The 72,089-nt window shown below is 37.0% G+C and overlaps 3 protein-coding genes and 1 long non-coding RNA gene across 4 annotated transcripts in view; 2 read left to right on the forward strand and 2 right to left on the reverse strand.

Moving 5' to 3' along the window:
* LOC307164502 (uncharacterized protein) overlaps positions 1 to 22,709 on the reverse strand; it is a 36,339-nt gene extending 13,630 nt beyond the window's left edge. The window contains exons 1-3 of the mRNA XM_079881422.1: positions 22,539 to 22,709; positions 5,304 to 5,631; positions 3,020 to 4,178 (exon numbers count right to left, since the gene is read on the reverse strand). Coding sequence (XP_079737548.1) covers positions 3,020 to 4,178; positions 5,304 to 5,421 — 1,277 coding nt within the window. The 5' untranslated portion in view covers positions 5,422 to 5,631; positions 22,539 to 22,709. The remainder of the gene's footprint in view (positions 1 to 3,019; positions 4,179 to 5,303; positions 5,632 to 22,538) is intronic.
* A 7,306-nt stretch (positions 22,710 to 30,015) lies between these two features.
* On the forward strand, positions 30,016 to 33,080 carry LOC307164974. Its single transcript, XR_013822370.1, has 4 exons — positions 30,016 to 30,368; positions 31,200 to 31,362; positions 31,439 to 31,657; positions 32,024 to 33,080. It is a non-coding gene; the product is annotated as an uncharacterized lncRNA (long non-coding RNA).
* A 2,145-nt stretch (positions 33,081 to 35,225) lies between these two features.
* On the forward strand, positions 35,226 to 60,512 carry LOC307164870 (uncharacterized protein). The gene is made up of 4 exons (XM_079882062.1): positions 35,226 to 35,265; positions 35,298 to 35,515; positions 36,238 to 36,407; positions 60,420 to 60,512. The coding sequence occupies exons 2-4, from the start codon at positions 35,311 to 35,313 to the stop codon at positions 60,429 to 60,431; spliced, it is 387 nt and encodes a 128-aa protein (XP_079738188.1). The 5' UTR covers positions 35,226 to 35,265; positions 35,298 to 35,310; the 3' UTR covers positions 60,432 to 60,512.
* A 6,821-nt stretch (positions 60,513 to 67,333) lies between these two features.
* LOC307164696 (uncharacterized protein) overlaps positions 67,334 to 72,089 on the reverse strand; it is a 9,815-nt gene continuing 5,059 nt past the window's right edge. Inside the window, exons 2-3 of the mRNA XM_079881748.1 lie at positions 71,071 to 71,400; positions 67,334 to 69,893 (exon numbers count right to left, since the gene is read on the reverse strand). Coding sequence (XP_079737874.1) covers positions 69,028 to 69,893; positions 71,071 to 71,128 — 924 coding nt within the window. The 5' untranslated portion in view covers positions 71,129 to 71,400 and the 3' untranslated portion in view covers positions 67,334 to 69,027. The remainder of the gene's footprint in view (positions 69,894 to 71,070; positions 71,401 to 72,089) is intronic.

Here is a 72,089-nt window from a genome sequence, read left to right on the forward strand (position 1 = left end):
GCGGCGGGACATGAGAGCGGACACACAATCTCTGCTTGGACTCACGGGGTGCATGGTGGCTGTAATAATAGAGGCTCAAGCGCAAAAATTATTGCAAATAAATCAAGTCAAGTCAAGTCACCTTTATTTATATAGCACTTTTTTACAATACAGATTGTATCAAAGCAGCTTTACATTGATAAAATGAAAATAATACAACAAAGTTTGTTTCTAGAAGAAAATTGCATCATTGTCCACCCTAATTAGGCAGATCAATAATATCGTTGAATATTAAATGTCCCCAACTAAGCAAGCCAAAAGCCAAGGCAACAGTGGCAAGGAACCAAAACTCCATCAGATGACAGAATTGAGAAATAAACCTTGGGAGAACCCAGGCTCAGTCGGGGGCCAGTTCTCCTCCTGCCAACGAGCGAACAGTGTATGATTATGATCCAGGCAGCATTACAGGTCAGAAGTCAGATTGGTCGTGTCGATAAGGCCGGCACTGCACCACGTGCAGATCCACCATCTATTCTGGATCGACCGGAGTCCACCTCACTTCAGTGACTGGTTGACACTTCAGCACTGCGTAGTCGTCACGTTCAGACGCAGGTCCTTCATCGGATCTGGATACGGCCTGGATCTAGCGGACTGCGGTAATGCGGTTATGATTTAACGAGTACATCAGGATTTATGGGAAGTGTTCCCGGTTCCGGCTGGCCTAATCTACGCAGCCTAATATGGAATGATAGAAGTCTATAATGTGTTATGTGAATGCTAGGTCAAAAGGGGATGTGTTTTTAGTCTAGCTTTGAACTGACAGAGTGTGTCTGCTTCCCGGACAATGTAAGGAAGACTATTCCAGAGTTTTGGTGCTAAATAGGAAAAGGATCTACCGCCAGCAGTCGATTTGGATATTCTAGGTATTATCAACTGGCCGGAATTTTGAGATTTCAATAGACGTGAAGGACTATAAAGCGTTAAGAGCTCGCTCAAGTACTGCGGAGCTAAACCATTTAGTGCTTTGTAAGTAATCAGCAATATTTAAAAATGTATACCATGTTTGATAGGGAGCCAGTGCAGTGTTGACAGAACTGAGCTAATATGGTCGTACTTCCTGGTTCTGGTAAGAACTCGAGCTGCTGCGTTTTGAACTAGCTGTAGTTTGTTTATTAAGCGTGCAGGGCAACCACCCAGTAGAGCATTACAATAATCTAGCCTTGATGTCATGAAAGCATGAACTAATTGTTCCGCATTTGTCAATGCGAGCATATGGCGTAATTTAGATATATTTTTAAGATGGAAAAATGCAGTTTTACACATACTAGACACGTGACTTTCAAATGAAAGATTGGTATCAAAGAGCACACCCAGGTTCCTAACCGACAACGAAGACTTAACAGAGCAGCCATCAAGTGTTAGACAGTATTCTAGGTTATTACGTGAGGACGTTTTTTGTCCAATAATTAGAAACTCAGAATTTAGAAGTAGGAAATTCATACAATTTTTTATATCAGCTATGCATTCCGTTAAATCACCATAGTATTTTTGTTTGTTTCTTTTAATGTACAATTTTATTTAAATTAACTATTTACCATTTTATTTTCATTTACATTTATTTCACTTTACATTTAGCAAAGTTTGCTTATCCCCTTAACAGGCAAATATCGTATACGATATGGGGGGGGGGGTTGTTTTCTATAAAGACTTCTGATAATGCGCCGGATCACCTATCAGGAAATGTCCAACATCACAGCCAGAGATGGTCACTTTGTTTTGCCCTACTAATTCTCCGTCACTTAGGACCTCCCACAAATGTGACTGTCGTAGCACTCTGGCGTCATGCACACTCCCTGGATAGCCAACACAAACATCCCAGAAAAGACGTTTGCCATCCACAACTGCTTGCAGAACAATATAATGCCAGCCTTTCCGACTGAAATAGTCTTGTGGATAGTCCTCTGGTGCAATACTGGAATGTGACTGCCATCAATTGCACCGACACACTGGAACACTCCAACGATTATTAAAGAAAGTGGCCATTTCTAACAACTTGTCAGCGTCAGGAAATCTCCTGTGGACGGGAAGATGACTGTGTTGCAGAATTCCTGAACACAATTAAACACAGTGCTGAAGCCTACTCCAAAAAAGATGGCTGATTGTTCTGTATTCACCACCCGTGGCCAGTTTCCAGATGGCAATTGCAACACGTTTTCGGATTGGGACACACAAACGGTAGGGAATAAATAATCTTTAAAGACAATTGTTAGCCTACATGTTTGTCTCTTATTCAGTAATAGAAAATTGTTTGCCACCACAACGCCCATCACTGAATGAGATTGCTCTGTTTAGAGTCTGAGCGAGAGAGAGATCTCATTGGTACATTTTGTTTCTGAATGAAATGAATGAGAGAGTACCAGGTAGGTCGTCATTTAACGTGAGTTATAGGTATATGTACTGTGCACATACGTTTGTTTATATATTCATACTTAACATGGAACATCACTCAACGTTTAACATAATCCCAGATTTATGAATGTGTAAATGTCTGACCAAACAATTAAAATGTTAATTATGCAAGAAAACCTTTGTGCTTTGGTCATCTGAACCACTTATTTTGACTTATTTTATTAATTTAATGAGTAAATTAGAAACACATTTTAATAAAGCCAAATAATGTTTTTGTTAGAAGTAAATACGTTTGTTGACTTAAGACATTAGACACTATTTTTTCACCACCTGCCGGCGTATTTATGTAATATGAAGAAATTGTCACTGAACAAATCAGTTGAACAAATCAACTGAAAGTGAATGAATCTCTGGAAAGAATCATTAGAATTAGAAAGAATTTCCAGCACTAGTACACACATTCTTCCGTCACGGTTCGGCACGGTTAGCCAAGCGTGCTGAGAGTTCAGGGCCGAGAACAGTTTGTAATTGTGCCGTGCCGTACCAGGCTCAAGTGGAAACACAACTGGAGCCTTTTCCGAAGATGGAAAAGCAGCTTTTGTTTCTCAGCACATAAAGATGAACTTCTTACCGTGATCTCAGACTGTGGTGATGTGGTTTCTCCACTGCATGGATCTTCATGTGTATCTTCAGCTGACTTTTAAAAGAGAAACTCTTTCCACACTGATCACACGTGTGTGGCTTCTCTCCGCTGTGGATCCTCTCATGTGATTTCAGATTTGATGACTGAGTGAATCTCTTGTCACAGTGTGAACACTTGTAAGGTTTTTCTCCAGTGTGGATCCTCTCATGTGATTTCAGAGATGATAAATCACTGAATCTCTTGTCACAGTGTGAACACTTGTAAGGTTTTTCTCCAGTGTGAATCCTCTGGTGCAGTTTTAAACATTTCGCTGTCATAAAAGTCTTCTCACACTCAAAGCACATGTACTCTCTCACACCAGTATGAATTTTCTGATGTCTATGTAAAGATTGCAGCCATGAAAAACTCTTTCCACACACAGAACATGAATGTGGCTTCTCCTTCATATGAACTGTCAGGTGTGCCTTCAGGTTTGATGCCTGAAGAAATGTTTTCCCGCATTGATCACATGAGAATGGCTTCTCTCCAGTGTGGATCCTCATGTGACTTTTAAGGTGTGCTGATTGACCGAAACTATTCCCACATTGATTGCATACATATGGCTTCTCTCCTGTATGAATTCTCATGTGACTTTCAAGGTGTGTTGATCGGCCGAATAACTTTCCACACTGATCACATGTGAACGGCTTCTCTCCAGTGTGAACTCTCATGTGACGCTCAAGATGATGTTTGCGTGTGAAACTCTTTCCACACTGATCACATGTGAACGGCTTCTCTCCAGTGTGGATTCTCATGTGAATCTCAAGAGTTTGTTTGGTTGTGAAACTCTTTCCACACTGAGTGCAGGTGAAAGATTTCTTGGCTCTTCTTTTCTTTAAAAATGTCTTTTTAGTCTTTGAGCGACTCAAAGGTTTTTCTCCAGGTTTAACATGATGTTCCTCCTCCACTTCACTCAGTTCTTCACTCTCCTCCTTCACTTCACTCAGTTCTTCACTCTCCTCCTCCACTTCACTCAGTTCTTCACTCTCCTCCTCCTCTTCACTCAGTTCTTCACTCTCCTCCTTCACTTCACTCAGTTCTTCACTCTCCTCCTCCACTTCACTCAGTTCTTCTCTCTCCTCCTTCACTTCACTCTCTTCCATCAGGTCTGACATGAAACAAAAATAAAATTTTCTAAATAATCATAATAATTCAAAGAGAGAAATATGGAGTGAGTTGAGATAAAAATTATGCCAGATTTAACAGACAACTGCTAAAAAATATTATAATAATTTAAGACTTTTTATAAATTAATTAAACATCCCTGAAACTTTCCATGAATGAGGTACTCTGATCTTCCAGTTATTATTTTTTTAACATTATAGGCACAAATCCCATGTTTCTGTAGTGAGAACTATTAAATATGTTTGATCAATGACACAATTATCTAACATGATATGAACATTAAAAAACACAATACTACCGTATTTTGACACTAACTTTTAGATTGATACATAATTATGTTTAAAACTACTCAGGGCCGGCGCTCCGCACACGCAAATCACTGCTACACGTAAAGGCACCAAGAGTCGGGGGCGGAAAAAAGAAAAGACAGCGGATGATGCTCGCGCGTCGCTTGCATGTAAGACAATGTTTTAAATAAAAATGTTAGTTTTGTAGCCCTTGCGTGTATGCATGTCCAGGTACGCTAGTAGTGCAAAAGATCCGGGGCTTTAGCCCTGCATGTTGAGTCTTTTTTTTTAACAGGGGTCCGGGGGTTTCTTCCCCGGGAAATTTTGAAACTTGGGCTGTTAAAGATGCAGTTAGTTTGTTTGAGAAGGAAAGGAAGGCCAATCGTTGGGGTCCTCGTCGTCATATTTGAATGACAAATAAAGCTAATTTTCCCCCTAGGTAGGCTATTACGTTACAGATGTGTGCATAGGCTATTAGTGCAGAACGTTCCCTATTTTAATTTCTTTGCTTCAATACAATGTCTATCTGCCTCTTGGTAAGGTGAACTTTAGAAAAACCCTGCAACTGAACATGGTGTGATTTTGCCAAATTAGACCGCTTAAATAAGTTTTTTCGTTGTTGTTCTATGCGGTCATTTTCTAGAGGTTCATAGGCCAAGGGCGACATGTTGGTGAAACTGCAATTAGAAAAAATTAGAAAAAACAGAAACTTTAGGAACCATTTCACAGTTGAATGGTTTGTCTAAAACTGATGAAGTGCTTGAATGTTTCTAACATGAATGTTCTTCAGCATCATGAATAAATGAGGAATAAACACCAACCTCTTTGTTCTTCAGGATCTTCGGTGTGTTTCATTCTGCAGGGTTCTGGATCACTCATGTTCTCACTGTCCTCTTTAATAAACTCAGTCTTTACAGATTTCAGCTCTTCCTGATGCATTGCTGCTCGTCTTCACTTGTAGCTGACGGGAATATTCCAGCATTTATTGGAGAATTACAGTGGGAGGGGCTTCACTGATGATGGGACTGCTGTGGGAGGAGCTTCACTGATGATGAATTACAGTGGGAGGAGCTTCACTGATGATGAATTACAGTGGGAGGGGCTTAACTGATGATGTGACTGTTGTGGGAGGAGCTGATCTGCCAAAATCTAAAATATATAAATCACAGAGTTTGTTTGTTTTTTGCTCATAGATATCAGAATATTATAATTTAAATTCTTCCAAATATAATAGTAAGAAAAACAGTAGTAAGCATAAACAGGCTAGTAAGCAACAAATACCCTAAGTCTGTTGACACCAATGAAATTAGCTTTAAATGTCAATTTACAGGAGATCTTAAGACATCAGCATAATGATCATGAAATAAAAAATGTTTTCAGCAGATCTGTTAATATTGATGAGCCTCAGACTATCAACACTCATTCAACAAGCCATTAGGGATCATCAACTGACTTTATTATGAGTTTTTGCTGTTCGAAACAGAGTCAGGATATATGATAAAACGTTATCGTAGGGTATCAAAAAAATAAATGTATAAAATTAGCCAAGCAAATCCAGAGTCCAGTCTCGAACATACAGTATAGGCTACACCTCAAAGTTTGAGCATTTCAATCCCAGCCTGAAATAGGCAGCTGTAGGTGATGTATAACCAGCATTAGAGCAGTGATGTGTAAACTGAATTTGGTGTGTTACAAAGACATAGTATAGTCATAGTATAATCTACATAGTATAATCATAATATGCAAAGCATATTTTATCAAACTAAGTGTTGTGGTATGACCAGTAAGAGACCATTGATGTGTAAACTGAATTTGGTCACACTACAGTGTTTAACATTGAAGTTAATGAGTTTTTTTGTAGTAACACTTTTTGGGGTTTTGCACTTTGCAGACTTTCCCTCAGGATGTGTCTCTCCGCTGCCTGCGCTTAGAGATAATTTGGAAATAGCTGGCATTTCTGTTTGAACAAAGTTTAGCTCAAGAGTTATTGATCCAGGATGTTCAGATCTGTGATATATTGCCAACTTTACTGAACTCCATGAACCGCATTGTTAACGTACGGATCTCTGAAACACTGCCAGCGGGACATTAAACAGGACGTGTTTGTCCAAGCTTACAATAGGTTTAGTGAGGGAACGCAGATTTCTTTGCGAAGGAGCATATAAGTTTTGAGAGGGAACGCAGATGTTTTGCGAGGGAATGCAAAAGATTTAACTTCTGCTGCCTTTGACACAGTTAACCACCAGATCCTCCAATCAATCCTAAAGATGAAGGGCATCTCGGGAACCGCACTCCAATGGTTCAAGTCTTACCTCTAAGGTATGTACTTTAGGGTTTCATGGAGGGGTGTGGTGTCTAAGACCCAACATCTAGCTACTGGAGTGCTACTGGAGTGCCTCAGGGCTCAGTGCTGGGACCGCTTCTCTTCTCCATCTATATGACATCACTAGGATCTGTGATTCAGAAACATGGCTTTTCCTATCACTGCTACACTGATGACACACAACTCTACCTCTCATTCCAGCCTGACGATCCGACGGTAGCCGATCGTATCTCAGCCTGCCTGACAGGTGACCACCACCTTCAACTAAACCTTGCAAAGACAGAGCTACTCGTGGTCCCGGCCAACCCAACACTTCACCACAACTTCACCATTCAGCTAATCAGCTGGCCTTCCAGCTTGCACAGTCAAACCTCTGCAACTGATCCAGAATGCAGCAGCTAGAGTGGTCTTTAAATGAGCCAAAGAGAGCATGTGTCACTCCTCTCTTCACAAAATTGCACTGGTTGCCAGTTGCCGCTCGCATCAAATTCAAGTCACTGACGTTTGCCAACAGAATAACCACTGGCTCTGCTCCCTTTTACTTAAAATCATTACTTCGGGCTTATGTGCCATCCAGGAACTTGCGCGCTGCAAGTGAACGGCGTCTTGTGGTGCCATCTCAAAGAGGCACAAAATCTCTTTCTCTGACCTTTACCATGACTGTTCCCTGCTGGAGGAATGATCTGCCTAACTCAACCAGAGCAGATGAGTCCATAGCCACTTTAAAGAAACGACTGAAAACACTTCTTTTTCGACAACACTTGATCCAGTATTACTAACTTTCTGTTCTATTCTATTATGTTCTATTTAACCCTTGTGCATCAATTTAAAAAAGTTACTCATAGGTCCAAAGAGGACAAAAATGTCCATGTCAAAAAACGGTCATAAAAAGTTGAAGCTTGGGAGCACAGACTTAACTTTGGTATCATTTTAAAGAATACCCTTAGCAGATTATTGCTGAAGTTAAATTTTTTTTATAAGTAAATCCAAAAAAAAGTTATATAGGTTTAAGTTTATGAAAATTATTTATGAATATTATTTTATATAAAATATATATTTTATGAAACAAGTTGAACTCTAAAACGGCTAGAAAATCAAAGCCATAAATCTAAATAAGTTGTGTTCCAAATTTGAGGTTGATATCTCAAAAAATGAGCTTTCAGTAAGATTTTGTTTGGGCGCAGTACCAAACTTTCCCCATTGGATCCCAGCAAAACTCCTCTGGTCACACAGTGATTGGCTTTGTTATTTGCAGTTGAGTTTTTCTCTATCAATACTACAAACACACAAACACATTTTTTTTTATATAACACACATACCAACCACACTCTGACATCCATACCAACACACCCACACAATTATCATTGCATAATTTATCCAGTTGGCTCTATAATAGCTCAAAATTCATGCAGTTAACAGTAACAAAAAACAAAAACTTACTCATAGGTCCAAAAGGGACAAAAATGTCCACGTCAAAAAACTCTCATAAAAATGTTATGCTTGGGAGCAAAAACTTAAGTTTGGTCTCATTTTAAAGAAGACCCTTTGCAGATTGTTGTTGAAGTGAAAAAAGTGAAAAACGTGCAACCAAATTTTTTTTATGGAAGTTTAAGTTTATGAAAAATATTTATGAACATTAAAATTAATATTTTATATAAAATATATACAAGTATTTTGTATAACTAGTGCAACATTTTTTTTTCAAATGAAATGGGGGTGAAATAGTAAAATTACAATAAAAATAGACACCTGTGCCAAAATTTTATGCAGTAAACATTAAAAAAAAAAAAAAACTTACACATAGGTCCAAAAGGGACAAAAATGTCCAAGTCAAAAAACTCTCATAAAAATGTTATGCTTGGGAGCAAATACTTAAGTTTGGTCTCATTTTAAAGATGACCCTTGGCAGATTGTTGTTGAAGTGAAAAAATTTAAAAAAGTGCAACCAAAAAATTTTTATAGAAGTTTAAGTTTATGAAAAATATTTATGAACATTATAATCAATATTTTATATAAAAAATATATTTTATAAAACATTTGGAACTCTAAAACTGATATAAATTCAAAGACATAAATCTAAACAGGTTGTGTTCCGAATTTGAGGATGATATCTCAAAAAATGAGCTTTCAGTAAGATTTTGTTTGGGCGCAGTACCAGACTTTCCCCATTGGATGCCAGCAAAACTCCACTGGTGAACACAGTGATTGGATTTTCGATTTGCAGTTGAGTTTTTCTCTCTCAAATATTACAAGCACACAAACACACTTTTTATTTTATTACACACATACAAACCACACTTAGACATCCATACCAACAAACCCACACAATTATCGTTGCATAATTTATCCAGTTGGCTCTATAATATGCCGAAGCAGAAAACAGGAATAAAGCCAGTATTTGCTTTATAGGCCTAACCTGAAAAAATGGCACCATCTGATAAAAAATGGTAAAAATGTCAATTTTGAAGCCTTGCCAACAGAATGAAAGCCTATTAAAAAAGATTGCATCATTTTATAGTTAAACGGCACAGGGATTAAAAAATGCAGTTTTAATGGGTTTCAATGGGGACATTTTTGTCCAAAAGGCGCTAAGAGGAAGTATTTTGTGTAACTAGTGCAAAATAGATTTTTTAAAGGAAATGGTGATGAAATAGTAAAATTCCAATAAAAATACACACCTGTGCCAAATTTTATGCAGTTAGCATTAACACAGGCAAAGTGATCCAAAAAACAAAACTGAAAAGGACAAAAATGTCCTCAAGGATGCACAAGGGTTAAAAAAAATAAAATAAAAAAATAAAAAAAATAGCATGTACTGCGTTAGATTAAACTGAGACTAAACTTAGTTTAACTGCTTCTATTGTTCTCATTTGTAAGTCGCTTTGGATAAAAGCGTCTCCTAAATGAACAAATGTAAATGTAATTTTTTTCCCTCCCATCCCATCCCAAATATTTTCCACCATCTCCCTTTAGGGACTCTGTAGAAATGAGCTTTAAGTGGCCAATTACAGGAGATCTGAAGACATCAGCATAATAAATGAGGTGAAAACAGGAACTATTGTCATGAAATAAAGAGTTTTCAGCATATCTGTTAATATTGATGAGCCTCAGACTATCAACACTCATTCAGCAAGCCATTCAGGATCATCAGCAGATCATCTCACTTTATTCTGAGTGTTTGCTGTTAGAAACACATTATTTGAGTCAGGATACATGATAAATGCCTATAAAACTGCTCTACTGAAAAATGATGCTGATATTTCTCTCAATATGACATGGATAAAACACCAATACTACAACAAATAAACACTAATGTCACTCATCTTCAACCACTACAGCTGCATAACTATGAACTGAAACATGGTTAGATTTTATGATAACTACATTCATTGTATTAAGGTAATTAGATCTCTAACACATAACAGTTTTTATGTGCAGAGACTGACAATCTCCAATGACAATTAGATGATTATCTTTGCTTAATGTTGCGAACAGCAGTTTAGCTAGTTATATTCCTTTTGTTTCTCTGATTTATCTCGGGATGCCCATCATGAGGTAACTAGAGAGTACGTCAGCTTATGAAGACTTGAGATGCCCAACACCTGTGAAGAGACCAACTCTTGACAGGACTTCAGATGACACCAACTCTGAATCAACGTGATCTCATGAGAATACGTGTGCATTTTTACATAAAGTGTGATTATACCACATGTACATTACGTACACATATGTATGATTATGTAGTTGTAAAGTTAGTATAACTTTATTATTATTAAAAACATCATTGAATGGAATTTAAGTGTTTTGTCGTGTTGGGGCAGGGCTTTTTACATGTCTCAAAAGTAACAGATAAAATTGAAATATTTATGGACATTTATGAGTTACTGTTGCACTTTCTTTTGTACTTTTGTATAAAAAAAACTGACATTGTTGTTTTATCAAATGCTTTCCTGAGGTAAATGTTATGTGACATGTTATACAGCTGTTTTATTGACCCCTTTGTTTGTTTGATTTGTCGATGTATGAAGAATATACATTTCGGTAAGTTGTAGCCTATACTGTATCTTTCAAAAGTGTTAATTCGTGTTTATTTACTATTAGTTAGAGATGATCTGTTCACGTGCCGCTAGGGATCTGTCGCGTCACATTTACAAGCAGCAAAACTGTATTGTCTGCATTTCGTACACTGAAAAAAATGAGTCGTTGGATCAAAGTAAAAAAATTACTTCAACTTGTTACAAGTAATCGGTTTACTTTATCTCAACTTAAAAAAGTTCATTTACTCAAATCACATTTCCATTGTCAACTTAAAGTAAAAATACTCTTTCAACCAAAGAGATTTGTTTAATTAGCATTAAATTATAAAAATTTTTTTGGATTAACTTAATTTTTAAAACTTTTATATATTAAATATCAAAATAAATACAAAACAAAATTACAAACAATTTTTGTCTGAAAAAATAAGCCTTTTACACTCTGGAATCAAACATTTAACTGTTTATTTAGTGCAATCTTCCAACAAACTCACAGAAACCAGAATTTCCACTTGTTCTAAAAACATTTGATGAAGAATCAAATGATTTACAAAAGTCAATACTGAAACCGTTTTAGTGCATGACTTGATAAAAAAAAAAAAAATACATTCAATAATAAAACCGTCAACAATGTAATTTTGTACAACAACAAAAACAACATCCATCAATAAATGTATACATCAATTCCATTTGCTATAGTAAAATTGTCACTTGACATTTCAGATTATCTTGCATTAAATTTAGGAATGTAACAGAGAATTGATTAATCATCCAGTGTAACATCAATTCATTGAAAAAAAAACAAAAAAAAAACATTGAAACAAATCAACATTGAAAGCTCCTTAAAAGACATGACATGCAGGAACATTTAAAGGGTTAGTTCACCAAATTAAAATATTTTTAATGAGATCTGAGAGCTGTCTCACTCCTTCATAGGTTGCTATGTAATTTCATTCTGCCGGCCAAGACAAGTTAGTAAAGACATTATTAAAATAGTCCAAGTGACTACAGTGGCTCAACCTTAAGTTTATCAAGCGACGAGAATACATTTTGTGTACAAAAAAACAAACAAAACTTTCGACTTTATTCAACTATTAATTTTCTTGAGTTTGGGTCTGAGTGAGTTCACGAGAGCGCCACGACACATGCGCGAGAACTGAGAAGATGACGCTCACGATCATTTGATGGGAAAGGCTGAAAGGTAAGCCATTCATTTAGCATCATTGGCAAGGAACTTATACGTTTTCTCGTTGGTTTTTCACGATTTGGACATCCAGTAAATGTACACTTTAGAACCATTTTAAACACTACATCGAGACCCATCTGCGTCATCTTCTCAGTTCTTGCGCATGTGTTGTGTTGCTTTTGTGAACACGTCAAGAAGATGAACGAAAGTCTTACGGGGATGGAACAACTTGAGGGTGAGTATAATTTTTTCATTTTTGAATGAATTAACCCTTTTTAAATCCATTTGCATCTTCGCTATGTCCATGACAATTTTTTTTAAAGGCCACAAAGGTATATTTAAGTACTTCAGGATACCTCAAGTTCTCAGTACGTGATTACAAACATCATGGCACAAGCAGATGATACTGAGGACAACTCATGTAAAACCTCAGTACCATCAATGACAATGCTGATGTCCAGGGGAGTGCTTAGACCATCACTTTCACAGAGCACAAAAACTGTTCAAGTTCTCTCTGTGCTTCATCTTTCTGGCCAATCTGAAAGACACACAAGCAAAAAAAAAAAAGAAAAAAAAAGGAAACAATTCTTACTCAGAGAGCTAATTCATAAATTCAACTGCTCTTACCAAAAAGAGACCAATTACTTACCGTTATCTTCTGACTGGACTACAATGACTCCAAACTGTTGTCTTTCAACATCTGTATCTTAAAAAAAGACAAACACAGCAATCACCAACTTTCATAAAGAAAATTAAAATGCATAGATATGTTTTTGCACCTAAGAGCCAAAATTTTTGCAAGTTTAGATATTTATAAATAATATGTTGTTGTAAACTTTTTCTTTCTTCAAAGCAGAGACCAGGAGACGTTGGGGATCACGTTCATGAAGTTATTCTTTATTGAGGACTTCGCGTTGACGCGGCTGCAGTTCTTCCCAAATCTGTCTAAAGTATATAAATTTACGTGGGTGTCTTATAGGCATTTTAGGAGGAGGGACTTTTGAAGGTGGAGACAAATCAAGACAAAGCATAGGCATATGATCAATCAAGTCAAAACCAGTTTGGCAGGTTATCCGGCTTGCTCAAGAGAGACAGAACTAATCAGCATAACACTATTATTCAAATGATCCAATCAGCCCTTACGGTATCACCCATATCTTCACATGATCACAGAAGGACAAAGGGTGAGGGTGAGAGTTTCAGGAATTGACTCATTTAGAGAACAACACTGGAAGGAATCTCTTGATATACTCATCATAACCGCTGCTAAACTTTCTCAATTTTTATTGGAAACTAAATTAAACATTTAATAAAATATGTAATCCAACAACGTTAAATAAGTTGGTGTAATTTGAACGTTCAAAGTTTCAAAGATGTCATGTCATACAGATTTCATAAAATAATGTATTTTGTGTAACGTATTATGTAATAGCCTAGGTCATTGTGTGCATGTATGCATGTTTAAACTTTTATGACGTAATCGGAACCTACTGCAGTGTGTTAAAACGTCAACAACGTAATTGATCAATCAAGTATTTACCATATATTTATTCTTTTAAGGTTATACAATAGTATGTATATATGAGGCTACTGTCACTTTAAGAATTAACACACATACCAGCAAAGACAAACTCGATTTTTTGGCAAATGTTTAAAGACACAACCAAATGTGTTAAAGTGAATACTTGGCAAGGTAGACATTTTCAATTAAAATAAAATATCTATGACCATTCAAACGCCATATGACACTAAAAATAACTCAATTCAGTGCTGTGCAATATATTGATAAAGTGCAAATTCTCAGATGTCCACTTTGAATACAAACTTTGAATTATTTGATAAAACACGTTATTTGCATTAATCAGTTAACTGATCCTCATGTGATTATAAATGTATGATAGAAACAAACTTAACTTAATTTGTAAGATTACTCACCATATGTAATTTTGTGTCCACCATGAGGTTATCCTGCAGCAAAAGAAGATGATGGTCGATAAGAATTTTGTCCGTGCGTGGTCACTCACGTGGCTTAAACAGAATGCAAACTTGTCATTTGATTTGAAGCATAGTCACACCAACTTAACTGTTGCTTGACTCATTTTAAAGTATTAACCACTCTTGCTACTTTATTTTTCTCATTCACCAATGTTTCTACATCAATCAAATGTCAGAAACTTATGCAATCTACTCAATGAATTAAATGCAGATACGCAATGTATTATAACGTTACAATCTCTACCGATAGTAACAAAATAGTATTTTAGGGTTTTTCCTAGATCAAAATGAGTTGAAGGTGGTAAAATCCTGCTTGGAAAATAGGTATCTGAACTTGGGCTGTCACGATTATTAAATTTGGTAGACGAGGAGTTTTACCGCGACGCGCTGTTTGAATGCTGAATGGATCAAATGATTGACAGCTGCAGCGGAGGGAAGACGAGTTTGCGTAAACTTTAATTTAACGATGTAAAATTTCTTCTGTCCCTCACAACAAGATATGAAATGGCTTTACACCACTTAAATCATTATATTAGAATTTGTGAATGATTGAGTAACAATATTTCTGATTATTTGTCGCGACAGGCCTAATCTGAGCCTGTCTGAGTTTTGAGGACAGCTGGATCGGGAACGCCATTTGACGGAGGCGGTCGCCTTGTAATTCTCAATGCAGGAAAAACCCAAATAAATAATGTAATTAAAAGTCCACAAATTATCTAACGTTACTAATGTTACTTAAGCATATTATTGGCTATCCATCGTTACTAGGCCTAACAGTTATAGCTAACATTAACTGTACACTTGAAATATCAGATGACTCTGACCAAAATAAAACAGATATTCAACCAAACACATGCATGAATGCATTGAATTCTACTTTAATATTATACAAATGTTTATCAACGGCGATAAAACTTAATGAAAACTTATTTTTAGGATTACTCACCAATACTGTGGATCCGCAACGGTCTTCATACAGCAAAACAAGATGGCGGCCGAACAGAAAATTCTCAACTCAAGCTTGATGACGTCAGTAGTCACGTGGTTTGGACGTGGACGTAAAATTGTAATTTGATTTAAAGCAATTAGTTTAAATTACACCCAAAACAATTGTTTTACTTCAAGACAACTAAGTATAAAAAGTTCTTTAAACTAATGACAAGCCATATGCACTTTTTAGAGCGTAATAAAAGTGACAGAAACTGAGAGCTGAGATTTTTTTCATAAGTAACCTGCTCTGTCTAGTCTGTCGGCCTCCGTGTCCTCTTTGCTTCACGATTTTTCTGTGTGTGAGAAAATGGATGTGTAGCGTGAGAGCGTGTGGAGAGTGTCAATTGCATGAGTCTCACGGTGAATGCGTGAGAGTTGGCAGCTCTGTGGTTTGCATGAGAATTGTTTGCTTGAGGGTAATACTTGTGGATTCTGTTGAAAGAAATATTTTACTTTGTTGGTTAAATTATGTTGAAGCATTCATCCTTTCTTTAAAAATAAGGAAAGCAAAACATACAGGTAATTGCTGAAAATATATTAATTTCCATATGTGTGTGAGGGGAGGGGTTATTACATTACACAAAGAACATTCAGAACTACAATAATATAAACAAAAGAAAACGTACAGCCTTGTAGTTTGCCAGTTACATAAATACTTTAAAGCTTTCCTGTTATCTGAATGGTATTTTAATAGGTTATATAGCCTATTCTGATTTCACTTTGAAGAATAAAAAAAGGGGTCTGGTTTTACTCTACATTTGCATGTATATGATATTTAGTGAAAAATGTTTAGATTTCAGTTGTCTCGCCAAGTCAGAAAACGAAATGAATCCAGCCCTTTGGGAGATTCAGCTCGAAGGCCGGTTAGCGCTAGCCTGACTAGGCTACGTCAGACTTCCTACTTCCACTCAATTTCATTTCGCTCCTGTAGTCAGTCAGAGATAGCAGCTTATCTTTCAGTTTTCCAGCGGCCTTCGGACGGCCGGGCCAATCAACGAACAGAGGGCGGGCTGAGAGCTGTGATGTAGACACTGATTGTACCGTGGATGCGTAGATTTACTTCACATAATCTGCAAAAGTCGTTGACAGCCATGTTCACTCCGGTATTTTGCTCGATGGTTTTGTTTTCGCATTGTAAGGAATATGACTTAGCTCAAATGATTATAGGGAATCAAAATTATGAATCGGGTTGATTCATCTATATTCTTACAATATTAATAAATTATTGAAGCTGAAATTTAGACCCATCCGTATACATCAATGTTCAATTACAATGAATTATAATTCAATCGTTAATGTACCAAAAGGTCCCTCTTTCAGTTCAATTAATCAGAATAATTTTAAGGGAAATTAATGTATTAATTAAACAGTTGTTTGTCCCGCAAACTGGTCGTAAAATTAATTCCATCAACTTCTCAACAAAATTATCTCTTTCTTATAATTCGAAGAAAGCTATATTTTCCTGGCCATGAAAATTACTTTCTTGTTCTTATAAAATGTAGGTTACTTAACAGTAGCGCATTTGTAAAGCGTAGCTTGATCTTCGTTTCATTGACTTGTAAAATGAACACTTATACAGAGACAATCTAGGATATAATGGGTTTTTAATAATTGGACTAATACATTGAACTAATGAATACAAAAATACTACAGTTTACACGAGTAAATATGTATGTACAGGACACGTAAACAAAATACAAGACTAAACGAGTAACGAAAATGAGAGAGAGAGAGAGAGAGAGAGAGAGAGAGAGAGAGAGAGAGAGAGAGAGAGAGAGAGAGAGATCGGACAATGAGAGAGATGAGAGAAAGTGAAACTAACATGTGCGATCAAAGATCGATCACAGTTAGGCAAAGTCACAGGCAGGGTAACCTCGAGAGACAACAAGGAATCAAATCACCTTAAAAGTTCAATAAACTTATCTTGCAAAATGGTTCTCTTTGTTGCTGAAGAACGCCGAGTTCGTGCGTGTGTCCTAAGAGCAGCTGCGTGTGTTTCTTTAAAGGGTCATTTCACCCATTTGAACATTGGTTTTTATTTAAAGTGGGTCATATATGTAGTCGAAATGTAAAATAATTTTTGAATTTGGTGCCTTCGTGACCGAGAAAAGACAAAAAATAACTTCAGAACGCATTTGTATGAAAGACAACAACTCCCACAATGCACCACATTGCACAGCTCCGCAAGCCACTCCCACTAATCCAGAAAGCGCATATCTGCCTATAAGAGAAATCACTCTTCCGTCTACAAGGCTAGCTACTACCAGAGCTTGAAATTCATTTCACATTCACACAAAATGTCTAGTTAGTTGGCGAACTCATATAATGCATTACTCCTCGTTTGTATTTCTTTCGAAAAGGCGAATTATTGCATGGTACCTGGATGTTCAGTCAGAACATATGCGGTGCGAAACTAGGATAGTTCTCAACACAAATGTCCGTGTCCTCGTCTGATTCAGAGATTTCGTCCAGGAGAAATTGTCATCGTTGAAATTCTTTGCCGCAGACGGACTCTATCTCTGTGTTCGTAGCGGTTCGTAGCTGCATTGTGAGATCACCGGCGCCACCAGTCCGCCCTAACTCGAGCCAGTCCGGGCTCCTCGTCCGCGGCAGGCAGGTCTTCTGCCTCGGCTGCTCTTCGCTATAATGCGGCTTGTAAAGGTAGTCACAAACACCTGATTCAAGCATCAGACTTCCGAAATCCTCTTCTTCTATATCATATTGAGCACTCTCCTCCGCTATTGTCATAACTTTACATCTGTCTCCACAGCGCCTGTTAGCTTAGCTTCAAACAAGATGGAGGATATTGCTTTCAGTTTCAGAGAGTAAAGTCCCACCCACTGATCTGTAATAGGTCTGTAGCGTGAGCGGGTCCCGCCCCCTGGGAAAGATGAGAAACTAGTGTCTGTAGTCTTAACAGAAATCCCCCCCTCTAACACTTCCTCCTACAATGACGCAAAATGACGATTTTTGCGTCATTGTAGGAGGAAGTGTAAGAGGTAAATAACAGATTTCTCCCGTCTCAGGGGAAAATGAGAGAGTGTTGCACGACCATTCAATAGTATGACTGGGTTTCTAACAATGCAAAGCTTAATGCAAATGGGTGAAGTGTCCCTTTAAGAAAGCAGGGCTTGCTTCGGTGTGCGCGGCCGCGGGATTTTCAAAAGAGTCTTTTTCTTTGAGTTGAAGTTGCTTGCTGCGTTTGCTTCGATGAGTCCGAATACGAAAATAAAGAAAAGACTTAAAGAAAATAAAAGAAAAATTCATTCACGAAAACGGTGAATGAATGCTCCCATAAACGGGAGCCATATGGGTCTTCTCGCTGATGAAGCGGGTTCGTAAAAGTGCTCTCTGAAGAACTCTCTGAGTTGGTCTTTTATGGAAAAAGATGGGTTGACGCCTCTGTTCGCGCGAACAACCAATGAACGTCCAAAGATCTGAAGCGGGAAAAAGTTCTTTGTCTCGGGGGCAACGCCCACTCGAATGAGTCATGAGGAGATGGGCTTTGAGCTGTTCGGCTGAAGTTCGAAGACGAAACAAAACTAAAAGACTTAAAGAAAATAAAATATAAAGCCCCCTAAACGGGAGCCATTGATGGTCTCCCTGATGAGGAGGGTTCGAACAAGCAGGAACAAACAAGACGAAAGAAAATACCGAACTCAACTGAACGGAACGCGGAGTGTAACCGCTTTTCTAGGGTACCGAAATTTCCCTCCTCCCTGGCGCTTGGGCCAATTGGAACGCGAAATTCCAGGCGGGAGAAATTTCCTTTGTCTCACTTAGGAGTTCGATTTGCATGTTTTATGACAGTCTTAGGATCATGCCATTTCTACTTTAAACAATTATAACTGCAGTAAAATGCATTTTATCATAATTTGGTAACCATATCTTTCCTACGGGTATATGGAGGTTCAATTCAAGACCACATTTGGTATGTTTAAAAGCTACGGCATAGAAATGACTTCTTATTCTGTAAAATAAGCATTAAGAGTTCTACTAACAATCTTGTCTCAATGTCTCTCCTATATTCAAGAATACAAAAACCCATCACAGAGAAGAACAATCGTGGAAAAGAGAAATTACATTCAGGTTTACATATTTCTTCAATGGTTATACATATAGAAAATGTAGGATTTAAGTAGGAGTAAAGATTAACACTTTAACTCCCCAGCCAGCACAGCCATGTGGGGCCCAAATGGGTTTGACCTGGGCTATCTAACTGGGACCCAGCCAGTTTTGTCCTCGGTTTCCATGTTGGCCCCACATGGGTTTGCCCAGATGAAATGAACACTGCTTAGTATGCACAGTACAGGCTGTTTAATGTAACACTTAATCAGTGTTGGAGGTAATGAGATAATTAAGTGATTGAATAATGATTGTGCATTAATGATGAACACCTGCTGTTAACAAGCAGAATCACTGAAGGAAAGAGAAACACAAGAACTACTTCCAGCCACAGCCTTGGATGAAATCAACTGAAGATAAAATACATTACATCTCTCAAGATCTGATTAAACAACTCCACAAACAGCATTACCAGCTTCACTTATTACTAACCAGACTGACTTTATTTCTGTCAGACGTCTACAGAAAAGAATTAAGAAGAGGTTTAGATGTTGATTACTTATTTGAAAGTAATAGTTTGATTTGATGTTACCATTGTGGCGATCCGTGTGTGCTTTAGTCAGGCTCTTGACTTTTTAACATTAGTTGTTCTCTGGCAGCTGTGTCTGTTTGTTATGGCGAGAACAGCAAGAGAAAATATAATCAGATGCTGTAAGCTGATTGATGATATGAATATGATCGTCATATAGTGGCTTAACTCATTGATTATTTGTGAGGTTCATACGGTAGTATGTTATTCATTTTGTTTTATTGTTGTGATTCTACAACAAGAGAATAATAGAATTTAATCAGAACGTCAAATTATTTTTAAAACTCCATTTACATATTTTGGGCTCCTCCTAATCTTACTCACACACAGACATCAAGAATCAACATATGAATCTCAACAATGGTGACATGCTTCATGCTGCAATGCATTCTGGGAGCCATGGATAAGTTTTGTATGATGCACTCAGAATGCATTGCAGCATGAAGCATGTCACCATTGTTGAGATTCATAAGCTGATTCTTGATGTCTCTGTGCAAGTGGAACTTTCTGTAGTACAACATGTGTAAATGGTGTTTTAAAAATCATTTGATGTTCTGATTAAACTGTGCTGGATCTCTTGCTGTAGAATCACAACAATAAAACAAAATGAATAACATACTACCCGTATGAACCTCAAAAATAATCAATGAGTTAAGCCACTATATGATGAGTATATTCTTATCATCAATCAGCTTACAGCATCTGATTATATTTTCTCTTGCTGTTCTCGCCATAACAAACAGACACAGCTGCCAGAGAAAAACTAATGTTAAAAAGTCAAGAGCCTGACTAAAGCACTCACTGATCGCCACAATGGTAACATCAAATCAAACTATTACTTTCAAAAAAGTAATCAACATCTAAACCTCTTCTTAATTCTTTTCGTTAGATGTCTGACATAAATAAAGTCAGTCTGGTTAGTAATAAGTGAAGCTGGTAATGCTGTTTGTGGAGTTGTTTAATCAGATCTTGAGAGATGTAATGTATTTTATCTTCAGTTGATTTCATCCAAGGCTGTGGCTGGAAGTAGTTATTGTGTTTCTCTTTCCTTCAGTGATTATGCTTGTTAACAGCAGGTGTTCATCATTAATGCACAATCATTATTCAATCACTTAATTATCTCATTACCTCCAACACTGATTAAGTGTTACATTAAACAGCCTGTACTGTGCATACTAAGGAGTGTTCATTTCATCTGGGCAAACCCATGTGGGGCCAACATGGAAACCGAGGACAAAACTGGCTGGGTCCCAGTTAGATAGCCCAGGTCAAACCCATTTGGGCCCCACATGGCTGTGCTGGCTGGGTCTGCTCCACTCCTAAAATCTCTGTTGCTGGACATTCCATTAGGCAATAAAACACAGTTCAACACAGGGGGGAAGGGATTGCCAGAGAATGTTAGTGAACCTTCTCTAACTAAAACACTATTGATTAAAGAATACATTTCAAAACCACACCTCTAGAAAATCATAATTATATGATCAAACAAATTAATAAAACATGCATACAGGAAGGTCAAACCCAAATCTGAGTTACATACATTAAAACTATATTTCTATAGGAGGATGTTTGTGTGTGTGTGTGTGTGTGTGTGTGTGTGTGTGTGTGTGTGTGTGTAGAAAGTTTCAAGTTTCGTTATCTCTCTGTGGTCCAGAGAGGGGAAAGGGGGTTTGGAATTCTTCTGAAGCTTTGCAACGCTTCAGGAAGACGGATATGATTGTCTTCCGGGCCATCTGGTGTACTCCCAGGTGCCATAAAGTGTCCGAAAACATTCTAAACCCAGCCATGTCGGAGCCATGATGGTAATTTAGATTGTCGAGAGTCTTGATTTACATATCTCAGTTCAGAGTGTAAAAAGGCTTTGGGTTTCAGAATAAATGTGCTTAGAAAACACGGAGAATTCGAATTTGTTAATTCAGAATCAAACGAACGAATGATTCAAATAGCCCAGTCGCTACAGCATCATACATGTGTTTACAGTGGAAGTTAGATGCGGCTGAGCATGCGCATAACACACGCCATAACCAAACGTTATGTGATTGGCTTACGGGTAACCAATGATTTTAAACTTCAGACAAGCATTTGTGGATTGATTTGTGTGGATCTCTGGTGTGCATTTGTGGATTGCTTTGCGTGTGTGGATCTCTCTGTGCATTTGTGGATTGCTTTGCGTGTGTGGATCTCTCTGTGCATTTGTGGATTGCTTTGCATGTGTGGATCTCTCTGTGCATTTGTGGATTGCTTTGCGTGTGTGGATCAGATCTCTCTGTGCATTTGTGGATTGCTTTGCGTGTGTGGATCTCTCTGTGCATTTGTGGATTGCTTTGCATGTGTGGATCTCTCTGTGCATTTGTGGATTGCTTTGCGTGTGTGGATCTCTCTGTGCATTTGTGGATTGCTGCGCGCACATGTGGATCTCGTGTGTGCATTTGTGGAAGGTTTTGAGACTGTTTTCACTCCATAGTTTTCCATCCCTATATCGTTTTATTTATGTTGTAGCAAAGCTGTTTCAAACACATACAAACTTAATTTTAATCCCACCAGCGATCGTTGAATGATGGTGTTAAACATTTTCTTTACTGTGGTAAAACCATGGTTAGTCTCGTAATGTGGTCATGGTTCTGACGACAGATATTTGGCTACATTCGTTTTGTGGAGTGTGTGACTGTGTGTGTGTGCGAGAAAAAGAGAGTATGTGTGTGTGTGTGTGTGTGTGTGAGTGCTGATCGATCCCTTCGAGGATTGTAATATTATGAGGTAGAACGATTGTATAAAATGCATGGATATTTCTGCGTGTTTTAACATAAACAGCAGTAGCATTAAATAACCGCGTATAGAAAAAGTATGAGACTACAGAAAAAAAAAAAAACATACCTTTCTGAAACGTCCTGTAACAGCCGTTCGTGCACAAGTTCTGCTCGATTCCTCTCCACTATTCTCTAAGTCTGATTCGAGCTGAAATTGATAAGGCAATATTGACGCCTTTGTTTACAATACACCGAAGCACATGCAACTGGTAACGGACGTGACGTTTCCGGACAGCGTGAACTAGGCGGTAAGCGAATCACAACATCCCCATACAGAAATGCAATATATTCACATATATGTGAGACACTGTTAAATATATTGAAATATATTTTGAAAATATATTTTCAACATGCATAAAAATTTAAGCATATCAGTTGATCTACATGTTGCGTGTATAAATATGTGTACATATATGTGACAATATATTTCATGCCTCATGTCATATGAAAATACATGAGGCATGAATAGTGTCACATTGTCACAGATGGTGTTGGGTTTTGTTTCAGGTCATTGTTATGTTTCAGTTTCTTGTCATGTGCTTCCCTGGTTTGTCATGTCTTGTGAACCTGCCATGTACTCCCCTGTTCATGTGTCTTGTTCTCATTGGTTCTTTTTTTTTGTTCACAGGTGTCCCTTGTCTTGTCATTAGCTTGTGTATATTTAAGCCCTCATGTTTGCCTTGTACTACTGTTGGGTGAGGTTATGGTCTTTGTTTTATTCTATGTCATGTCAAGCCTAGTTTATTAATTAAACTGCACTTGAGTTTTGCAACTTGCCTTCAGTGATCCTTAAAGGGATGGTTCACTTTGAAATTAAATGTTGGTATGTTTTAGCTTACCTGAAGGGCATCCAAGATGTAGGTGTCTTTTTTTCCACAGTAGTTTCAATTTTGATATTTTTAGGTCAAACCGTTTTTGTCTGTCAGTCATATAATGCAGGTCTATGGTCACTGTCTCAAAGAGCATGCACAGAGTCCAAATTAAACAATTCCCCATCGTAAGTACACATTGATGGCCTAAGATACGAAATGAGCGGTTTGTGTGACAAAACGAACAGTATTTATATAGTTTTTAATTCTTGTACACAACAATGTCCAAATGATCTGAGGGCGCGCGCGCATCCTGGTGTGTGACGTGTGCGCAGACTGGTGCATAGATATATATACACTAGAATAGATGTCGCCTTGCCTACGGCATTCGTTCCAATGAACTGCCGTAGCCAAGGCGACATCTAGTGTATATATATATATCTATGCATGCACCAGTCTGTGCACACGTCACACAGATCATTTGGACATTGTTGTGTACAAGAGTTAAAAACTATATAAATACTGTTCGTTTTCTCACACAAACTGCTCGTTTCATGTCTTAGGCCATCAATGTGTACTTACGATGGGGAATTGTTTAATTTGGACAATGGGGAATTGTTTTAATTTGGACTTGTGCATGCTCTTTGAGACAGTGACCATCGACCTGCATTATATGACTGACAGACAAAAACGGTTTGACCTAAAAATATCAAAATTGAAACTACTGCGGAAAAAGACACCTACATCTTGGATGCCCTTGAGGTAAGCTAAAAGATACCAACATTTAATTTCAAAGTGAACTATCCCTTTAAACACGTGTATATTTTTAATCAAGCGAGTTACTTTTTTGCTATTCATCTTTTTGTTTCTACACCATTTACCAATTATGCATTATATTAAGCTATATTATATATTACATTGAAGACATTCAAACATGGGAATATATTGTGATATTTATTGGCAAAATATATATGCTTTTCTCATTTTATTTACAGTGAACATTTGAGATGCATTAGAATTCACTCAATCCACTCAACATCACAATCAAGTTTCAGAAAAAACATTTCATCTTATATTCTGATTTTATTTACTGCATCAGCACTGGCCTAATGACCTTATAAGCAGATTGGGTATTGACCCCCTGTATCTATAAGTAAAAGCTTATGTCACTGAGAGTATAACAAGTCCTCCATGTGGTAATCTCAATCTTAAAAAATCATTCTTATTTTAGTGATAATATTTACATTTGATCAAAAATGAAAAAAAAAACAATGTTATAAAACTGTTAATGGTTATGTTGTATCTTCCTAGAAATGTCTTTCAATCCAGTATTTCTTTCTTTCTGCAGCCGCACTGCACTTCCTTTTGATGTTGGTCTATTATGTAGTCAGCTCATAGCGGTTAAGAAACTTAAAAATGTAGTCCACTCTCAGTCCTGGTAGACATACAAATAAACTCTTCTGTTTGATCTTACTGGCAGGAATGGCTGTTAGATGGCCAGTAGTTTTATCAACCGCAACAAAATGGCATGGGTTGCTTAAGGATGAGAAAAAATGATGCTTTCGCTTCTGAAAATAGTGACCAATGGCATAGCACATGCCTCCGGTTCCCAAATCTGCAAAGATAAACCTTCTCACCAAGAAGGCACAATCATCATCATCATCATCTTTAAGGAAGACAATGTGAGAGTTTCTCTTCGTCTCCCTGGCATAACTCTCTGCATGTATTATTTGACCATCAACTACTACTCTGTCATAGTAGTTGACAATGTCTTTCTTTAAAGAGTGCACAAGACTGTGAAGTGCCAGATAGTCGTCATGTTCTAGCAATTTTCTTTGTGGTCTGCCAAGTGCAGTGACTCCTTCAAACTGTTCTACCATTTGAACTGTCTTCTTAGATGTAGTTAACATCTCAAATGTGTCTTTGACCTCAATGGGAGCATGACTCATCAAAGATTTGCCATAGACTGGAAGTGCCTTCTCTAACAAAAAGGTTTTGGAAATCTGTAAAGCTACACCCTGTGTGCTCTTTACCATCTCAAGCAATTCTCTGTTGTAGCTTTCAAAAACAAAAGCAGAGTGAGTCCAGAGTGGCCCCCAGTCATTAACACTTTGGGCCAAATGCAGACAAAGATGAATGTTGAATGTCATATTACAAACACCATAAAGTCCTTCTGCTTCCTGCACAAATGCATTAAGCAATTTGTCAGCCTCGGTGATCTCTTCTGAAGTGATAGATTCTAAGAGGAGCAAACCAACACCCTTCATAAGTTTTGCCCAATGGACAAGGAACCTTTCAGGGAGTGTGCCCTTTAACACAGGTACACTGTAGAAGAACAACCACATGTACCACTCATGTGCTTTCCAAAAATGCCTTTCAGTCACAGATCGAGGGATTCTAGAAACACCACGGGGTGGTTGAATGCTGCAAAGTCTATCATCCACTTCTGAGACAGACCTTCCAACATACCATGGCTGTCCACTGTTCTCACTGCAGAACCACAGGTTAGCGTAGGCCCTGGCAACACCAAGAAGAACACAATGCATGTAGTCTGGAACACAGCCATGTATGATGTTAAAGCCTGGCAACAGTGAGAGTACTGAGGGCCCTTTAACACCCATTACAGGTGTGCACTTCTCCAGGGCACTTTCAGCAAAATTGATGGTTTGAGTGTGACTTCTTAAATCACACTTTGTTTCGAAAGGGTAAACTCTTGTATGGCCTTGTCCTTTTTCTACCATGACTCCTTTCTGTACACAAAATGAACATCCAAATTCCCCATTGAACTGTTTGAAATTTTGTACAAGTGGCCTGGCAACAGAATCACTGACTAATACCAAAGGAAGAACTTTAGTTGTGTATGTCACATGTCCAACTGACCATTTGAAGCCAGCCTGTTCCAAGTGAACACATTCTTTCACAAAAGGTTCAAGAAATGTGTTCATGTTTGGCTTTTCTCCACCAACCCACAGAGCAGCAAGCATCACATGCTTTGATCTCACTGCTGGGTCAAGTTCATTAATGGTATAGAGCAAGGGCCAACAGCTGCATTTAGATGAACGATACAGTGGTATGCCATCACAGCTAAATGTTAGTGAAAGGTGGTTCACACTGCCATGAGATTTACTGTTTTTTAAAGCTTCCTTGTACAGCTGTCCATCATAGATGTCACAGACAGAAGTCTTTGTAGGTGCAGGTGTTACGATGTGTGAACGAATTTCGTCATTTTGTAGTATATTTCTGAGTTGGCCTTCCAGGGGTAGTTCAATGAAAAAGTTCCCCTCTTTCATGTGTTTGTTCAAGTCGCATGTCTCCCCACAACTGTTACATTTAGCTAATTTCTCATCAGACTGCATAATAGCAGAGCACTGTTTACAAACTGGATGCAACTGAAAATGGTTTCTGACTTTACCAAAAGTTTTGTAGAAACAGTACTTTGATGTGGACACAACATGTTTTTCACTGACTGCATTGATTACCTTAAGCATGTCTTCAATGACTGCATCAGTTAGATTATGTTTTAACTTTAATGCCAACATTAATAGTTCATGCTGCTTTCTCCTTTGGTCATCATCATCTGGACCATTATGTTGTAGACCAGTACATGTGGTCTGATCTTTCACTCCTTGTTCAGCAGGATTCACCATCCTCAGTTTGTTGTCCTCCTCCATTTGTTCCCTAACTGACCCTTCTTCTGCAATGGAAATGGATTCTTCTTCATAGTCCTGTTAGAGATGAACAATACTTTACCATTATATATGGTCATAATTAAAAAGAAAACAGTTGAAAGACTGAAACGGTTCATTGATGTTTTGTTTGGTGAGCAGGGACGGACTGACAATCTGTGCGTTCTGGAAAAGTCCAGAACGGCCGTCCAACCGAGGGCCGTCGGCAAAAAAAAAAAAAAAAAAAAAAGTCTATAGCCTAAAGCAATATGAACAGCCAACAGCAGGGGCACTAATACTATCACTTACATGCTACGTGTAAAAAATAAAAACAAAAATAAATAAAAAATGAGAAAGAAGAGTCGGCCTACTAGCCACTGACAGAAAGTTAGTTTTATAAGACTTACCTAGCTATTGCACTTTTTACCCAACTTGCCACTGAATTACCCAACTTTCTTTGATTAAACGCTGTCGTTTGCGTTGCGTTTGATAAACATCAAATGGGAAACGCTCAAAAAGCGGAACGGAACTTGTTTGATCTGTGCGCGGCCAAAGCAAGCAGTGCTGATATCGATAACGCGAACATTATTACACAGAGCTGCGCGATCCACTGAGAAGCATTTCAATTCAGCGCAGAATTCTCTATCTCTATTATAAACCCACAGATGACTATGTGATTTAAGTTAGTTAAAAGACAGATGAAACAGCGCAAAAAACAGGCGAAACATTGTTCCAAGAACAAACCAGTTAGAAAACATTTCACTCCACAACTTTACTATAGTAAAACTGTAGTAAAAAAAAAAAAATTAATTAAATGTAATGCAGTAATGTTTTTGTTTAGAAGTTATGGCAGTTTATTTATTTTGCATTTATATTAATGCTAAATATTTGTGCTACTGATAACACATACAATAGGTTTATAGAGAATAAAAAAAAAATCTATATATATTTTCATAATTTTTCAGGAATTGTTGATTTTTTTAAAACGCTTGTAAGTCTGAACCAGAATATCAAGATATTTTATTATTTCGCATATGATGGTGAAAAGTAAAAAAAAGTTGAAGGTAAAGTTAAAAAGCACCATGTTATATGTATAATAAATATTTGAGTAGGCCTATAACAAACAAGTAGCCCTTCTAGATTATTTTATCCCTTGAGGTAGCCCTAGCACACAAAAAGGTTGGAGACCCCTGGTAGTAACTATATGTTGTAAAATTACAAGTTTGTGTAATTTGGGGTTTCTGTGGCCAATGGCATTTAATTATTTGTATTTTATTTTCAATGCAGATGTAATGGCATTGTACAAATGTTTTGTTTTTATTTGAAGGCTGAGGCTGCATTAATAAACACAACCCCAATTATCATTATTGGTTTTGAGATGTTACTTGCTTGTCTGATAGGCTACAGTATGTGGCATAGTATCAGGACATCCTGGCTATAGTGTCTGTAGCGCACGGCTAGGGGCGAATGGCCAGATGATGGGCCTATTTGGGAGAAAGTCCAGGGCTGTTTTTTAGCCCCAGTCCGTCCCTGCATGAAACATTCGTAAATATACGAGTAAATATCATATGTGAGTGATTTGCGCGTAAAGAGACATTCCCGAAAATTCTTCTCCTGATTCACAAATACTTAGTAAACGTCAGATTTGATAGTGAAATGTGTGTGTGTGTTAATGAATTCCAATCAGTCGTAAATGGGACGCGCGTGCACGCTCATTCTTAATTACCATATATCCCGACCATTAAATCAGACTGACAACTATGGGCATCATATTATGACAAGAAAACGAAGGATTTCAACATGTCTTCTCAAAAGCGAAGAGAAGAGAAATTTCTCAGATGCAGAAATTGAAGTTTTATCATCAGAAGTTTATTCAAAACGCCACATTTGCGGACTTGTAAAAAAAAAAAAAAAGCCTTGTGGACTTGTGTTCTGTTTGCAGATGCTATTACTGGCTCTCGTAATAAAAGTAAAAAGAAAAACCGTATGTAATTACTATATATAATATGTTTTCAAAATGCTGTGTAAATATGTACCTGATTATGGTGAATTAAAAGGCAGCCTTATTAATGAGCAAAACGTTCGGATGTTAAACGCACTGTTTACGCGTGGCTGGGACCAGGTGTAGATTTCTTTCGTACCAACTAACATTTGGGAAATACGAACATTTGAATGAATCCGAAAGTTTACGCCAGAACCACTTTACACACGATTTACACACAAATTCGTTCTGCTCGTGTTTCATGAATGAGACCCATTATGTCTATGGAGCAAAAATCATTATGTCTATGGAACAAAAATCATTATGTCTATGGTAAGCCCCACACTGTAATGAATTGCTGTAAAAATTACAGCATTATTTTACAGCAGCTGGCTGTTTTCTAATAATACAGCATATTGCTGTAAACTGCAATGCATTCTGGGGTCGCTAGGCGGTTTAATTCAAAATACAGAATATTGCTGTAAATTTCAAATCTTCCGAGGCATTTGTGATCTTCAACGGTCGTGTCGTCGACTTTCGGGTAGCGCAAGAGCTGAGTGCTTCACAACTCTGTGGTAAGTGACTTATTATTTCAGTTTCTTATTTTCAATGTTTGGTAACTCATAGACTATGAAGGTAACGTTATATTCGCGGTTCATATTGGTAACCCCGGATCACACATCCTCCGACCGCGGGGCGCGAAGGAGACTTGCGCCGGGCTTCAGCAGCGCGGACGCGGTAGTATTTTACACATCTCACCCCGGCGCTACAGCGGCTATGGGCAGAAAATCTATGGGCTCCTGTGTTAAGAATTACATGCTTTAATGACAACTGTCGGTATTCACACGAGCTTCGTGTTGATTAGCACACTTTGTCGTGATTATTTTATGGTGTAAATCAAATCAAAATCAAGTAATCTGTTAAAATGGGCGCCGAAATGAAAACGCCGTTGCTAAAGCCTTGCGTCAGACTCACGGAGGGAGGATGCGTGTCATATACGTTAAATTATAAATGATGCTGTAATATAAGTTACCAGGTTTGTTGCACGTTTAATATGCCGGTGTAAAAATCCATAGTTGGCTTACATTTCAGTACGAAATGTGTTTTTTTAGCTGTAACCTAGCCTACTCTGTGTGTGAAATTTGCTTATTTTTTGTTTGTAATGCCGTTTTTAACTTTATTTAAAAGAAAGAGTTCCTGCACTCTGAATTCTAAATTATAGTTTAAATGTAAAAAAACGAAAAATAAAAATGGTATAGTTAAAAATAACTATTGTCACATGTTGTATTGTTTTAGGAGACACAGACAAGTGGGCACTGGAAGGCCAAGTTGTGTGCGTGAGGAGGGCTTTCAGCACAGCTTCCTGTCTGGCCTTCCCATACTGTTCACAGCATATTACATATTCAATCAGGAGGAGGCAGTACCTTGGAGTTCATTCAAAGGTAATGATTGAATTCTTAACAACCTCAGTACCTTCATTTTACACATTTATTCAATATCAGAACTTGCCTTTTCTGTTGAGGCCTTTAAAGGGATAGTTCGGCCAAAAATTATATTAAACCCATGATTTACTCACCCTCAAGCCGTTCGAGATGCATATGTCAATCATTTTTCAGACGAACACATTTTCAGTTATTTTAGAAAATGTCTTAGATCTTTCAGTGGTTATAATGACAAGTTATGGGGTCCACTCCTTCAAGCCAGTTATTTTCATTTATAAAGTTTTAAATATGTATATTTTTACGACAAAACCGCACGGATTACCCTCAGAAGGCCTTCGTTTATCCCCCTGGAGCCGGATGGGTTACTTTTGTGAAGGATGCATGCACATTTTTGGGACTTGAAGGAGGTGGATCCCATAACTTGTCATTATAACCACTGAAAGATCTAAGACATTTTCTAAAATAACTGAAAATGTGTTAGTCAGAAAAATTATTGACATATGCATCTCGAACGGCTTGAGGGTGAGTAAATCATGGGTTCAATATCAATTTTGGCCGAACTATCCCTTTAACACAATGTTTCTCAACTCGAGAAGAGAGAATTTTTAGGGCGAATGATTTAGATGTCTCCATCTTTAACACTAGCAAGCTAATGAGTTAAATCAGGTGTTTTAATTAGTGGACATATAAAACTTCCTTCCTGGGAGGTCCTCATGACTGGAGTTGAGAAACACTGCTCTAATATATGGTCCAATTTTAAAAACATGATTACAAGCCTCAAAAACTTAAAACCAATCTTAATTACATATTGTCTGTTTCCTGACCCTTTAGGCGCTTTGTATGTATTAATCCGGAAAGAGGAACAAAGAAATCAAGAGAAAAATTGCCATCTAAAACAACAGGGCAAATGGTACAGAAGAAACAGGTTGCAGTGAACCCACATGTTGCCACTCTGCCCAGCAAAGTGATGGATTAACAGTGGAATTTCTGAAATGTAAGTAGAACACACACACACAGATCTATTTTCCCTTTAATTGTAACCTTTTAATATTCTCTATCTGTCTCTAAAGCCCTTTTCACACAGCGCGATGTTCCCGGGAAATTGCCAGAATGCCTTCTGTGTGAACGCAAACACGACCTGGGACTGATGCCGGGATCGATGCCGGGTTGGGGACCTAGTAACATTGCCGTGTTCAGTCCCGGAACGTGCGCTATGTGAACAAAAGCCGTAATAATGCCGTGTTGTAGTGATGACGCTGAAGCCGGGATTGTTCGCCAGCTGTGAAACGGTACGTAATGCGCAAGTTTATGATTGAATCAGAGAAAAAAATGCACAAGCGTGGTTTCTTGAGAGAGAGAGAGATCGCAGTTCATAAGCAAACTTAGGACGCTGCTGAGACATTACAAGTCACATCGATGTCACGTGTCTTTACGTGTTGTGTGTGAATGCACTCTCTGATTCCGGAAAATCACTGGCAGTGTAAATGAACCAAATCAAATGAACCTGGATCAAATCCCGGGTCACTTTTCCGGAATCTCTGTGTGAAAGGGGCTTAACTGTATCTGTCATCCCTGTATCTGTCTTTGACTGTATCATTATGTTTTGTAATATATCTAATATATATTGTCCTCTTTTTTCTTTTCAATGTTTCTAGCCACTCTTTGCATCCTGTGATGGAACAGCATTCTGGAGCTGAATTGTTCTCCATTTTTGATCAGAAGTTTGTTGGACTGACTTGGGGCCTTGTTGTTTGGACATGTTTGTCTGGTAATGAAGTGGTGAAAATTCACCCGTCTCTTTTTGTTTTATTATTATGATCATGTTGGTCAACTTGTGGTTTTAAATGTATGTTGTTTGCGTATTTCTTCTTTGTGTGAAGGGCCATGACGGCTAATTTGTTTTAAGTAATTTAAAAATATTTAATTTCATGTCCATTTTTAAAAAAAATACAATTTTGTAAATAAAAATGAAATCAAAATAATACAAAATACACTGTTTATGACTTTTTTTCATGCAGATTTTAAAGTTATAAATTTTTACCCGTTTTTCAAGATAAGTATGTTGAATTATTTTTTTGTTTTGTGAAGTAATAGGGGAATTAAGTTGTGCATTATACAACACTTTATGTATTTAAAAACAATTGTTTAAAGCTTATGTAGTTGATAAATAATTTACATTTAAAATTCAGCTGCCAGTCATTAATACTCAAAAATCAGAAAAATATATTGTATACTCCATTTTACATATGTAAAATGGAGTACCGGTATACAATATATTTTCCTAGATTTTTGAGTATTAATGACTGGCAGCTGAATTTTAAATGTAAATTATTTATCAACTACATAAGCTTTAAACAATTGTTTTAGTTGTACACTGTACACTTTACAGTGTACACTGTAATTTGTACAGTTTAATTTGTAATTTGTAAAATTTGCTTTAATTGTACACTGTTAAAAATTACCTGTAAATTTTACAGTAAAATACTGGCAGCAGGGTTGCCAGCCAATTACTGTATTTTTTACAGTAGCGTTTCTGTAATTTAATTTACAGAATTTTACTGTAATCAGAGAATACAGTAAAATTCTGTAAATTAAATTACAGAAACGCTACTGTAAAAAATACAGTAATTGGCTGGCAACCCTGCTGCCAGTATTTTACTGTAAAATTTACAGGTAATTTTTAACAGTGCATATAAAAGGCAGAAACCCACTGTGTGTGCACATGTGTGTGTCACAGCGTATGTGTGTGTGACACATGTTAATGTGAAAATGCAGCATAACTCCCTCTAACCTGGTAAACTTTGAGACCTCTACAGTCCGAACTGGAGGATTCTTGATGCGTAAATGATGTTACCTCCAAATCTGCAGAGAGCCACCTGCTTTGCACCGTGGGTTTGCTGGTTAACCCCTTCTCAGTGTCTCCTATGGAGGCAACATGGTAAAAGCAAAATAACTGATACTTGATAAAGATGATGATGATAATTTTAGTTGAAATTATCATGCAAAGAAATGTATAGGTTACGTATCACACAAATTATCAGCTACAATACCATATTATATATCCTTTTTATCCAAACAAAACTTAATACAAGATTGAAATGTTCATACCTATTGGACCATTATGTTGTAGACCAGTACATGTGGTCTGATCTTTCACTCCTTGTTCAGCAGGATTCACCATCCTCAGTTTGTTGTCCTCCTCCATTTGTTCCCTAACTGACCCTTCTTCTGCAATGGAAATGGATTCTTCTTCATAGTCCTGTTAGAGATGAACAATACTTTACCATTATATATGGTCATAATTAAAAAGAAAACAGTTGAAAGACTGAAACAGTTATTTGATGTTTTGTTTGGTGAGCATGATTGTTCTTGTTTAATGTTGTGACGAAATGTCCCCACAATGATAGTAATACCAGAAATACTTGATCTTGTGGAGACATTTTTGGTCTTATAAATATGTTGTTGTTGTTATTTTAATGTCAAAATGGCAAATGTATTTTTGTGAGGGTTGTGTTTAGAGTTAGCAGATAAGAAAAAATGACCAATATCATTATGTCTAGTCTATGGAACAAAAATCATTACGTCTATGGAAAGCCCCATATAAAAGGCAGAAACCCACTGTATGTGCACGTGTGTGTCACAGCGTATGTGTGTGTGACACATGTTAATGTGAAAATGCAGCAACTCCCTCTAACCTGGTAAACTTTGAGACCTCTACAGTCCGAACTGGAGGATTCTTGATGCGTAAATGATGTTACCTCCAAATCTGCAGAGAGCCACCTGCTTTGCACCGTGGGTTTGCTGGTTAACCCCTTCTCAGTGTCTACTAGTCAACATAATGGTAAAAGCAAAATAACTGATACTGAACTGATTTTAGTTGCAATTATGTACATTCATGTAAAGAAATGGATATATATGGTTATATATCTCACCAGAAGGGGCTAAGTTGATTGAACTCCAGAGCCCTGCTATAATGAGGAACAACCTTTTTAAAGCAACATTTTTGTAACATTTGGAAAAACAAAATAATATGACTGAACAAAAAAACTTACATGAATTGCCAGTTGTTTCTTCTTCCACATGTGGACATTTTTCAGCTAATTTTACCCTAGGAAGTGAAAATTCTTGAATTCAGGCTTACTCATATTCCCCCAACCAGCAAAATGTTCCTTTTCCATTCAAAAACAAGTATATATAGGACAGTTAAACAGTCTTAAAGCAGTCATTATGATAAAAAAGAAAACGAAAAAGACAATTTAGAATTATTAAATTATATAAATACAATTATTAATTTATATAAAGAAAATATAATTGTTAATTTACAATTTTATATATTGGCCTATATGTATAGCCAGACATTCTCTGTATAAAGCCATGGAAAAGTCATGGGCATTGATGATTGTATCAACAAATGTTGTGCTTGTGCATTCTTTGTTTTAATACATTGAGTAATAAATTGAGTTTTATTAAACACATTTCAGTTTATTCATTCAGTAATATCATTTGTTATAAAAAAAAAAACTCATTCACGTTGATGTGGGTGAAAAGGCCAGTTGAGAGTTTTCATCCAGTCAAAAACAACAACAAAAAATCCCAAAACTTCATGTGACTTACCGTTTCCATCTACTCTCTGTGCGTTTAGGGACAACACACTTCTCATTCAAATACTTTTTATATTTTTGCATCTGGACTTTTTATAATTTACATAATTTGCTCTTTACATTATATAGTAAGGCTGTCTGCACCTTGGCAGTAAGAGTCCTGTGATTGGTCAAACTGCCAGCTTTATTTCCATATATGGTTATATACGTCTGACTTCCAACCGACGTTCAATTTTTCCCGCCGCTCGTCCCACTCGTCATCGTCAGTTCTCCTGAGGTTATCGTCAGTTCTCCGAGTCCTGAGGTTAACATTAGTTCAACAGAACAGAAATCAAGAAGTTATGTTTGCTCTCGTCGAATGGTTGGATGGTATTGACACTGGAACATACAGTGTTGTGAAAACTGACTTTATTCGTGATTTTATTTGCGAAGACTACTTGGATCGTCTGGATGAGAGCGATGGCGTCTATGTTGTGGAGTGGGCCGAGGGTAAAAAACCCAAAGGTGGCTGGCCGCTCTACACTGCCAAAATTATCAAAGTTGCTGGTAAGTTGCTGGTTTTAATTTATATAATCTTGTAAACAATTATGCCCATTTAAATGTTAATGTAAAATATTCCCATCTTTTTTTCTGACCAGAAAAGGTGAATTAAAAAAATCTGCGTGCGTCTTGCACGCGACAAGCTTTATTAAAAAGATGCAAAAAGTATCACATAATGGTCCTATGTGACACGTCTTGTATATTCCAAGTATATTGGTGTTATATGATATGGATTTGTGAAAAACGAACCAAAATGTAATGTATTTAACGAACTAAACATCTTGACATAGGCCGTTGGTCTTGCTCTGCGTGCTTTTTGACACCTCTAACATTAGTTCATCGACCATGAAAGAGTGTTTCAATGTACAATGTAAGGTGTTCTGACGATTTGTGCTAGCAGCTACCTGCAACAGTACATTAGTTAGGAAATAATTAATCAGATTGTGTTGTTCATGTGGTTTGAGGCTTTTTTAGGTTTTTGTCCAAACCCTAACCCTACCCTTAAAACAATATAATTAAAGTGTTGGTAGCACAAGATAGGCAGCATTTTTTTGTCAAGACAATGGCATTAGGCTAGAGCAACACCAGGGTGAGTAAATGATGACTCAAGTGTCATTTTTGGGTAAACTCCCTTTGAGCTAAAACCTAAAATGATATAGCATTACCATTATATAGTAACATTCTTTAAGGATTTGTAATACACAATTTATGTTATTTAACTGTTGCAGAGAAGGCATCAACACTGGAGTCGTACCTAGAGGCAATGCAGGAGGATGAGGATGAGGATGAGGGAGAGGAGTGGAAGCACCCGTCCAAAAGATCTGCCAAGCCTAATCCTAAATACCAGGGCAATACTCCAACCAGCGCAGAATCACTACAGCCGGGTAGAAGTAAAATGGTATGTAACATTAGATTAAAAGAGAACTCCGGTCAATTTTAACATTGAGCTAATTTTTTTGTAAATTTGGAGTGCTGTCAGTACAGAGAACAACGACAAAAATCGGTGTTGCCTACACCGTGTTATCCTCTTTTTAAAATTTGCACTCTGTTGACTTCAATAAGGCAATATTTAAACCTGCTTTTAGCCTCTTAACATCCTTGATGTGTCATTACAAGTGCACAGCCAACGTGAGTGATTCCTTCAGAGTGAACACGGTGAATCTGACTGCAGTAGATGTGAAAGATATGAATAAAAGTGATGTTAATTCAGCCAGTGCTGTTTTTACATCCTGTTTTCGGTCGTCGAGTTCACGCGTGTGATCATAGCATAGGATCATAGGTAACTAAGCACGCGTGTGAACTCGACAATCGATTACTGTGGACTTCGACCGAAAACAGGATGTAAATACAGGTATGAGCGCTGGCTGAATTAACATTATTTTTTAATATATTTCTTTCACATCTACTGCAGTCAGATTCACCCGTGTTCACTCACATGACCTGTGCACTTGTAATGACACATCAAGGATGTTAAGAGGCTAAAAGCAGCTTTAAAACTTGCCCTATTGAAGTCAACAGGGTGCACATTTTAAAAAGAGGATAACACGGTGTAGGCAACACTGATTTTTGTCGTTGTTCACTGTATTGACAGCACTCCAAATTTACAAAAAAATGAGCTCAATGTTTAATCGCCCAGCCCTAACAAATTCTTAAAGGAGAACTCTGGTCGTGGTAGTGGTATTAATCAACGGTACACCATTGTCAATAATGATATTTAAAACATTTTCGATATAGTGCTCGATATTTTCATTATAATGCGCGCATTGCTCGTAGATCTTAGGGGCCGTTCACATATCGCGTCTTTAGCGTGCTCAAGTTCGTTATTTCAAATGTAGCATATAATGGAAGAGACGCTGCAGGGTTCCAGACTGCGACCATTTTTTGAGAATGCAACCACATAAAATTTTATGTGGTTGCATTTGTGCGAGTGCACAGTCAGTTAAAGTTGAGTTAGCCGAATCAGTTAAATTCACGCATGAATTTTCCTGCATTGAACTTGTTTTAGCGCCCTCCAAATTGAATTTTTGTCCTGCCAAAGTTTTATTTAATCGGTGAGTAATGTAGATGAACTGCGCACTTGTGACAGGGCTAGGGTTGGGTACCGAAACCCGGTTCCAATAGGGAACCGGTTCCGACGTAAACGGTAGTAACCAGACCGAATAAGAACGAAACTTTCGGTGCCTGATTTCGGTTCCTGACGTTTTTTTACCGCCCCCTATAAAACATCTCGCGGCACGAATGATCCAATAATAAAACATCTCCAGTTAACTAGCAGAGCATTCATTTAGTTTGTTTGTTAAATAAGAGATCTAGCGCTGAAATGTGTTTTTTAAATCAAGTGATCAAAGTGCTCATTGCCGCTGCGATCAGTGGCGCGGATACAGTGTTTTCTCGTGGCTCGCGCACACCGCACTTTTCTTCACTCGGACGCGCGCTTCAATACGTTGCGGAGATCGATCTATTTATGAGGCGTCGTCTATATGATTATGTGCGCGGAGAGTTTGTGTGTGTGTGTGCTCGCGTCTCAGATGAGTATGTGCGCGGAGAGTTCCGCGCGTCTAGTGTGTAGAGTTTGCGTGTGTGTGCGTGAGCATTATATTTATATTTTTTTATATCTCAAAATATAATGGACACAAAGTGTCCCTGCTTGATATACAACCACAAATGCCGATTAGAACCCAAAACCTCTGACACGCGACGCTTGACTAAAGTTCAAGTTCAGCTGCCAGTGTTCCTCTTCGGGTAAGTCTAGTATTTTAATGCCAACTGCAAATCTTGCATATCAAGTATGAAGTATATCAATATCAAGTATATTTATATGAGGCTATACTGTGTGTGTTAAATATTTCTGCTCAGTGTCAGATATTTCTCTGTTCTGTAAAAGTCATAATATGAGAAGACAAAATTTTGATCTTAACTCAAGTGTTTTGTGCTACATCAGTAGCCTTTTAAAGGGCACAATTTTTCATTTAATCAGAAAATCTTTTTCAGAAAATCACACACACACACACACACACACACACACACACACACAGGTATTATTTTTTTTGATAAAGTGTGTGCAGTTTAGTTTTCTTAAGTACCGTTTCAAGAACCGTTTAAGCACCGGAACCGTTTGAAAAATACCGAGTAGGTACTGGTATCGGATAAAACCTAACCAATACCCAACCCTAGACAGGGCGCATGTTTAACTGAAAGAACGAGCAGAGAGAGAGAGCCGGTTGCGTGCGCACTCTCTCTATTCGAAGCCAGGCGAAAGACTTCACCGTCTCCAAACTAAGCGCCGTCTTGCTTTATTACCTTATATAACCTTATTGTAAAGTGTTACTGATTAGTTATACACAGATTCAGACGTGTCCTGAGTTCACTGCTGGAAAGATCAGTTGTTTTAACCATTCATTAAAATTAATCGGTTCAAAGGAGTCATTAGTTCACGAATTGGACGTGTCATGCGCATTGTGTGATTATCCCAGCAGTTAGGACATGGACATCCAAGATTTGTGTCAACACAGAAAACATTTCATCACTGGATAGTTTTTTTCGTTTAATTAAAGTGTTGTTTTATGTCAGCTGAATGTCGGGGGCGCTTTTCAGAGGCACACCAGCGGTAATTCAGGAAAAAAAAAATTATCTGAATGCTCCACATGAAACTTTGGTCTTCCGACCTTTTACCACCGTGTCGATTTATTTTGATTAAAATGTGCGAGGGAGAGAGAGCAAGACAGTACTTAGTTTGGAGACGGTGAAGTCTTGTTTACACTTTTGCCTGCTCCGAAGAGGGAGAGTGTGCGCACGCGCGACCGGCTCTCTCTCTCTCTGCTCGTTCAGTTAAACAGACTGAAAACATGTAACGTTAGTTCATCTACATTACTCACCGATCAAATAAGACTTTGGCGGGACAAAAATTCATTTTGGCGGGCGCTAAAACAAGTTCAATGCAGGAAAATTCATGCGTGAATTTAACTGAGTTGTACATGACCATGCACTCGCACAAATGCGACCACATACAATTTTAACTCGCACATTCTCAAAAAATGGTTGCATATGCGACCATTTTGGTCGCAGTCTGGAACCCTGCTCTGAAGGAATCACTCACATGGCTGTGCACTTGTAATGACACATCAAGGATGTTAAGAGGCTAAAAGCAGCTTTAAAACTTGCCCCATTGAAGTCAACAGGGTGCAAATTTTAAAAAGAGGATAACATGGTGTAGGCAACACCGATTTGTGTCGTTGTTCTCTGTATTGACAGCACTCCAAATTTACAAAAAAATTAGCTCAATGTTAAAATTGACCGGAGTTCTCCTTTAACTATTACTCTAATAATAAAAATGTTTGATATTTTTTGCAAAAACATTGATGCATTATTATTATTAACTAGAACTTTTATGACTCTCTTATTATTTTCATATTATTTCCTTATTGTCCGTGCAGAGGCCATTTCATTTCATTTTATTTATTTTTTCTTTGTGAGGTGCATATTATTCAGACATTTATTTATTGTTTATACACCAAGATGAAGACAATGAAAGTCTCACAGCAGAGAGCACTTATGGAGAAGATCCAGAAAAAAGACTTGCCACAACCATCCAAGGACATACGGGAGGACATATCAGACCTTCGAGAATTTGTTGTAGAGAGTAAGATCTGCACAATATGTGCCTTATTTATTTACGTCTCTTAAGATCTAACATTTTAGGAATATTTTATATTTCTTTTGCAAATTCCTTCGTACCCTCAATGTGAAGTATCTTGTTGATTTTGCATTTTAGAAATGGGAAACATGGAAGAGTCACTTCGTAATATTCAACAGTCTATTGCGGAGCTTAAAAACATGATAGCAGCACCTGGACAATACCCAGTACCATCAGACAATGCAGCCAACACTAGTGTAAGTTTCTCAGACACCAAATCACTTAAATTCTTTCTTTTGATATGTAGTTTTCTTTGACCCCAAAAAAACTTCCTTGTTTTTGATTATTCTAACTGTTCTAATACTTTTCAAGTTTTTTAAGAATAAGCCTAACCCCAGTGAGTGTTTTTACAATATACAGACACACACTAGTGCTGGGGATCGATACAGATGTCCAGATTCAATTTGATTCCGATTAGCAAGATTTAAATTTTTGGTTCGATTTAATAATTTTCATAAAAAAATTGTGATTCTCAATTTATCCAGAATTGTGCATCTTTATTGTATTATAAAAAAAATAAGGTTATGACACCAAACACCATTTGATTTTTATGAGCCTGAATATTCGAATGCAATATTTTTGAAAAATGCCCATCCCTACTTCTTATTTTTAATAACAAAGATAAAATAAAATGATTTTGGCCATATTGCCCACCCCTACTTTGGCCTAAATGGTCTGTCTTTCCTTTTTCTTTTGTTATCTGGTCATTTTTGTTGTTGTATCCTTAGGTTGAAATCTATCCTGGATCAGAAGTGTTTGTGTCCAGAAGTGCATGGAGGGCAGCATCATATGCCAATACGTCCACTTCTATGGTCAGGTGTCTCCTCTGTAGTGTTTTTGACATGGAGACTCTTCTTCGAAGCAACCTTAGAGGTACATTTACAAGTACTAATAGTAATATACCATTATACTTTAAATGTTTCTTCCTACAAGTATCACTGTTTCCGGTATTTAGGTGGAAAATCCAAGACCGCATGCGGTGAAGAGGCAAGAGATGGCCTGGATTCAGGGAAGGTCAAGGCAATTATGAGTAAGTTTATTAATTAGTCTGTTTAAACGTATGACTGAACCATAGACTGCAAATATAGAAACCTCCTGTATTTGAGCCTGTCATAAACAGCCCTGAAAGAGACATTTTGATTTGCATTCCGACCGGGGTTAAAAACGGGGGGAAAATGTAATCGGTTACCGTATTTTCCGCAATATAAGGCGCACTTAAAAGCCTTTATTTTTTTCAAAAAACGACAGTGCGCCTTATAATCCGGAGCGCCTTATATATGGATCTGGCGCCTTATGTTAACGTCTGTTAAACAACCGCTGACTTAAACCTTGTTTATACTTTCGCCTGACACCGGAGCGCGAGCCTCCGCTGACTGCGCGCGCAACTCCCCAAACAGACGAGGCATTTATACTTGACGCAACTGTTTTGTTTTAGACTGAACACCAGACCATATAACTGATTTAGACGCGCAAACTGGGTGCCGGTGTGATGAGATGTACTACTAATATCCGTCTGCTCGGGCAGATTCGGCTCAAAGTCATGCATCTTCGGATTCAGAGGCGCGCGCGCTGTTAAGCCGAATCTGCCTGAGCAGACGGATATTATTTTTTTTATTAACTTCGCGCTCATGCGGACGCGTCGAGTATAAACAAGGTTTCTTGGTTTACATTTGGACTTTGGATGTGATCTTAGGCTTGAAAAGGTTGGTGACCACTGCATAACGCAAACCCAGTCAAACATTTGACTGCAGTATCTTCTATTCTATATGCGCCTTATAATCCGGTGCGCCCTATACATGAAAACAGTTCTAAAATACACTGTTAAAAATGTTCGTAATTTTAACAGTAAAAAACTGTAAAAAAGCAACGAAAAAAAAATGTTAATTCCTTAACGGTATGTACCCTTACTATATACAGTGAAAAACTGTAATAGCTCTCACAGGACATTTCATGTAATTTTACATTAATATACTGTTAAATGTACAGATTTTGGAAGTACACTGTAAAAAAAAAACTTACCGTTGCATTTACCGTACCTTACCGTAAAAAATACGGTAGCAAATGTTTACTAATTTTACAAAGTTTTACATCATCGAACTAAAAATTACGGTGAAAAACTGCCAGCTGGTTGCCAGTACTTTACCGTAAAAAATACGGTATAAATATTTATGTTTTACGGCATTGAACTAAAGTTTACGGTAAAAAACTGGCAGCTGGTTGAAAGCGATTTACCGTAAAAAATACGGTAGTAATATTTTAGGTTTTACGGCAGTGATCTAAATATTACGGAAAAAAACTGGCAGCTGTGGTTGCCAGTACTTTACCGTAAAAAATACGGTAGAATTGTTTTTGCTTTTACGGCACTGAACTAAAGTTTATACGGTAAAATACGGTAGTAATATTTTAGGTTTTATGGCATTGAACATTGAACTGAACTTTTATATAAAAAATAAAAACCTGCCAGCTGTGGTTTCCTGTAATCTAATTATTTAGAATTACCAGAGGTTTAGACGTTGATGTTTTATTGAAAATGATAAAGTTTGAAGTTACCATTATGGAGATGAGTGTTTGCTTTAGTTGGCCTCTCTGACTTTTTAACTTTAGATTTACTCTGACTGCCTTAACTGTGTGGTTATATAACACAAATGTTATGGCATGAAAATCAGAGAAAAAATGTAACCAGGTGATGATGGCAGGTTAATGATGAGAAAATCGTCATATTGTGGCCTGATTCACTGACCTCATAAAGAGTCTTATCTCTCACTTTGAGCGAAGTGATAATATTGATTATAATATTACAAATAAATATTTCATATTATTGAGTATAATATTTCTGTAAATGAGCAACAGATAATCTGAAGAACTTTAAAAATACATGGTGTAGAAAAAAGTATTTAAACTACTGCTTGATTAAAACCAACACAGACATCAAGATTCAGCGTATGAATCTCAACAACGGTGACAATCAACACAATAATCAGATAAAACTCTGAACATCACAAAACAAGCTACTAAAAAGCTGCAACAAAAACAACATAAAAAACAAAAGCAGATATAATAATAAAAGAAAATACTAAGGCAATTCAGCATAATGTATTCCTGCTGCAATGCATGCTGGGAGATACTGATGAGTTTTGATTGGAGGCTCAATTAGGGCTGGGCGATTTAAATCGCGATATGGTTATGCGCATCTCGTCAGTAAAGCCGGTTCCTTGATTAGTAGTAAATCACCATCACCTGCTTTCAGATGAAGCGGCATTTAGGGCTGAGGAGATAATTAAGTGATTAATTTAGTGATGATTGAGCATTATTGAAGACACCTGATGTTAACAAGCAGAATCACTGAAGAAGAAAATCACAAATTGTAAGTTACCATTAAGGTGATGGGTGTTTGCTTTAGTTGGGTTCTAGACCATTATTTGTTTACTTTAATATTTATTGTTGTTTGTCTGCTTTTATTAATTTATAACAGTTAAATGGACAAAGTAAAATGTTATCTTATAGTGGTGGTTATGTTTTGACATAATCATGCTGTGATCTGAAAAAGGAAACTCATTGAGATAGTTTGGTTTAACTTGTTAGCAGCAGTTTAGTGATTCTTCAGCCTATAATTATCAGTACTTTATTTACAATTCAAAATATTTAATAAACATTGTTCTGATCAAAAGACTTTCAGATAAATTCATTTAAAACACAGACATCAATAAACAGCCTGTGAATCTCAACAATGGTGACAATAATAAAGCATGTTGCAGTGGCTGCCACCAATCACAACTCATTAATGGCTCCCATCATGCATTGCGGTATGAATAAATTATGATCTGAATTGTCTATGTAATTTACTTTTCCTAATTGAATATTCTGCTCCTCACCATTGTTGAGATGCATAGACTGAATCTTGACATCTGTGTGTGCCTTAAAGAAAGTTTTTTTTTTTTTAAACAACTTTTAAGAAATCCTTTATATTATATCAAAAAGTCTGGGCATTTATGCAGATTCACTAACCAACAACATAAACCGAAGTCAGAAAGAAGGATTTTAATGAGTTCAGTGACATCTGTGTGTGCCATCATTGATTCACAACTGCCATCACACGATTCATTTTCTCTCTGATTTCCTAGCCATAATCAACATGTCTTATAAACACAGAGTTACAGCAGGCAGAGAAAAACTAAAGTTAGAAAGTCAAGGGTCAAAACCCCAACTAAAGCAGTCACTGATCTCCATCATGGTGACTTCAAATGAAACAATAAATCATCAACATCTAAACCTCTGTTAATTCTAAAACAGAACTGTAGACGTCTGACAGAAATAAAGTCAGTCTGGTTAGTAATAAGTGAAGCTGGTAATGCTGTTTGTGGAGTTGTTTAATCCTCCTCTGCTGAGATCTTCACAGATGTAATGTTTTTTATCTTCAGTTGATTTCATCTGAGGCTGTGTCTGAAGTCAGTTGTAGTTCTTGTGTTTCTGCTCGTCTCTTTTTTCTGTTCCTGTTGTTTCTCTAAATGGACATTCCCAGAATTCCCTGTGTGACACTTCACATTTGATGCTATTTAATTTAAATAATTATGTTTCTTCTTGGTTTTTGTTATCAGTTTATATTATATTTTTTTGGTTTATATTACATCATATATTGTTTAATGAATGTTTATGCCATTATTTGGAGTCACGTGTGTATGTCACCATGATGGTGTTTTGTGTTTGTGTGTATGACACTGTGCACCTTCTCAATATTACCATGTACCTCAGATTGTAAAAAACTAATGGTATACTTAAATCATCGGGGTTTTTTTTTTTTTTTTTTTTTGCCATTTGTGTTATTATGATGGTTTTCAGTATATTGCAAAGATATAAAGTAAACTTTAATACTTCAGTGAAATTTAATGATAACATTTATTGGTTTATGTAATATAACGGTTGTCCAATGAAAACTAAAAGGTTCCTACTGTATTTTTTATGGTAAAGTACTGGGAACCACAGCTGATGTTTTTTTTTTTACCACACATTTAAATCCTGCTGAAGGTTTTTTTTTTTTTTTTTTTTTAAGTAAGGTTGCTACCATATTTTTTACGGTAAAATACTGGCAACCAAGCTAACGTTTTTTACCGTAAATTTCACAGGGTTTTTTTTACATTGTGTTTTTTTGCCCGTAAATTTAAATCCCGTAAAACATAAAAGGTTGCTACCTTATTTTTTACGGTAAAATACTGGCAACCACAGCTGCCGGTTTTTTACCGTAAATTTCACGGTTTTTTTTTAACAGTGTAGGCCATTCATTGAAGGTGCGCCTTATAATCCGGTGCGCCTTATAGTGCGGAAAATACGGTATATTTACAGTACCAGTCAAAAGTTTGGAAACATGACTATTTTTTATGTTTTTGAAAGAAGTCTCTTATGCTCATCAAGCCTGCAGTAAAAAAAAAAAAAAAAACAGTAATATTATGAAATATTATTACAATTTAAAATAATTGTTCTCTTTTTTAATATACTTTAAAATGTAATTTATTTTTGTGATGCAAAGCTGAATTTTCATCAGCAAGTACTCCAGTCTTTGGTGTCTTATGATCCTTCAGAAATCATTCTAATATGATGATTTATGATCAATGTTGGAAACAGTTGTGCTGCTTAATATTTTTTTTTATAACCTGAGATACTTTCTTCAGGATTATTTGATGAATAAAAAGTTAAAAAGAACTGTATTTATTTAGAATAGAAATCTTTTGTAACAATATACACTACCGTTCAAAAGTTTGGGAACAATAAGTATTTTTTTTTAAAGAAATTAGTACTTTAATTCAACAAGAATGCGTTAAATTGATAAAAGGTGATGGTAATGATTTATATTGTTAGAAATGTTTTTATTTTGAATAAATGATGTTTTTATGAATAAATGCTGTTAACGTTTTACTCATCAATGAATCCTGAAAAAGTATTCCAAAAAATATATTAAACAGCACAACTGTTTCCATCATTGATAATAACTGAGTATCAAATCATCATATTAGAATGATTTCTGAAGGATCATAAGACACCAAAGACTGGAGTACTTGCTGATGAAAATTCAGCTTTGCATCACAAAAATAAATTACATTTTAAAATATATTAAAAAAGAGAACAATTATTTTAAATTGTAATAATATTTCATAATATTACTGGTTTTTTTTTTTTTTTTTTTTTTAACTGCAGGCTTGATGAGCATAAGAGACTTCTTTCAAAAACATAAAAAATAGTAATGTTTCCAAACTTTTGACTGGTACTGTATATTTAGTTATTTTTAGGGCTGGGGGAATTAACGCGTTAATCTTTGCGATTCATTTGAAATGTTTAACGCGTAAAAAAAAAATAACGCAATTGACGCAGCACTTTTTTTTTTTGCCTCGTTTTAATGATTTCCTGTTGCGTCTGCTATTAAAAAGGCCGAAATATGCCGTCCCGCCCCTCCATGTTCGGCGGTCAGGTTTCATTCTTGGGCAGCTTTCATGAGCAGGTCTTTTCCGCTCGGTATGTGCGTCGTGCTCTGTGCTCCGCGCGCACGCGCGTGTGTGTGTGTATGTGTGTCGGCGCGCTCTGTGCTCCGCGCGCGCGCCTGCGTGTGTGTGTGTGTGTGTCGGCTCGCTCTGTCGTTAATGGCCCAGCAGCGGCGCGCTCTCCGTTCCGTGTGTGTGTGTCGGCGGCTCTGTCGTTAACGGCCCAAAGGCTTCAATCATGTACTAAGCACTGGAAAAGTAAAGTCCACTCAAGTAACGTGAAATTTCTCTGTTGACTTCTGTTTGCTGAGCTGGTATAGTCATGCTGGGCAACAATGGTAAAATGACCTGCTCTGATCACATGCTCTGGTAATAATAGCTTTGTAGGACTATATTTTGTTTTAATAATTAATAAAATAATAATAATAATAATCTGTTAAATTGATTATGTTGATTGATTATTGAAAAAGAATAATATATTGATATATTGATGTTTAATATTTTAATATAGGGCTATTTTCTGTTCCCTTTTTTTCCTGTGTTGTTTAATTAGGTGATTCTAAGTATTGATGAACAAGCTTGGGGGAAGCGCAATTAATTGCAATTAATTACAGAAATTGTTAGGGCTGTGCAATTAATTGAATTTCAATTTCGATTTTTGCTCCCAACGATCACCAAATTAGTATAATCGAGTAAAAACGATTATTTTGCCATTTTCTGTTTTAAAAGAACGCTCTTATTTTGTCTTGTGTTCTGAATGACGCGCACATCCGCCCCTCCCGATGCCGTAAACTCTCTCAGCTTGAATGTTTAAACTGATAAGACTTAAAAAGAAGTGAAAATGATAAACTTTAGTTACGATGCAATGCTGGCCCGATTGTACAAGTGACAATTCCATCATGTCCCGACTCATAAACGCGAAAGTGTAGTTTCGACGCTTGCTTTTGTCCAGCACATTCAGAGAGGCAGAGAGAGAGAGGAGACGCAGCACCGCTGAACACTCACGCGGTTTGTGAAATTGCGTCTCGGAGAAAGTTTTAAAATTATTGATTTGATTTTATAATCTGTGTGGATTCATTTAAGATATTCATACAATCTACATGCTAAAGTGAATCAATGTTTGTGGGGAATTTCCCGCATTATAAGTGGTAGACCTGCGGGAATTATTAAAATACTCATTGAAGTATTATCTGTTACATTATTTATTTTAATAGGTCAAAAAGTACAATCAATGTTCACATTTCGATTTTTAAGAATTGTTGAAAGGTGTCTTTGGTAACACTTTACAATAAGGTTAATTAATTAGCATTATAACTAACTTACCTTTGTTAAAATTTAACTAATAATGAACAATAATTCTACAGCATCTTAGTTAATATTAATTTCACCATTTACCAATACGTTATTAAAATGAAAGGTTGTATTTGTTAACATTAGTTAATGCACTGTAAACTAACATGAACAAACAATGAACAGCTGTATTTTTATTAACTAGCATTAAACAAGATTAATAAATACTCTAACAAATGTTTTTCTCATTGTTAGTTCATGTTAGTTAATACATTAACTAATGTTAACTAATTAACATTATTGTAAAGTGTTACCGTGTCTTTTTAATAAATGCAACACGTTCCCAGTCATGTGAAATAATCGTGTTACATAATCGTGATTTCAATATTGACCAAAATAATCGTAATTATGATTTTTCCCATAATCGAGCAGCCCTAGATATTGTGCAATTAATTAGTTAATTTTTTTTAATCGATTCCCAGCCCTAGTTATTTTATATTTTAATATACTTTCAAATATAATTTATTCCTGTGATCAAAGCTGAATTTTCAGCATCATTACTCCAGTCTTCAGTGTCACATCCTTCAGAAATCATTGTAATATCCTGATTTGATACTCTACTTTACTAAATACTTTGGTATTTTTCAATGTTGGAAACGGTTTTGCTTCTTAATATTTTCTTTTATAACCTGTGATACTTTTTTCAGGATTCATTAATGAATAAAAAGTTAAAAAGAACAGCATTTATTCAAAATAGAAATCTTTTCTAACAATGTAAGTTGTTACTAGGGATGTTAACGATTAATCGATTAATTGATGATAATTAATTTAATGGATAAAACTTAAGCAGGTTCATGCTGCTCAACCGCAAAACATGTATAGCGAGCACACCGGAGTTATGTTTGGGGCCATTTTACACCTTCATTATGACTATTTGCGTGTGCATTCGCAGCCTTTTGTTCTGTGCAAATGTAAGTTGTAATATTGTGTTTATTTTGTGTAGGCCTAACTATATCTGATTGATCTCATATGGTTATTTGATTAAGAATTTGGTTAAGAATTAATGTAGTAAAGCTTACGGTGACCCTCTTCTGTTTCAGGGCGCGCAGCTCAAACGGCAATGCACGACTACATCACATAACATTATAAAGAGAACAATATTGTAATAAAATATTGTGAGTTATTTGGGTTTAGTTGCCATAGTTGCGTTGCTCCAGAAAAAGTGAGTCCACAACACGAATCATTAGCTGCGTTTACATGGACACTTATAATCGGATTGACGGCTCATTCGGACTAAAAAACCTTCATGTAAACACCTTAATCGATCCGATTGAGCTCGATCTGAATGAAATTTCGATCGGATTGAAAGGGGTGGTTTATTCCTTTTGTAATCCGATAGAGAGAACATGTAAACACTTGATCGGATTGAAAACTGAAAGGACTGCGCATGTGCGATGACGTTAAATAGCGTAATGACGTATGACGCGCGGAACGAGCTGTTCTTCCTGTTGAATAAAGTGTCATATTAATACGTTTCCCGTCATTCTAAAATTCTCATTTCACTCGCGTGTCTGTGAAGTGAAGCAGGACAACGTCCCACTCCCACCAGTTTTGGATTCTCATCCACAGACGTCTAGTTTTGGCCGCAGGGAGGGGCATTTTTACTGCGTGATCAATAAGCAGCACAGCAAAACTGTTAATATGCTCTAAATTATGACCAGAGACAAATTAATATTACGTCTGCTGATTAAAACAAATAAAGAACCAATAGAGAAGAATATTTATGCGCGAAAAGTGGGAAACTGTATATTCGTGCAGTGCGCATGTCAGAACATCAGATCCAATTTGAAACTTGTGACATATAAACGCGCACATCAACCCGATTACTTTATTTATCATTCATGTAAACACCTTGTTCAGATTCATCAATCGTATTGATTTCATTCCGATTGTGTCGTAGCTATTCTGAATGGCACGTAACTTGGTTCAAGTTCACTTGTGCATTCGCTTCATTTTGTGCAGATATCATTCGTAATATTATTTTTATTTTGTATATATCTGATTAATCTCATATAGGATGTGTTTCTTTGAGTTAAATAATGCGACAGCAAAGTGCTTCAGTTTAACGGTATTCATTCAGCGCGCAGCTCAAACAGCAATGCGCGGTTAATAATAACTATGATTAGGACTGTCATATTACATAACATGAGAACACTTTTATGAAATCGTTGTGAATTCATTGGGTTTAGTTGCCATTTTCAGCGCGTTGTTCCAGGAAGAGCACGTCCACAACAGTCACATATTCCAAGCACGCATCTGAGGCGTTGACGTTGGTTTTCATTAGTCGTTATATTTGATTATTAAAAAATTAATTTGATTACAGTGTTTCCTTTAGGATTTTTTTTAGCAGTGGGGGCAGGTCTGTCCGAACAACCGCCTCACTAGCGATTTTTGCTTGAAGTGTGAATGTCCGCACACAAACATTGTTGGCCCTGCAGGGTTTTACCTGGGTCAAAAATGGTCTTCGCTGGCCAACACTTTTAAAAAAAAAAAAAGCTGTGATTTTACCTCTGGATTTCATAGCTTTGTAAGATAAAATCCTTCTTTAATAGATTATTTTGGTATATAATCATATCAATATAAAAAAGCAGGGAGAAAAAGTAGCATTAAAAAGTTTATTTTAACTAATAGTCTTATTTTCTACCATCTACAATTGAATAGGCTACCATTCAGTTGTAAATGCTGTAGTTTATTAACTCTTCGGAGTCTTGGGCTATTTTGGCCGTTTTTGAGTACTTTTTATTTTTTTTATTTTGCGACATAAACAAATGTTTACCATACCAATGTTTGGTATTGTTTTTTTCAGCACAACATCACCTATATGAACAGACAATTATTTTTTCACTTTTATGTACTGTATCAACATACTGGACCCAAAATCACACAAAAAACAAAATCCGAATAGAAAAATTATAGTTTTTTTACTACAAAAAACACAAACATGCTCAATGAAGCATTTTAAAAGGTTTAAAATGTAAACACAAGTTGTAAATGTCAACATATACAGGTAAAATTCAGATATAATCAAGCTATATACAAAAAAAATATGATTTACAAAAAAAAAGTGAGTGTAGCCATAGGCTTTTTTTTCTCTTTTTAGCTTTGCCTCTTTTTAAAAGTTTATGCACACAATTATACAGAGAGCTATATTTAAGGCCTTGCATTCCCAGAGTATGAGGGTTCCCACTTAGTGCAAATACAACATAAAAAAGGTAAAATTGAGATAAAATCTAACTATATACAGCAAAAAGCAGGTGTGGCAATAGGCGTTTTTTTCTTTTCTTTTTTGCTTAGAAACTCTACAAAACACTTCATGTACAATTACACAGGCAGCTACATTACAGGGCTTTCCTTCCTTGAGTAAGAGGGGTTCCTAAAAAGTGCAAATATACTATACAAAAGGTAAAATGAACACAAAATCAAACTATATATACAACTATTTACAACGAATATCAGGTGAGTTTTTATTTATTTATCTGTGCCACTCCTCAAAACAGTTTCTGTCAACAATGAGACCAAAGACATTCGCTTCATTTTCCTTCCACAAAAAACTACCTAAACTACCTAAACTATCTACACTACTCCTAAACTACTCTCAAAATCTATTCAAACTTTTCCAAAAACTAGCAATAATATCTCTCTCTCTCTCTTTCTATATATATGTCTCTCTGTCTACTCCGTCAATCTCCTGACTCCCGCGGGCGCCTTTCAATTTCACTTCTTTGCTCAGTTGGCTCCTCCTCCACTCCCTAAAATGTGCAGCCTGAAGATCTGAGTCAGCAGATTCACACATTTGTCTCCGTTTTGTTTTATGACAAAAACCGACGAAGTTATGAGAATAAATGCAACGCCTGTCACATCCCATCTTGCGTTCCTTTACGAACGCGTCAATATTTAAAAAAAAAAATTATATAAAGTTTAAATTATCATATCTCCGTTTTTACTTGGTCTATCAACACAAAACAAAAAGTAAAATAGAGTTTCAAGCCAGCACTTTCGACAGAAGTGGACAGCAGCGCTCAACGTGACTTTGTTTTTATGCTTCGACGTCTTAAACTGGTCATGTGATTTGATCACGCCGGCGTGATCGGCGACTCGGAAGAGTTAAGGCTAAATCTTGCTAACCATATAGGCTGTACTAAAGGGGGTAAGCACACCTTACGTTCTTATTTTAAGGTGTTCTGTAAATAATTTTTTTGAAACACTTTACAATATGGTTTGATTTAACATTAGTTTATTACTAACATTGACCATGAGCAATATGTTACTGAATGTATTCATCTTTATTAATCTTAATAAAAATACAGCTGTTTATTGTTTGTTCATTAGTTCACAGTGCATTAACTAAATGTTAACAAATACAACTTTTGATTTCAATAATGTAGGCTATTAAATGTTGAAATGAACATTAGCAAAGATTAATACATTCTGTAGAAGTGCAGTTTATTAAAAGTTAATGTTAACTAATGTAGTTATAACTAGAGTTTAATAAATGGAACCTTATTGTAAAGTGTTACCGATCTGTTATACACCGATTCAGACGTCTCGTGAGTTCAGTTTTGGAAAGATCAGTCGTTTAACCATTCATTAAAACGTGGAACCTTGCTTCGCAAAGAGAGTGCTCGAGCGCACGCGACCAGAGGGCTCTCGCTCTCGCTCTCTCGTTCTTTTAAGCATGCGCCCAGCTGTCACAAGCGCAGCAGTTTATCTACATTACACACTGGTCAAATAAGACTTTGGCGGGACAAAAATTCGCTTTGGCGGCCGCCAAAAAAAATCTTCGATCGGGTCAGTCGCACAAGTGCGCCTAAATATCTTTTCATGGTCGCACACAGACATATTTAGGTGCAAATGCGAGTGAAATGGTCGCACTGTAGAGCCCTAACGTTACCGTGGCGGCAAAAATTTTGCCGTGGCGGGCCGCCATTAACTAATCAACATAGAGGAAACACTGGATTAAATGATCAATCACATTGAAACATTTTACAATCCTACTAGCCCTTTATTTAGATTAAAAACCATTCTCATTCATTTGGTGAGGAACATAGCATTTTGTGCAGTATTTGCACACCCTGTCCTGCTGAACAACGATCGATCATGGGAATTTGTTAAAATTTACATCCCTGGTCGTTACTATCACTTAACACATCCTTGCTGAATAAAAGTATTTATTTATTTATTTAAAAAAGAAAATGACCCCAAACTTTTGAAAGGTAGTGTATATTGTTACAAAAGATTTAAAATGCTGTTATAGTGCTTTTTTTTTTACTTTTTACTCATAAAAGAATCCTGAAAAAAACGTACAGGTTATTATAACATTTTTTTAAGTAGCACAACTGTTGCCAACATTGATGATAAATCATCATATCAGAATGATTACTAGGGCTGCACGATTTGGGGAAAATGTCATATTGCGATTATTGAGGTAAATATTGTGATTGCGATATAATAAACAAATGGTTTCATGAGTCAACTTCCTTGGTTCTCAAGTAAAATGCACACACAGATTAGTGATAATGCTGAAATGTGTATTTCTCAACTCAAACTAGCAACAACAACTAAATGCACTGTGTTTTCAAATTAAAATAATAGGTTTTACAAAATTAAATAGTGACATCTATGCATTACTGCAAACTTGTTATTGTCTCAATAGTAAAATAGTATAAAATAAATGTCATATTTACCTGTGCCCTTACTGTCTAACAGGTAGGACATTTACAGAAATTGAACAAAGTTATCAAACAGTCTGCACTGCATAATTGAAAAATTAAATATAGAATAATCCTTATTAAAGCAACTAAAGTTATTTAGTCGAGCAGTGAGTAATTTTCTCTGTTCCCTTTCTTCTTTGATTAACTTTACTGACAACTTTACTGAAAGCTTTATTGGCTGCTGTCTCTTTAAGAGCAGACGCTGCTTACAGACGCTGATTTCACACGCGACTCATTCTCTCACAACTCTTTACGTTCATCATAAGCATTTTACAGCACACACAAATATTAATGTTCTATTTTTTATTTATTTTTATAAAAAACTATAGTTTTACCCAAACTGAATAATTAAGACAAGTTTAAATGGGTACATTTTTCTATAAATATTTTTGAGTCTTCATTTTCTTCTCTGACATCAAACACTTCTGTTAAAACAAACTAGACATGCAAATGATGTGCATTTTAGGCACTTTTTGTGTGAAATCATATTTATTTTGTCCATCAAAAGTGGACGGTCAGTCTGACATATGCCGATTTTATGCCGGTCAAATGCAATGTGGCGCCGCATGATTAACATCGCGCAACATCAGCATCACACATGCACACGGAACACACATGTAGGAAACCTTGTGAATTACAGCCGTTTCACACCGCAAGCGTGAGCGGTGCGTATATTTTCAGCATCCATGTTAATCAATGAGTGCATTTACACTGCGAGCAGGAGCGTCGTGTGAGCAGCAGTGAAGCGGGTTTCGGCGCTGAGTCTATTTTTGCTGCGCAGCTCACGCTCAATTAAAGTGATAGCACACTTTTGATGGACAAAATAAATGTGATTTCACACAAAAACTGCCTAAACTGCACATAATTTGCATGTCTAGTGTGTTTTAACAGAAGTGTTTGATGTCAGAAAAGAAAATGAAGACTCAAAAATATTTATAGAAAATGTACCCATTTAAACTTGTCTTAATTATTCAGTTTGGGTAAAACTATATAGTTTTTTTATAGTTTTGGCCAGAATCTAGTGGCCTTGGCCAGAACCTAGTGGTATTTGGGGGGCCTTGTCATGGAAAAGTTTGGGAACCCCTGATATAAAGTAACACTAGCCAAAGGATGACAAAAATGAACGGATGCTGTGTTGATGCGTTAATTATTTTATAAATATTTAATCAATTTAACGTGTTAACATTGACAGCCCAAATGTATTTATTCCATAAAATCTCAGCATTTTGTGCATAATCACATAGCCTTGACATCGCGATTGCGATATGATTAATTGTGCTGCACTAATGATTACTGAAGGATCATGTGACACTCAAGACTGAAGTAATGATGCAAATTCAGCTTTGATCACAGGAAATAAGTACATTTAAAAATGTTACACTATATTCAAATAGTCAAACAGTTAGGCTATTTTAAACTTAATTTTAATTAACTGAGCATTGGTGTTTTGGCACAGAGTTGACAACTCAGTTGCGGTCCGTGCGAACCATGTCAACTGCCTGTTGCTTGTTTATCTTTGTTTTCTTCGGAACAGGTGCTTGGAAATGTTCATTGTCACATCTGTAAAAACAAACAAAAAACAAAACACTTGAGCATGCTCATAACACATACACATCAAAAACACATTAAATAAACTGTAGGTATTATTATCATTATCAATCACTAATGGCCATGGATTAAAAAAGACAAGAGTTGTTGTAATTTCATACAAGAACATGTACTTTTGTATTATGACGATGTAAACAATTGCATTTCATCAGTAAAATATAACGTCTGTTTACTCACTCAGTATGATTCTCGATCACACTGAGAACTGAATGACACCTGCGTTCCCCCCCTCTGCGAGGTGCTGGAGAAGGAGAGCTTGATGCAGCCACATTCCTAAAAAAACAAACAAACACGCATTGTCCAAAATAAACTGATAAATGGTTATGGACGCATAATGTATGTATATATCTGTTGATGGGCCATAGACCGCGTCAGACCGCGAGTATCAGTTGATGGGCCATAGGCTATAGACCGCACGCATTTAGAGCATTTCAAACATGTACACCTGTATTCACAAACTTCTGTGCATAAGGCAGTATTTTAGCATGATAAGCAGGGCCATAGGCTAACCAAAATCTTACATTTTATATATAAAAATATATTGTCTAGTATTTAAACAGTATCACATTTTAACTGAAGCTAAAATATATTTGGACCAAATCACATAGGTTATATTTACATAGATATCCGCAAAGCTAAATTAGGCATAAGGCAGTATTTTAACATGATAATCAGTGTCAGAAGCTAAACAAAACTGAGCTAAATATATTGTTTATATTAATATGTTTAGTAACTTATCACATTACAAATGTTTACACCTGAGCATAGCTTACAAGAAAGTAAGGGACACTGTTAGGCAATATTTCCCATAAGATGTCAAAAGCTAGCCAAAACTGCCGATTAATTGTCTGTTTTAGGGCTTTGTGCTTCATTCATTAAATAATTGTGATGAATTTAATCCTTTGTAAGTTATCATTTTGCAGTGTAAGATTACAGTTAACACCTTTAAATATTAAATAAATATATTCAATAGCTATGACAGTTTGTTTATTAAACTTAGTGAGTGTATAAATCAACAGCAAAAAGTAATTTTTGAAAACATCTGCACAGTAATTTAATAAAATCTAAACATGTTAATAAAAACAAATGCACAAACCATGATAATATGATACGCTTCAAAACAGAGCGGAACAAAGCGCGTATGCGCATCGCGGGTGCAGAATGATGTGCTTAATGCAACATGGAGTCACAGTGCGCAGCGCTGCACAAGTGCGCATTTAAAAGTTCACGGCACAAAGCGAAGAAATGTCGAGGGCACAAATCCTAGTGTATATCAGTCCAACAGTTTATTGATCATTTGTTTCTTCACAGTTTTAAACTCCAGTTATTGTGCGTCTGATGCAATTCATAGTCCTTGTGCTGTGTAGGCACACGGTAGCGAGCGAGTCATTTAGAAACAGCAAAAAACTCCAGCAAAATAGTCATTTTATGCAAATCCACAGCCCTTTATCTACAGATCAAGCATTATAATGTCAATGTCACATTGGAGAAAGTTTTACTGTGTATCCTGTCGTAACTGGACGACGCGCGCTGTTTGAATGCTGAATGGAATGATTGACAGCTGCAGAGTTTGAATGCTGAACGGAATGATTGACAGCTGCAGACCAGTTTGTGAACTTTAATTTAACAATGTAAATATACTGCTGTCCCTCACATTAAGCTATGGAATGGCTTCAGATGACTTTGAAATTATTGCTGGAAAACGTAATTAGTGCGTGTCTATTTATTTTGGTTCATGACTCCCCCTTGTGCCGTAGGCCTATAAAAGAGCGCAATAATCGCGGTTGTCTGAAACAATCGCGGTTAGATCAAATAATCGCGATCAGACGGTTATTTAATTATCGCGACAGGCCTAATTCTTCCTCACTGTCCAGAATCATCTGAAGGGCCTCTTTACCGGAGTAGCGTGCCATACTCAAAACGCGATGAACTATCAGTGAATCTGATGAAGGAACTTTGTGTTTTTGTATCATTGATCAGGGGCATGTGTGATGTATATAGATCACCTAAACTATTTACCATGTGAATAGCACCTGGGGTATGGCGGCCTCAGCTCATTAGAGATGAAGGGAGAACGAAAAAACTGTACATCTCCATGGTTTCAAACGGATTACATAAAATGAGAATTATTTGTTTTTGATATGAATTACTTAATTTAAAAGTAGACATTCCAAGCTTTATAAAGACATCTCTCATGAAAGTGTGGCTAATATTCGCTGAGTTACAGTTTATTTTCAGACACGTTTTAGAATGGACTTCACTGACAGAGATGGCAGAACTCGCATCATGTTTAAACCATTTCTGATGACCAACAAAACACATATCTCCGACTGGTGGAAAAACTTGTAACTCCATTTGAGCTTGATTTGGTCAAATACTAATAATATAATAATAAACGGAGCAGATCCAATAGGGTCCTCTCACCATCGGTGCTGCTAGGGCCCTAATGACAAATCCAAGTGTCTGACCGCACATAAGCCACGATACTAACTTAATGTTTAAAATTAGGGGGGGGAAATAATTTTATCCAGATATCAATAGCTGTATTAGTATCAGTGATGCTGGCCTTCATTCATAAAAAGATGCCATTAAACATAAAAAAAAAAACCTTTCATCATTTTGTCTCTACATTCAATTGTTGATTAATTGTGAAATATTATTACATTATAAAATATATAAACTACAAAATTGTAAGTGTTTTTAATTGCAATTAATCACAGAAAAAAATGTGTTTAATCAAGTTAATTTTTAATATCAATTGACAGCATATGTCCATGGTTAGTCATGGGTCATGTATGGCATTAAAAATGTAAAAAATGGCATTAAAAAGCATTAGATTTAATTTGAAGATACCTGCTGAAACCCTGTTCTGTCATTAATTACTCACTTTCAAGCCCCAAAAAGGTAGTAAAGACATCAGTGCTTTGTGAAAAAAAAACATAATTTGGCACTTTATTTACATATAATCTCCAACGCTGTCATGATCCTGCCATCTAGTCCTTGAGGTTCTTTCATACCTGCAAACTTGTCGCTTTTCGGCGACAATCGCCGTTTTCTTGGTCAATTGGGTCATTTACGCGAATCGCGTAGAACCGGAGAGTTTTTTTTCGGGGGGGGGGGGGGGGGGGTATATTGTTTCTCACAGTAACTGCCATGCAGTCTAGAATTGCGAAACATTATTGGATAATTCTTATAATTGACATTTCTCTGGGCCAATCGGAATCTTAGCACTTTTTCTCTTGGCCAATTGGAATCTTAGGACTTGCGTCAGAATCTTGAAGCACACAGCGTCAACTGAGCTGAGCTCGCCATTTGATGAGACGGCTGGCTACCGTGCGAGTCTAATGGAAACTCGCGCATGAATTTTACTGCATTTTAGCGCCCACCAAAATGATTTTTTGTCCCGCCAAAGTCTTATTTGATCGGTGAGTAATGTAGATGAACGGCTGCGTTTGTGACAGGGTGTATGTTTAACTGAAAGAACGAGCAGAGAGAGAGAGAGAGAGAGCCGGTCGCGCGCGCGCACTCTCTGTGTAAACGACTTCACCGTCTCCAAACTAGGCGCTGTGTTGCTCTCTCTCCCTCGCACGCACATATTAATCAAAAATAAATCGACACGGTGGTAAAAGGTCGAAAGACCTTTTTTTCTGAATTACCGCTGGGTGTGAATTTTGCTAAATAAGTTTCCTTATCTTCTCTGAAAAGCGTTCTGGACATTCAGCTGACTTAAACAACACTTTAATTAAACGAAATAAAACTATACAGTGATGAAATGTTTTTATGTTGACACAAATCTTGGATGTCAGTGTCCTAACTGCTGGCATAATCACACAACGCGCACGACACGTCCAATTCGCGAACTAATGACTCTTTTGAACCGATTCATTTTAATGAATGGTTAAAACAACTAATCTTTCCAACAGTGAACTCAGGTGACGTCTGAATCGGTGTAACTAATCAGTAACACTTTACAATAAGGTTATATTTATTACATAAATTATATAAAAAAGTACAGTTTGCTAACTCAAGCTTAAACTTCAAAATAAAGAAAACCACTTGTTTAAAAAAAAAAAAAGCATATGACTACATTTTTCCACACAGTGCTATCAAGAATCGATAAGAGAATCGATAAAGAATTGGATCAATAATCAGAATCGTCAGTGGCATTATTATTGATAAAATCTTATCAATTCCCATCCCTATGTGAAGACCGTAAAATTATAATCAAACATTAAAGAACATACATGTTTTTTTTAAGAGTTTTTTTTTTTTTTTAAGAGTTAAAAGATTAAAACATTTTGCTAACATGAGGTCTTATTGTGTCACTGTCAGTCTTTTTACATCAGTGCAAAACTAGGGTATGCAGATTAATTATTATTATTATTATTATTATTATTATACATTGTTCATCAGCATGCATTGATTAATCCCATGGCATGTAGCAAAAAAAAAACATGCCCCTCATTTAATCCCCTCATGTCTGCTGTCTTGTGTCGGTTCATTGTCAAACATTGTGTGATCACTCTGTGAATATTCCTGTCAAGTGGATTGTCTAGTGTAGTTCTGATCTTGTATTTGCTGTTTGTTTATTGTCTAGTTAATTGTCAAAGTCATAGTCTAGTTTAGTCACACGTTGTCCTGTCTAGTCTTGTTTTGCCCCCTCGTGGGTTTTGTTTTCCCTTTTATTTGTATATAATAAACCTAGTGTGTCCTGCAAACTGTCTGCTATTGGGTTCATCCTTCAACCTCATAACAAACGCACGTTCACGCTACGTCTGCCCTTGCTGCTCTAGTGGAGATTAATATTTTGTAAATAAAGTGGTAATCATTTTTTTTTTTTCACAAACAAAACAATCGACTTGTCTTTACTAACTTTCTGGTGCTTGAAAGTGGTAGTTGCGTAGAATGTCAATGGAGGGAGAGATAGCTCTCAGATTTCTTTAAAAAGATCTTGATTTGTGTAAACGGAATGTCTTACAGATTTGGAATGACATGAGGATGACTAAATAATGACAGAATTTGCATTTGTAGGTAAACTAACCCTTTAACCATAACCACTGACATCTTGTATTGTTTTGCAGATGCTGTCATAAAACGTCACGAAAAGGCAACTGTTGGACAGTTGGGCCAGGCCATTAATTCCAAGTTGGCAGAACTGAGGTTCCAAAACAAGAAGAAAGAAACAGTTTTATAATGACTTTTTTTTATTATAAATGTTTTGTTCTACAACGTACACTGCACACATTCACACCCAAACATCTAGATACTTCTAGTATCCTCAAGTTGTTTACCACAGGCTTTATTTAGCTTGATTCATGTTTGAATCAATTCATGATTGATGTTTTAAGTGCAGTTAATATTATATGTACTTTACCCTGTTTGTAAGCATCAATAAAAAAACATAATTTTGTGTAGTAGTGTGTTCCTGAATGCAATGTAAATGTTTACATATATGGAGACTATTTGCATCAAGTGGGAGTAAATGTGAATATATTATATGAAAACATGTTTAGGTTTATTTACATATATATGAAGTATACTAAAAGGAGCACTGAATATTTGAGTATTTTTCAGAATAGATTTACATACAGTATACAGAAATCTAATATGTTAACAAATATTAGATGTTAATATATGCACATATATTGCAAATTAATATATTTACATAGATAAGCATCTAAATGTATTTACATACAAAGGAAATTAATATATGTAAATATTTCCAATAAAATATATTTACATATAAAGAAATCTAATATGTTAACAAATATTAGAAATTAATATATGCACATATATTGCAAATTAATATGTTTACATATAACGGAAATTAATATATGTAAATATTTCCAATTACAATATATTTACATATAAAGAAATCTAATATGTTAACATATATTAGAAATTAATATATGCACATATATTGCAAATTAATATATTTACATATAACGGAAATTAATGTATGTAAATATTTCCAATTAAAATATATTTACATATAAAGAAATCTAATATGTTAACATATATTAGAAATTAATATATGTACATATTTTGCAAATGAATATATTTACATAGATTGATATCTAAATGTATTTACATATAAAATAAAGAAATATATGTAAATATTTCCAATCAAAATATATTTACACATATTTAATATATGTGAAAAATATTAAAAAGGGGCCAAAATCAAATATTTAAATATATTTTTAATATATATTTCAAAATATATTTACATATAAATATAACATATATTTTAATCTATTTAGATTTAATACATTTAAATATATGAAAATATATTTATTATTAATATATTTCAATATATGTGTCTTCTGTATGGGCACACTGGGCCAAGCTGACCAATCAGAGCCCGTTGTGTATTTCTGAGGGAGAGGCTTCTTCTACTTACAGCTGGTAAGTCCCGCCCCTTCCGCTAATCCCGCTGGACCTCTAGGTTGAAAAATCGTCAATGCAAGTGAATGGGAGAAAATAATTATTTTCTGGTCCCGTTTGAATTTTGCCATGAATGTGAACATATGTTGTCTGTGAATTTTTTATATAACTTTTCGTGTAAAGAATGCTACAATTTAGCGTGTAGAAGTTTGATACGGTTAGACTTTGTGTGTGAGCACTTTGTGGACTACAACTCCTCGCTGCTTTCGACGCGTTTGAAACGTCAACACCACTAGCACACGGACACTAGCTCACGGATCCCGCTAAACATGGCTGTGTCTTTGGTGCACTTCACCTCCTTCTTTCAGGGAGAGGACAAAATCGTTGAGGTTGGCGAAAACCACGGGTAAGTCAACTTTATGGGGTGACGTCACATGTTGAGACATATAGTCTTTCTCGTTATGTCTTTTCCACAACTGCTAGCCGAAGAATCATACCATATACTGTCAAACTCGTAACATGAAAAGTTATATAAAAAATTCACAGACAACATATGTTCAATTCATGGCACAATTCAAACGGGATCAGAAAATAATTATTTTCTCCCATTCAGTTGCATTGACGGTTTTTCAACTTTGAGGTCCAGCGGGGTTTTACGGAAGGGGCGGGACTTACCAGCTCTATAACCAGTAAATCATCAGACCGTTTTAGGAGGAGAGACACAACGGTGCAGATTTTTTTTTTTTCTTTTTTTTTTATGAAGCATGAACACATGTTAGACTGCACCCCATAAACACGATCAAGCCTTCGAAAAAAGCTGATCAACCATTCATTTAACAACTGCTGAAAATACTTTTTATTGTGTAAGTCTTGGAGGCTTGTGCTATTTTGAACCAATAATATGATCAAAAAAACAGTTGAGGGAGAATGAGCATTGAGTTATCTGACTCTAATATAAGTAATCTGACTCCATTGAAGTTATTGTTGTTCTTTAACATATGTTTCAGTATCTAGATTTTACATTAGAATACTTTAATATTAAGTTCAGCACAATTCTGTTCAGTTCATAAGCAAACTAGTAGATCAGTAGTATGTAGTGGGAATAAGTGTGTGTGTGTAGCAAATGGCACAGATGTGTGTTAGAGGTATAAGAGACATCAGTCCTCAATCTGCATAATGACGATTCCCTGCATCTGATTCACAGCATTACTGTGATGATGAAGGCCATTGTCCCTCGTTTAATTCACATGTATACTTCTAAACTGACAACTGTTGTACTAGGGCAGTAAATATAGTTCTACCCATTTCACATCAATAGTTCCTGTTTTCACCTCATTTTGATGCTGATATCTTCAGATATCCTGTAAATGGACACTTAAAGCTCATTTCACTGCTCTAAGACTAAGGGTATCTGTTGGTGACAAATATGTGGCTACGTTTTTCTGTGCAAAATCCTGTGCAATCAAGCCCGTGAATGTCCTTGTAATTCGCTTCAACCTTTCCGACCTTCATGAAAGATTATTTTATGGAAGGTTCAAGTGGTGTGTGTGTGTGTGAGAGTGTGTTTTAAAACTACGTTCAGAGTCGATCCAGAATAGTTGGAGAGAAAATCCCGATGCATCCATGTGTGGCAGGTGGGATACAAATTTACAGGGCTTGAACCCAGACAATTAGCAGACTACACCCCGATGGGATTTACACCCAAAGAATTACTGATTTTATTCTAGCAAGGCACTCAAATTCGTAGATGGATAAGCCAGAGACAGTGGTCCAGTACAAAAATAGATTTTTATTTTTAAACTCAAGAAACACTCACACAATAATTCGCTCCACAAAGTGTTTGGATTTCACAGCAAGGGAATGACCACATTTGGTGAACACGCGTAGCCACAGCACACCCCAAGGGACCCACCACCGCAAGGGGCACTGCTCCCACTGGCAGCTCTCAGCACCTAGACAGAGGGGGACAGGTGAAAGTTAAACTCAAATTTTCACCCACGCAGGTTACAGTTACAGCAGAGTCCTGCACGGGTTCGGGTACCCGCGGGTGCCTGTATTTCAAGTTTATAAAATAATTTAAAATCCATATCAGTTTATTTGTGCCTGCGCCCTCCCAGGAGTCTCTCACTTATATCACAACCGCGCGCGATCTGCCTGCAGTCGTCGAGATGGATCCTGAGGAGTTGACGAAAAGAATAGCTAGTGGAGATTATTGTGAAGTTGTCGACAGGGATGGCCTTTTGACAGCTTCGGCTGAAGTTGTCCTTGTGTTAATGGTCGTGTAATAATCTAACAAGGTTAGATGTTATCGGAAGAAGGAGGCGGGAACCCGCGAACGTTCAACTATTTTAATAATAAAAATGAACAAAAAACGAAAAGTAAAAGATAGCCAACCCCTCACGGACGACTATAACAGAAACACAAACACAGGCCTGTCCTCTCTCGTCCTTCACTGTCGTCGCTCCTACTTTTAAGCTTCCGCTCCTCCGTGAGAGATACGAGACCGATCACATCAATCACGCCACCGGTCTCGCGCTGTTCTCTCACGGCCCTCAACCTCGTCCTGCTCGCCACAAATAACTTCTGTATGACCTGGCAATAAACATTGTTGTAAGTGTGTCTATAATGTGATATGCTAAACTGATTTTATTTCGGGTGCGGGTCGGGTGGCAGTTCTATTTTAAGGGTCGTGTCGGGTTAATTAGTGCTGCTGATGGTAAACGGTTTGGATGCGGTTTTAAGCACTGCGGGTACGGGCGGGTGCAGATTTACAAAATCGGTTGTAGGTCGGTAGGTAGTCAGCTAGTAGGCCACCTGTTCAGCCCATGATAGTACTAGGGCTAAGACAGATAGTACAGAGATTGTACAGAGCCTCCTAGCTCTGGTTGTTATCCGAGAAATTGGAAGCTTGTTAGTAGATTTTCTCTCCGCCATCATGCTTTGTACAATCCAACACTCCTGCAAACTTCAAGCTTGTGCATGTGATATTGTAAGCACATGCGTGAGGTGGGTGGGTGGGGGGGATCTGTGTCGTGTGCGCGAACTGTGATTGACAGGCAGATTTCACACAGCCCTGCGCTGACTGGACTAGAAGAACCGGGAGCAGTGGATTTTTGCCAAACAAATAACAGGCTCTAGGTCAGAGGTCTTCAATCCTGCTCCTGGAGGGCCACTGTCCTGCAGAGTTTAGTTTGCTTCAGCACACCTGCCTTTGAATACTCAAGGATTTGTAAGAGCTTGATGAGCTGATTCAGGTGTGTTTGATTAGGGTTGGAACTAAACTGTGCAGGACAGTGGCCCTCCAGGACTGAAGACCTCTAGGTGGAGGTAGAAGCACGAGTTTTTTCCAAAACCATCTGATTTATGTTGTTCTGTCGGAGCATAGTTTCGGTTTCAGTAAATATGATAAAAAAAAAATCTTTAAGTAGCTTTAAAGGGGTCATGACATGGTTTTTTGTTTTGTTTTATTATGTTGCCTTAGGTACAATTATATTATTACTATAGTTTTTTGGAAAAAAAAAACTTTAAAATTAGTGATTTATGATCATTTCCCATCCTGTTTTTCATCCTCTGATTCAAACAGTCTGTTTTAGGGGTGTTTCCCCTTTAAGAGTTCAGTGTTAACGCCCACTGTTATGATTGGCTAACGTCAGTGCTTATGCATCAGTTATTAACATAGATATAGAAAGCCAGAAAATGAACCATCTGTCCACCACTAACAACTAAGAATGGATTACCCCGTGTCCACATGGACAGTGTGAAGCTATTTTGAATGGATATGTCAGATTTGAATAGAAACACTTGAATACGGGTTATTTTGATGCATATGCGCGAGGGAGGGAGGGAGAGAGAGAGAGAGCGAGAAAGACAGTGAGTGCGCGCGTGCGGCCGGGGCGCTCTCGCTCCGCTCCCTCTCTCTGCTCTGCTCGTTCAGTAACATGCGCCCTGTCACAATCGTCTCTACACATCACTCACCGATCAAATAAGGCTTTGGCAGCCCCATAGCAATCTTGTAAAGAGACCCACTCGCTGCACGTCGACGACTGAACTCCTGTGGGGCGCGTGACAACGAATCATGCGCTAATGCGAAATGACAATGAGGCGCAGTAGTCTTGTGCTGGAGGCGGTATTATGCAAACGACTGGTGCGTCACTTCGTACCGTGACGTCACTTCTTACCATGGATCCAGAACGAGCTGTATTTAGAGCTTGATTAAATAAATGATTCGTTTATAATGAGGAGGGCGTCTAAAGCTATGAAACTTGCAGGAAGTTTTAATGGTACAAAGACCTCTTATATACCAAAAGATCAAGGCAAATTTGGTTTCTCATGTCATGACCCCTTTAAGTAGCCTACCCTGACCAACAAGACGAACAGAAACTTGTGACCGACATTTTAGAATTAGCAGCTAAAAACGATGGATGCGATTAAGCGAAAACAACAGTGGTCCGAGGAGGAAACAAGCTGCTCTCTTGCACTCTGGTCCTCTGCAGAAGTCCAGAGTAAAATAGATGGGGCTTCACGGACGAAACCGGTTTTGCAGCAAATTCAGTGAGAGAGAGATGACTGCAGCGGGGTTCAACAGGAGCATCGAAGAGATTAGCAACAAACTTAAAAAACTAAAGAAGGATTATAGGGACCACAAATAGGACCTCGGTCGAAGCGGCAATGGTCGCCCACATCGAAACCCACATTTCAACATTCTCGACTCTGTCCTCGGCGATAGACCGGCATGCCAGGTGACCGTGGCACTGAAATCGGCAACAATAATGCTCGGGTCAATGGTGGATGATTCGCTGCAGCAAAGTTGTACTGATCCTGGTAAGTTCTGTTTTTACATTATTTTACTTGTTCCCAGCCTGTGTTTCTCAGCTGTTCAGCGAGGTACTAATTTCTCACATCAGTGTTTGCAATGTTGCTAGCTAGGATATTATCTGTGATTTCATTGTATACAGTATGCTATCACAGAACAGTGTAAAAAGTGTAGTGGACAAAAATCTTTTTTAAAAACACTGTCTTTGTGTTTTTGTTTATAGAATTGTCTGCCATCAACGACAGTGATGACAGCGTTGAGTTACCGCCACCGCTGGGCTGCAGCTCTCCCGCGCCGTTGTGTAGCAGCTCTGGAGACGCATCTTCAGAACGGGGTAAGACTTGGTGTGCAAAAGGTCACATCATACACTATGCAAACATTGAGATGTGTGTATATATTACTTTCAGGTACTGAAATAATGTTCATATTATTGATTCTTCATTTAAATTAATTAACCGCAATACAAAATGCTTTGATATGTAACAATTGGTCTTAAAGACTTCTGATAATAGGTGAATAGTGGGCCTGGAGTTGATGGCCATGCCATAATGCCTGAATAAAGGCTATAATGGCTGAATTCAAACAAAAGAATATTTATAAAAGAATGTCTCATGTTGGCAGAAGTGTGAAAGGGTCTTTGATTGAGGACCATAAAGCAAGAATTGAGCTCCTGGCCAGACATTAGTCAAACAGGGGTTTACAGGGCAATACAATATTATCATTAGCATGTTATCAGCCTTCTCTAAAGCTCACATGACATGCTCTAATGAAATTATTCACAGAATGCATAGTTTTAGAGATACAAGGGTTTATTCAATGGAGGAGAATATAATAAATGTATGACAGTTCAGATGTCCTCAAAACACAAACGACAGTGTTACAAAAATATGGCATTGGTGTATTCAAATAATCACTCATTCCCGCCATTAAACGCATCATTAATGCAGCTCTGATGTCAGCCCCTTCTGCGTTAGCATGCTCAGGTAATGTCTGAACAGGAGGCTCAATGTTTACAGTCCTGTCTGGGTGCTCTTCAGTGAAATTATCACCATGGAGCACACACCGGGTCAGTGCCATCCTCTTGCTCAGCTCCAGCTTGCAGTCATTTCTTTTTAGGAGGCACCTCCATCGTCCTTTTAATCTCCCAAAAGACATCTCCACAAGCGATCGTGCACTGCTCAGCCTGTAATTGTAGATGTGTTGTTCAGGGGTCAGTCCGCCAGTGTCTGAAAAGGGCTTCATGGCTTCATGCGCCGGATCACCTATCAGGAAATGTCCAACATCACAGCCAGAGATGATCACTTCGTTTTGCCCTACTAATTCTCCGTCACTTAGGACCTCCCACAAATGTGACTGTCGTAGCACTCTGGCGTCATGCACACTCCCTGGATAGCCAACACAAACATCCCAGAAAAGACGTTTGCCATCCACAACTGCTTGCAGAACAATATAATGCCAGCCTTTCCGACTGAGATAGTCTTGTGGATAGTCCTCTGGTGCAAAACTGGAATGTGACTGCCATCAATTGCACCGACACACTGGAACACTCCAACGATTATTAAAGAAAGTGGCCATTTCTAACAACTTGTCAGCATCAGGAAATCTCCTGTGGACGGGAAGATGACTGTGTTGCAGAATTCCTGAACACAATTAAACAGTGCTGAGGCCTACTCCAAAAAGATGGCTGATTGTCCTGTATTCACCACCCGTGGCCAGTTTCCAGATGGCAATTGCAACACGTTTTCGGATTGGGAGACAAATGGTAGGGAATAAATAATCTTTAAAGACAATTGTTACATGTTTGTCTCTTATTAAGTAATAGAAAATTGTTTGCCACCACAACGCCCATCACTGAATGAGGTTGCTCTGTTTAGAGTCTGAGCGAGAGAGAGATCTCGTTGGTACATTTTGTTTGTGAATGAAATGATTGAGAGAGTACCGGGTAGGTTGTCATTTAGCATGCAAGTCAATCTCATTCATTAATCTGTAGATGCAAAGCACAGTTATAGGTACTGTGCACATATGATTGTTTATATATTCATACTTAACATGGAACATAACTCGTTTAAAGCGTTTAACATAATCCCAGATTTATGAATGTGTAAATGTCTGACCAAAACCATTACATTGTTAATTATGCAAGAAAACCTTTGTGCTTTGGTCATCTGAACCACTTATTTTGACTTATTTTATTAATTTAATGAGTAAATTAGAAACATTTTAATAAAGCCAAATAATTTTTTTGTTACAAGTAAATACGTTCGTTGACTTAAGACATAAGACACTATTTTTTCACCACCTGCCGGCGTATTTATGTAATATGTATACTGAACAAATCAATGAACGAATCATTTTGGTGAACAAACTGAAAGTGAACGAATGGTTTGAAATTGTGCCGTGCCGTACCAGGCTCAAGTGGAAACACAACTGGAACCTTTTCTGAAGGTGGAAAAGCAGCTTTTGTTTCTCAGCACATAAAGATGAACTTCTTACTGTGATCTCAGACTATGGTCATGTGGTTTCTCCACTGCATGGATCTTCATGTGTATCTTCAGATGACTTTTAAAAGAGAAACTCTTTCCACACTGATCACACGTGTGCGGCTTCTCTTTGCTGTGGATCCTCTCATGTGATTTCAGATGTTGTGACTGACTGAATCTCTTGTCACAGTGTGAACACTTGTAAGGTTTTTCTCCAGTGTGAATCCTCTCGTGCAGTTTTAAACATTTCGCTGTCATAAAAGTCTTCTCACACTCAAAGCACATGTACTCTCTCACACCAGTATGAGTTTTCTGATGTCTGTGTAAATATTCCAGCTGTGAAAAACTCTTTCCACACACAGAACATGAATGTGGCTTCTCCTTCGTATGAACTGTCAGGTGTGACTTCAGGTGTGATGCCCGGGGAAATGCTTTGCCACACTGATCACATGTGAACGGCTTCTCTCCAGTGTGGATCCTCATGTGACTTTTAAGGTTTACTGATTGACCGAAACTATTCCCACATTGATTGCATACATATGGCTTCTCTCCTGTATGAATTCTCATGTGACTTTCAAGGTGTGTTGATCGGCCGAATAACTTTCCACACTGATCACATGTGAACGGCTTCTCTCCAGTGTGAACTCTCATGTGACGCTCAAGATGATGTTTGCGTGTGAAACTCTTTCCACACAGAGTGCAGGTGAAAGATTTCTTGGCTCTTCTTTTCTTTAAAAATGTCTTTTTAGTCTTTGAGCGACTCAAATGTTTTTCTCCAGATTTGACATGATGTTCCTCCTCCACTTCACTCAGTTCTTCACTCTCCTCCTTCACTTCACTCAGTTCTTCACTCTCCTCACTCTCTTCCATTAGCTCTGAAATGAAAGAAAAATAAAATTTTCTAAATAATCAAAATAATTCAAAGAGAGAAATATGGAGTGAGTGGAGATAAAAATTATCCCAGATTTAACAGACAACTGCTAAAAAATATTATAATAATTTAAGACTTTTTATAAATTAATTAAACATCCCTGAATCTTTCCATGAATGAGGTACTCTGATCTTCCAGTTATTTTAGGCACAAATCCCATGTTTCTGTAGTGAACTATTAAATATGTTTGATCAATGACACAATTATCTAACATGATATAAACATAAAAATATACAATACTACCGTATTTTGACACTAACTTTTAGATTGATACATAATTATGTTAAAAACTACTAAAAGGTGTTAAAGTCCACGTGAACCGGAAGTTGCGAACGACTTTTCTCCAGTGTTGTGACGTATTTCCCAGTGAAAAGGAATATTGAACAGAGGGCAGGGTTTTACTCTAGCGCTCCTCCTCTCCATCTCTGCTCATAACAGACTAACGTTAACGGTTTGAGGGGAGTGGTTAAGCGTTGCCCAAACCAAGCCGTCAAACATACGTCATCAGGGAAGGTCCTCCAATGCAGAGGGGAGGGGCATTTTCAGATTTTGATTAAAGATTACGAAGCCAAAAAATTTTTTTGTGTGGATTGACTTGCATGGATGAATTGTTCACCACAAAACGATCAAATTAGGCAAACAAAGTAAATATGGCCAATTTTGATTTCATGTGGACTTTAATTATTATGGGCCGTTCACACTAAACTTCTCCTTCCATTGACTTCACATGCTTGTGGGACACAAGAAACACGAGATCAAGTGAATTTCAGAGCACAAATGTTTGCAGTAAAGCAGAGTAGATTGTAAATTTGTACATTTTGGAATGATTATTGTTTGTTATACATGTTTGTAAAAATACACACAAAATTCAGGTAAAATTGTTACAAATTGTAAAGCATATATAAAATAAATATGAAATAACATTTAAATTTAGTTTGACCTGTTGTTAACAACAAATATGAAACCTTCCCTTTAACAATCATGTTTAAAAAAAAAAGCAAAACAGAAACTTTAGGAACCATTTCACAGTTGAATTGTTTATCTAAAACTGATGAAGTGCTTGAATGTTTCTAACATGAATGTTCTTCAGCATCATGAGTAAATGAAGAATAAACACCAACCTCTTTGTTCTTCAGGATCTTCAGTGTGTTTCATTCTGCAGGGTTCTGGATCACTCATGTTCTCACTGTCCTCTTTAATAAACTCAGTCTTTACAGATTTCAGCTCTTCCTGGCGCTCTGTGCTCGTCTTCACTTGTAGACTGACGGGAATATTCCAGCATTTATTGGAGAATTACAATGGGAGGGGCTTCACTGATGATGTGATTGCTGTGGGAGGGGCTTCAATAATGATGTGGTTGATGTGGGAGGAGCTTCACTGATGATGTGATTGCTGTGGGAGGAGCTTCACTGATGATGTGATTGCTGTGGGAGGAGCTGATCTGCCAAAATCTAAAATATATAAATCACAGAGTTTGTTTGTTTTTTGCTCATAGATATCAGAATATTATAATTTAAATTCTTCCAAATATAATAGTAAGAAAAACAGTAGAAAGCATAAACAGGCTAGTAAGCAACAAATACCCTAAGTCTGTTGACACCAATGAAATGAGCTTTAAGTGTCAATTTACAGGAGATCTGAAGACATCAGCATAATGATCATGAAATAAAAAGTGTTTTCAGCAGATCTGTTAATATTGATGAGCCTCAGACTATCAACACTCATTCAACAAGCCATTAGGGATCATCAACTGACTTTATTATGAGTTTTTGCTGTTAGAAATAGTGTCAGGATATATGATAAAAGGTTATCGTAGGGTATCCAAAAAATAAAAGTATAAAATTAGTCAAGCAAATCCAGAGTCCAGTCTCAAACATACAGTATAGCCTACACCTCAAAGTTTGAGCATTTCCATCCCAGCCTGAAATAGGCAGCCGTAGGTGATGTATAACCAGCATTAGAGCAGTGATGTGTAAACTGAATTTGGTGTGTTACAAAGACATAGTCATAGTATAATAGTCATAGTATAATACATAATATGCAAAGCATATTGTTGTCGTGTTGTAGTATGACTAGTAGGACATAATTGATGTGTAAACTGAATTTGGTCACACTACAGTGTTTAACATTGAAGTTAATT

This window comes from Squalius cephalus (genome assembly GCF_949319135.1).
Source record: "Squalius cephalus genome assembly, chromosome: 1".
NCBI classification, from domain to species: Eukaryota; Metazoa; Chordata; class Actinopteri; order Cypriniformes; family Leuciscidae; genus Squalius; species Squalius cephalus.

What these genes read in the sequence shown, in the direction of transcription:
- LOC307164870 (XM_079882062.1), top strand. Translation starts at nt 35,311, where the DNA reads ATGTTTGCTCTCGTCGAATGGTTGGATGGTATTGACACTGGAACATAC. An exon ending in CAAAATTATCAAAGTTGCTG is followed by an intron (nt 35,516 to 36,237) that starts GTAAGTTGCTGG and finishes TAACTGTTGCAG; the next exon opens with AGAAGGCATCAACACTGGAG.